General features: G+C 40.4%; 2 protein-coding genes across 3 annotated transcripts; both read right to left on the reverse strand.

Annotated features, from left to right (window-relative positions):
• Nucleotides 1-2,194: 2,194 nt before the first annotated feature.
• Nucleotides 2,195-13,393, reverse strand: stard5 (StAR related lipid transfer domain containing 5). Its single transcript, XM_084008126.1, has 6 exons — nucleotides 12,903-13,393; nucleotides 11,389-11,438; nucleotides 7,178-7,310; nucleotides 6,269-6,386; nucleotides 5,881-5,974; nucleotides 2,195-5,331 (listed from the first exon to the last, which is right to left on the reverse strand). The coding sequence occupies exons 1-6, from the start codon at nucleotides 12,990-12,992 to the stop codon at nucleotides 5,181-5,183; spliced, it is 636 nt and encodes a 211-aa protein (XP_083864252.1). The 5' UTR covers nucleotides 12,993-13,393; the 3' UTR covers nucleotides 2,195-5,180.
• A 557-nt stretch (nucleotides 13,394-13,950) lies between these two features.
• Nucleotides 13,951-46,064, reverse strand: tmc3 (transmembrane channel like 3; the record flags this gene model as incomplete). Of its 2 annotated transcripts, XM_084018509.1 has the most annotated exons (22): nucleotides 13,951-15,108; nucleotides 15,981-16,257; nucleotides 16,325-16,367; nucleotides 17,658-17,736; nucleotides 17,868-17,993; nucleotides 18,889-18,999; nucleotides 23,716-23,844; nucleotides 24,132-24,199; nucleotides 25,544-25,672; nucleotides 27,448-27,705; nucleotides 28,137-28,215; nucleotides 29,860-29,969; nucleotides 30,978-31,125; nucleotides 32,796-32,839; nucleotides 32,952-33,099; nucleotides 33,321-33,463; nucleotides 34,641-34,739; nucleotides 35,751-35,857; nucleotides 36,318-36,399; nucleotides 39,376-39,451; nucleotides 43,712-43,858; nucleotides 45,943-46,064. In XM_084018509.1, 22 exons carry the CDS (start codon nucleotides 46,062-46,064, stop codon nucleotides 14,100-14,102), a joined length of 3,534 nt encoding a protein of 1,177 aa, XP_083874635.1. In that variant the 3' UTR covers nucleotides 13,951-14,099. The 2 variants fall into 2 exon arrangements, with proteins under 2 accessions (XP_083874635.1, XP_083874634.1); XM_084018508.1 differs by lacking the exons at nucleotides 39,376-39,451; nucleotides 43,712-43,858; nucleotides 45,943-46,064 and having other exon boundaries at nucleotides 13,952-14,991; nucleotides 36,318-36,393.
• Nucleotides 46,065-62,454: the final 16,390 nt, after the last annotated feature.

A 62,454-nucleotide genomic window follows, 5' to 3' on the forward strand; every position in this document is an offset into this window, starting at 1 on the left:
CCAGTTTAATCTTCATCTTTGAATTATTTCATGGATACAAACCTTGAGTTCCAACACTGTCAAACCAAACTCAGCTTCATTCCCTTCTGTGCTCAACAAAGTCCTTTGCATTTATTGTTATTATTATTATTATTATGAGTAGTAGTATTAGTATTATCCTCAAACCAGAACAGTAATAACCATCTATAAGCAGAGAATTTGAGCATTTTTAACATTATAATTTAATCAAGCACAGAACATATTTATTTGCATAAATTGCATTTCTGTACAAAATATAACTTGTAGACTCTGCTTTAAGACAGAAATATAATACAATAGAATGTCTTTGTACGTAACTACAAAACAAATGTTTCCTATTATGGTACACTTCAAATATATTCATTGTAGACTATCAAGTCACTTACATCTGCAGTAAGAATTCTAAATAACTTGTATAACTGTAAATGTGAAGTGTGATATAGAGAAGAAGAAGAGCAAGAGTGGTGTTCTTATTCATCATTTTAATGCTGGTGAAATACAAAACTAGGTGGGGGCAGAACAGTACAAGAGAAACAGTGTCATGTTTTCTGACGAGACATGTAAACATGTAAAAAGTAGCAGCGGCTGCTGTCAGTAAATCATAAACATCTGATGTATCATTCACATAGATTCTGTTATGTCAGTCATCCTAAAATGTGTGTAACACAGAGACTAATGGCTGAGAGTTGAATGAGAGTTGCCAAAACAATTCACATCAAGAAACTTTGAGTTGGAATCTGAATGTCAATTCAGATTAACTCCATAAATTAACTCTATTGTTTTGGTCAAAAGTCCATCGCTGTCACAATCGATCTGCTACTTAAAGGGTTTAACTCAGCTGCTTCTTGACCACCTTGTCTTTCTTACTGCTTACATTTTTACAGAAGAAACTATTAGATTAATTGTGTCACCGTTCGGTTTACAGTAAATGTGGTGAGTTTGGCTCCAAAAATGTTTAGAAATTAGTAGAAAGCTGACGAAAAAAGCTGCTGGTGATTCGGCAGATACGCCATTATTCCAACGGCTCCACTTCCATCTAGTATTAACATGTAATCTGGATGTTCATATCATATCCGGACAAAAACAAAAAAAAAAACTAAAGAGATATTGCAATGTGTAAACGCATGCAGAATACAGCGGAGTGCAGATGGAATAGCCAGACCTGCACACTGCAAGGTGGAAGAACAGCCAGAGCGTTACGGCGTTTGGACCGTGATGGCTTCCACGCTGTTGGTAAGCGTCAACATACAGACCACGGGGGGCCGTGGTGGGCTGTATGTATGCCTCCACTGTGTTCATGTAGGTGGGTGGATTTCTACAGGTAATACATTTGAATATTTTTAACATAATATTCACAATGTCAAATAAAACTCACACCACCTACATTAAAAAAATACCCATTGGCTGCAAAAAATGTTGCCATTATTCAGAGAGGATCTTGACCAGTTTACACTGAAATATATTGCTTGCAGAACAACAACCTTTTCTTATTTTTTAAACACCGAACAGATTGCCATTTGTGATCTATTACTGCCATCTAGTGGGCCCTTTGGCAAACAAACCACATTTAATGAATAGCCTAATGATATTAGAACTTTCTTGCAATGATTGTATGTGGGGTTTCCCCTCAGAAACTGATGAAGTGGTAACAAGTTTCGAAACCATAGATGTTAAAAATCAACGTCATAACACACACACAAACGCCTTAAGATGGAGAGAAATTGGTGTGTTAACAGGGAATGTTCTGTCGTCGTTAGACGTACAAAACAAAATGATTAGTGCGGACGCTTGGGTCCATACAATATGTGATATTACACACATACAGTATGTCTCGAACCGACTCAGGTGCTTTGGACCATTGGATCACAATCCATCCTCTCTGCGTTTTGGGAATTCATGTGGTCAAGCACTGGCAAATTTACATCCAATCATCTCTATATTAGATCTGCTGTTAGTTTCCACCAACTTCTGTCATTAGATGTCTTTATGTAGATAATGTAATAAGAGAGGGATCACATGGGGTCAAGAAGAGGTCAGAGGTGATTCAGTGTTAATTTTGAATGAGCCTCATTCACCAAGTGTTCTGAAGAAGAATCTTCGCTTCTTTGTCTTCACAAAGATTCTGACATCCAAGAATGTTTCTTATGTTGGATTTGTTCTTAAGTAAGAACAAATCCTTCACATTTAAAAGCACATTTATGCACATTTGAGTCCCAACATGTTTGTGCAAAAAAATAATTTTGTTTTCCTCTATATTACAGTTGTATAATACTGTAGAATTTAAATTACAATACAACTTTTATCATTGATGGGCTCTTTTCCCATAATTATTTATATTATTAGGAGATGGAGGATCTGCGCTCTCATTTCCTCCACAACTAACGTTTTCTTCCATTTGGAGTCCGGTTGTTCACCGTCTTTAGATTTACGTTTCCTCATTCTTTACTTCCATCTCAACTTTTCTTCTCAAGTTCAGTGTGTGAGTTCTTTTTTTGCACACATCCCTGCAGTCTCATGCCTTTTTATGGGCATTTGTGGTGCATTGACATATGCTAATTAGGAAGGACACGCACTTTCAATTTACAAAGACATGGGATTCATCACGATAACAACATGGTTGCGAATATATCTGCGGTTTAAGAACACATCATGAATCTGACGTAGACTTTTCTTCTGAACTTTCTTCATAAAATAATTAAGAAAAACGTAGGAAGATATTGGTGAATGAGGCCCAATGTTAGGAATATGTGCTCTGCATGTGTTTATTCTAATGTAACAGCTTCCTACATCAAGATCATTTAAACAACACATTAAATTCCCTCCAGATCGACGAGCAATAACATCATGTCACACATGACTTGGAAATGGTGGAATGCAAATAAGAGGTCGTCCTTTAATTGTACTGGCTACACTGTGAGGTAAAAAGATGTTACAGGTCAACTTAATACTCCTGGTTCACTATCACATCTCTTCCATCCAACTTCCCTCACTCAGATACCGGTCTTGATTCTCCATAAGGAATGATTAAGGGAAGGCCTTTCCTTATTTTCCTCAACCAACATGAGACTCAGGCCATGAGGATTAAAACGGGTACAGTACATTTTGATCTATTTTAATCATTTGTTAATACCATTTTATATTTTGTACATGGCATCCTTGTAAATAGCAATCTTTAGATGTTTAAGGTATGAATACGGACATGATTGTAGAACGGCTGTAAGCGTTGACGTTTAGAGTTGTCTAACCTGATGAGTCTTCATGTTAAATGACAAGACAACACATGCTCAATCTGCTTTTGCTCGAAGTCCATTTTCCTATAAAGCCATTACAGAATGATAAAAAACACACCCATAAGATGACAATTTGGCCCATATAAAATCAACCGACAATAACCATCAACAGCCATCAGCCCTAAGGACCTTAGCAAAGCGCTGTCACACGTTGTGATGTATTAATTAGAAAAATAAATGCGACCTTCATGGGATTTTAGCTAGCATAAATGCCGGTTGTTAGCATCGTAATAAAAGTAGCAAATTTGTGACTTTTTTTCTCCGAATATTGCCCATCTCTCTCGGCTCCGTTTTCCCCCCTACAGTGGCCCAATACGCCGTCGTGCTTTTATAATGTTCATAGTAGCGTAGAGAGAGAATATCTGTTCTCATCTTAGTGCAATTTGTATTGTGTATTGTTTTGTGCGTGTGTGCGTGTTTTTGTGTAGGGTGATCTTTGTTTTGTGAGTACTTTGTTGTTTTTGTGTCTACCTATGATGTGTTTGTATTTTATTGTGTACAGTATTTTATGGATCTTGTGGACGATATTGTTTTAGGGACTACAGATGGATATTCGTTTTTTAATAAATCTGGTGCACGCATCTTTTTATTTTCTGAATAATCAGTGTAATGTTGCACGTTGTCCCTTGACAAAAAAACGTAATAATAATAATAATATTAATAATAATAATGAACATATACGTGTAGTCAGTGGTCAGTGTGGTGGCCTTCTGTTCAGGTATTACATGTCTTCGTGGAAATACTGTCATTATCTATTATCCCACAAGTACATTTCCCATTTTTTTAATCTTCACACACGGACCATCTCCTAGTTGATGATGATGTCACACCCCACTACTCAGGACCATTACCTGGTTGACCCTAAAACCGTGTGACGTTAATTAAAGTACCCAAATCTTCACGGTTGGGCCTGTAGAGCCAGTGCACTAGTGCTTCCTTTAGCTACGCCTGGCAGCTGCCCTGTCTCATATGATTTATATGACAGATGAAGGAAAGAACTCTGGATTCAGCTGTTAGGACCCAATGATTTAAATATAGGCTGATGGTCCTGGGAGGTTGATTTACAGAAAGAAAGATTATCTGCCGACTTACAGACGTCACTTCCCCAATGTACGGCGATGGGAAAAGTTGTTGTTAAGTTTTGATAAGCTAGCAAACAAACTACAGGCAGCTGGTTTGGTTCTAATCTTAATTCAGGGACTGTATATGAAGAGAAATAAGTAGGGAATGTACTTCAGAAACTGATTCCATGAAAAAAACAATAGAGCAGCACAGATTCAAAAGGCGTCGTTTCAGAAAGAAAAAAAAGAGTCTGGCATCATGTAAAAGGCCACCGAAACCATCTCACCTGTGCTTCAGTGTAACAAATTAAAGAGGCAAATCACGGTTTACAGATGAGTGGATGACAGGTACAAGTACAACATAAACTAAATATGAGGTATGAGTCAGTACTCCAAACCAACAACCTGATATCAGCAAGGGTAGATAAGGTCCATGCAACATGCATGTTTACGGTTCACACTGAAGTATGCAACTAAAGAAGAGGAAATGTCTAGTGTTCACATGTTCTGTACTCTCAGCACATGTACAAATATATTCATTCTGAACATTGGAGGAAATTAAGTAATTCCACTGACGGGGATGGAAAGAGAAGGTTCAGTCAAATTTAAGCCCTCTTTCTTATTTAGGACTTCTCAGAGAGTAAACCGTAATCCTGCTGCACTAACACGGGAATATATACATTAAACTGAAGTTGTGGATTGGATCAATAATCTCAGTGTGCTGACTGCTGTTGAGTTTGAACTGTTTAAAATACAACATTTGGCCTGACCAGTCAGTAGGGCTCAGGTTTGAAGGTGTGCGTCTTCAGTGTCAAAGGTCCTTGAGGGACTTGACGGCCTTGGCCAGGTTGCTGTAGAACTCAGCCATGCTGGAGGGGAAGAACGAGTCGACCACGGAGCGAGGGAGGAGACCACCCAGGTCTGTCTGGAAGAAGCTCAACACCTGGGTTTTGTTGGGCTCTCTGGAAGAAACAAGAGGACATTCAGAAAAGAGAAGCAAGTACTTCAGTGAAGATGCACAGATTAACTTTGTACATTTATTTAAAAAAACAACAACAAAAAAACAGTGCAACAGCTTTAAAGTGCCAGTAACTTTGAAAAACATCTGGAAAATTATAATGTGGATGTACACGTATACAATATATATAGTTTTTGGTTGTCTGCTATTAATTACAGTTAAATTACTTTGGGACAGTAGGCCATTTCCTCTTTATCCTCTAATACGATTTTACAGCAAGGATACTCTCAGAATAACATTGTGATTAGCTATAATTTTGAAAATCTACATCAGGGTGTCCTGACAGTATCTGAATGCAGTTTTGACGTTGTCTGCTTTCAATCCTCAGTCAAGTAAGTCACTTAGTGCATCCTTGCAGTTTCTGAGTCTCAGGTGGTGGACTGTCATTTAAAGTCAGATTGCCTTTTAGACACAGCGTCATAAGAATTTCTTTCTATGGAATTGTGAAAGATTTGCTTGGCGTTTGGTGTGAACAGATCATGAGTATACTCACCCTGATATGGGAACACAGATGCAGCCACATGGATGGTTGAATCCTCTCACGTAGCCAGACTGAGGCGGACAGCCCGGGTGACTCACATTAGTGGCTGTTTGATACAAAACACACATTGACATACACATTTAATGTTGGTGGGAAGCTGGTGACGGTCATGTCATATCCTTTTTTGGGGAAACTAAAACTTGAACAAGGTTTCTGCAGTAAAAATATAGGTTGAATACCGGAGTTCCTTTTCATCGCCGTCATTAATTTGTGACATTTAATCCATTTAGTCTGTTCATGTATTGTATCAGCAATCTCTACTATGGGTAAAAACTATCTCAGGAAGTACAACAGAAACAAGCACAGGAAGTAGATGAGACAAGAATGAGTCGTTACGCACCATTTGATGAAATGGAGCCATCTTCGTATTGCTTTACTAAAATAACATCGACAAAGTCTCGTGGAGCTATGATCCCCATAGCTGCTGAGGGCGTGACTGTTCGGCAGATAGAGATGTCCTGCACAAGAGTAGGAGACAAGGAGTGTACTCAAAGACAGCCAAAATGACCTTAAAGCTGCACCGGGCCTTGATCAAAGACTCGGATGGGAATGAGAAGAGATGAGTGAGAGGTGGATCCAAATACGGTATCCTGTACTAATCTTTTGCCTAAATTCTGAGAATATAATCAGAGTTCTGACATTAACTGAGACTGTGTCCAGAAATAATCTATTTATGTTTTTCATGCTATTACATGTTGGGCCATTTTTCCTATAGTGTCTGAATTCCAATTCCAATCTGTGGAGCAACAACATTATTATTACAACTTTATGATGATGCAGTGGGAAATTCTGTCACCTAGCAACTAACAAGCGACAGTAGTAGGCTGAATGTGTCCAAATTTATGCCATTGATTTGAGTGGGTTACAACTAATTAAGGACCTTAATAAATTCAGTATTCTGAGAGTCAAGTCAGAATCCTGGCCAGTGTTTCCCATTAATGAACTAGACGATAGTGGCACGCCAAAGTCTATCTTGTTCCACTAGAATTTCAGAATCAGAATCAGAAACAGATTTATTACCAAGAAGGATTTACACTGGATACACAAACGAGGAATTTGTCTTGGTGAATGAGGTGCACACATTGTACATGCACCCTCCCCCGAACCTCACCTCAGCATTTGATATGTTAAATACAGCTTTAAAATAGGTTAGACAATCTTTGATGGAAAAAAAACCTGAGTATGGTATGAAGTGAAACCGATTAGGACAAAACATCCTCTAATCTGAAGAGAGAAATCAGTAACACACCTCTGTGATTTGTTCCAACAGCTCAAACTTTTTGACGTTGTTGTCCCACTTGACCCGGAGCCCGTTGGGTACTGGTTTCAGAGACTCCCACACCTTCTCTGGGGCACCGTTGACTATCCCCTCCCCCTTATACCTGCAGAGGAAGCCAGACCACACCTGTGAGAACTTTATCGACTATTGAATAAATTCATGCATTACATGTAAATGATGCAGACAGATAAACACTCCATATCATGTTTCAAGCCTTAAAAAATAAATAAAATGTGGTCCTCAAACATAATACTACACTATTTATTTCAAGGGGAAATAGTAAAATAAAGGTCTAATTACCTCTGCCTATAATACTGTATGAAACATCATTAATTGATCACGAAACTTCAACAATGAGAGGTTTATTAATAATGCCATAATATAAATAGTTAAATCTATTGATGCAGAGATAATTTTATTACGTATTTGTTAATGATTACCTTTAATAAATCATTTGTAAAACATCGTTTGACATCAAATAGATAAATGGACCAGAAACTAATTATTAAACGGTGACAAAGTATTAAAATGTAAATTCACCTCCACCTCCAAAAAAAATCATGTACCATTACATTAAAAAAATACCCCTTGGCTTAAAGAAATGTTGCCATTATTCAGAAAGGATCTTAAACCAGTTTACACTGAAATCTATGGCTTGCAGAACAACAACCTTTTTGTTATTTTTTAAACACTGAACAGGTTGCCAGGTGTGCGTGAATACTGCCATATAGTGGACACTTTGGCAAACACACCACATTAAATAGGCTAATGCTACTCTCTTATATAGGTTATTTTAAGGGTTTCACGTCAGAAACCGATGACGTTATAACCAATTTGAATGCGTTAAGCCATTAAACGATGTCTTAACACATTCAAATTTGACTAATTTGCTAATTATTAATCCAGATGCATTATTCAAAGTTTTGGTCCAATCCAGGTTCTAGGAGCGTAGTCTCCTGGCAGTGGGGAGCAGGGCCCCAAGCTGCTGTTTGCCTCATTTTCTGTAACCAGTCTAACGTTAGCACATTAGCTCGCTAACTAGCCAGATGCTAAATGAGCAAGATTCAACAACTTAATGTTTCATCTACACACTTGTTATTAACAGTGATGTACCAGGTGTTGTAATGTGTGGATAGCTGAATGTCAGTCCACAGAAAGGAGACAGGCTGGGATTGGAATGCTACACAGTGATCAGTGAAAAAGGTAAAAAATTATAGTACACACTATAAATATTAATATACATTTACAGCCTTTCTACATATTTGCAAATTACTTTTTACTTGTGTGGGTATAACTTTACAAATCACAAATGCACATACAAATTATAGCACCTCACATTTGTAAGGATTATTCTACAGATCCGTTGTGGTAAAATTTGGACAAAATTATGTAAATAAATAAGAAAGCCAAAAATGTTATGTTGCTCACAAACTCACAGGAGGTGATCCACTATTATGAAAACCCTGTTTCACACGTAGAAATGGATCCATAAATGAGTCAAAGTTAAAGAATACCTGTTTTTGAAATATCTGTGAATCATGGTACACATTTGTGAATTGTATTCTGTGGTTTTACAGCATTGCTGTGATAATCAAGTCCAATAAAAACGTCCACATGGATAAGGCCCGACCTATGATTACTGTCATGGACTGATGGATTTGGTGTTCCACATCATCTAAAGTGGGCAACTGCACACACTCAGTTATCTTGATTACTTAAACCTGACTCGAACTATGCTGACTGCATGATCTTGAATTGATCTTTTTGGAACACCTGCCTTTATTTTTTAGGTTAATTGCAGTCAGGTTTTGGACTTTAAGTCCCAATTTAATTTTCTCGGCTCATTTTATGGAACAACACCCCTGGTCAACCTCAGCTGGCAGTTGGTCAACAAGGGAGTAGTCAGCTTGATTAAACTCACCTGGGAATTCGTCTCCCTTCTTTTCTACAGCAGACATCCACCTTGCATGATTGTTATAGGTTTTGCATCGTCAACATCCCCACAGCACGCTTCCATGCATAACAAAATCTAAATCTATTCAGAAACACATTCTGTTATATTACTTGAAATCCTCGTAACATACCGATAGCAATGAATACATTAAATGCTCTGACAAAAAAAAATCATAAAAGTCGGGCTGCCTGGTGCTGAAACCCTAACTGCAGGGAGGGGAGCTGTATGGGGTCAGTTCAGTCTCATTAATAATGAATGCACAGAGAAGGACTCACAAATGTATTTTGTGATTTATATAAATGACTCTCTTCTCACAAATACATTTCAATACACACACAAATGGATATCAGTATGTAAAAATGTAAAATAAATCCATTGTGAACAAAAATATGGGCCACTTACACATTTCTGATCCACACACAAATGTGTCTCATTTTAAATACATGTAATATAAATCCATAAATATATGAATTAAAAAAAAATATTTGCAATTTTCATCAAAAATGTATTTGGATGTTGTTACATTTATATACAAACTGTTCAACTTGAATTTACAAGACGCTTTTCATTTGTGAACTTGTTTGCATTTGTGCGTGAACTGTATGTATTTGAGAGTGGACTTTTGAGACTCCTGACTTGGCTGGATTCACGAATGCTTTTTTTTTTAAACAAGGAACTCTGTAGCCAATCAGATGCCTCCCTCATTTTCAGCCAATCATATGACTGCATTCCCATGAGGGGTACGTCACCATGACCGGGGCACAGTTTTTTCTTCTTCTCCACCACACACCTGCACAGGTTGTGTTTCTTTTCCGTTTCGATTCTGAACAACGATGCTCCGACAGTAAAAGCAGTGTTCCCATCCAGGCTCTGGCCGTACTCTTTGCAGTAAATGTGTAATGCCGGACCGCAGGCGAACCGGAGACCGAATCAAACAACCGGTTCTTAAAACTACAACAAATTGTCCGCTTCACGACACCGTTTCAGAGTCGGATGAGACGGGACCGGCATCTTACGGTGCGAAGGGAGACAGGTGGTGAAGCGGTTAAAGGCATACTTCACCGGTGGAAACATGAATCTGTTTTGAAAGTGGGTGATATATGTAGTCGAAATGTAAAATAAATTTAGAATTCGGTGCCTTGTTGACAGAGAAAAGGCAGACAGTGACTTTTTGGGTATGTGGATTGAAGACAACAACTCCCACAATGCAGATTTTTGGTCGCTTGAGCGCCACACTCTGGAGCACTGCTGATCGATTTCAATGAGGTCTGCAGCCCCGGAGATAGCTGTCTGAGCCATTTTAAACCATGAAATAAAGATTGTTTTATTAATTTGGTATTAATCCAGTACCTCTTGCAGTCAATCATTTTTTTAAATCTTAGATGCATCGACACCAAACAAAGGGAATTTTCACCTTGCATTACTCGTGTGAGTTTGACAGCAGGATTTATTTGCTGTTTGCATCACTCGAGTCACGCTACACTCGCGGGGAGGTGGGGCTTCCCCTCCATGTAGACCCCAACCAGGTTTCCTCCATCACGGCATTAGCACCATTGTGTTGATACCAACAACATGCCAGCGTGTCATTGGTTGTTAATCACGTCACCTGTCACCACCTGACGCAAAATTGTGCCTTTGCATTGACTTTGGATGTAACAGCGCCACGCGGAAAATTTGCTTGGTGTTTGGTGTGAACACACCTTTACTACACCAGCTAGTATTACCAACCGTAGCTTTAATCATTAACAAAGTTACAAATATATCTGGTCCATTGTGTACATATAGATGATATACAAACATCTATAATTTTACATTTTTTAAAAGGTTTACACATCTTTTAGTAATCATTAACAAATACTGTACTAATAATGACACTATAAATAAAACTGATTTGAACTATTTCCTTATTCCTTCTGTTCCATTAATACATCTCACTTTCATTTAACTCCATGTCTGTAATTTGAAAGCATGTTAAAAACTCAGTTCTATACCTTTTCCACTACAAAGTGAATATTTCTGTCATGGTCAACCAAAGTGACTTTCATTTTTGTTAATGTGGTCATATTATGAAAGGCTAATTCAAGGATGTGTCTTGAAAGGTGGTATTAAAGTACCTGCTGCTTACAATAGCTTTTAAATATAATACTAAAGCTAAAATAGCATCTGAGCGAAGTGTTCTATCTACAGAATCAAAAGTAAATGAGAAAGAGAAGTTGAGCTTCCTCACACATTCCCAGGGAACTCAGAGGAGGGACGCCAAGACACGACCACGTCATTCTGCCAAAGAAAACAGTACATTTACAGTGAGTGACATTCCTACCACCCCACCCCTGCTAAAATAGATGAAAAAAGGGTCTACGTGGGTCTCTTAAGGGGCGTTCACACCAAACAAAGTTTTTCGTGTTGGGTTACTTGCGTAAGTTTGACTACAGGATAATTTGTATTTATTTGCGTCGATAAAGAGTATGCCAAACTAATGACGATTGGTAAAAAGTCCGAAGCCATGGTTTGTTAAGTTCGTCTGCAAGACGTTATGCAAAAAAATTTAAAATGTTTGTTTTCTGAATGGCATTCGGCTTCCTCTGAGCTAGGCTATGCCAACATTGTGGCTGCTCAGTAAACACTGAAAATTAACGTTGTCTGCATAACTATGGAAGCAACCTTGTTGTTTACTCTGGTTTGTTCTCATAGTTTGGATGGTCTTTGTATGAAATTTAAGATGTTATCGTAGAGCTCCGGGAGACCACAGATATAAGATAAGATGTTTTTCCTTCATTACTGATTCACTGACGAGTGACGACATGAGTAAAAGCTCAATGCTGATTGGCTTCATATCAGAGAGTCACACACTAATGTGTCGCCTCATTCGCATCCGCAGAGATCGTGTTGCGTGAATATGTGGCAGGTCACGTCTGTGCATTGACTTTACATGTAACTTGGTCATGTGAATCATTTGCGTTGCGTTCGGTGTGAACGCCCCTTGAGTGTAAACAGTTAAGAGTTGAGCCCTGTATTTAAATGAAACTGTTTTTAACTAGCTATAAATAAATCCACAATGATCGATACATATAAAATGCAGCCTATAAGACATGCATGTTCTGTCTTTTGCATATCATATTATATGATGCTCCATGGTAAAATTAAGAAGGATAGATCAGGTCTTTAACTTTAATATGACATACTTGTACAACACCAAATACCAATGACGTAAAACAAATCTACCATGACAGTCACGGCTGAGAGAAAACTGTGTAACAAGCAGACCCTCAGCACCCATCACCAGAAAGACGTTCATTGGTATATGTGTAATGACCAAGCTCTTCAAAACCTTCTGACAGAGCCAGCAATGCCAAACACTATGGACATAATCACTGATGTATCCCATGCTTCTCTGTCAACCCTTTTTTAATAGGGCATTTTGTTTCATTTTTGCCAAAAGCCAGCATTCTCAACTTGAATTTCCCTCAGTTACAATCAACAAAAACAGAGTAAAAGCAGTTTAAATTGTTCATTAATTGCTTGATGCGTGTTGTGCAAAATGAAAGATATGTCTAAAGTTTCGTAAAGGTTCTTGTACACGTCACGACAGGTGAGCTGATCTCACCTGACGGTGAGCAAGGCCACGTCAAGTAAAATCTATCAATAAAACGAACCGTGGTTACCAGAAAACAGCATTATCCGGGCCAAATTGATACATGTCCTACAACTACATATCTGACAATAAAAACAGCAAACATTTACCGATTTCTTGCAGACTTTCCACCCGGACTCATCCCTCTTGTAGCTCAGCAAGCAGTCACCTACTGCCTTCGCTTTATTTTCATAATCCATAACAGTTAATGTAAATTTACGTAATCTTGCTAACCTAGTTTTAAATCTGCAGACTAGCTAACGCTACAGCGGCTAAATGGCTGATACGCGATACCGTTATCTCTCGATTCAACAGAGAACTCTAAGAGACTATGTAATGTTAACACAGCGACAAGTTAAGTCACTTAACATTTGCAACAGCCTCTACAGCTAGCTAGCGTTAGCCAAAATGAATGAAAAATGCTATGCAATGCGGGCATTGTTCACTAACAAGCTAGCAGCTAGCTCACGGGTCTGAGGTATGTAAAACAATATCATAAACTATTCAAGGTTTTAACAAAACAACCTTAATGGCCGCGCGACAGCGGGCATAACGTTAAAATCCAAAAGTATTTGAATTAAATGCGAGGAGAATCGTTAGCACATATGTAAAATCATCCAGAACAAAAGTATTTCCTGTTATAGCTTTCAAAATAAAACTCCCTTTCACAATCTTAAACGTGAAAATGTACCACATGCTATGGTACAGCTTTCGGTATTTTTTAATGTGTTTAATGACTTCATCAAGTATTTTAATTTGGGTTTGTAAGCAGCAAGTAATTTAAGTTAACGACAAGGTCAATGCATCTTATTTTGAAGGCACACGCGCCTGACTTCAATCTGGTTGGCATGACGCACCCGCGGCTGGAGTCCTCGGTCGTTGCAGTAAAGCACACTGGGAATTGTAGTGGCCACTTCATTCCATGAAGTGGAAATGCTGCTTATTCAGTGTGCAGGCTGGATCAATGTGAGTTGCGAGATGTTTTTTTAATGTGATTATATAGGAAGCAAAGTGTAATTATGTAAGTTTGTTTCATAGCTGATGTTACACTCATGAGTGTAAAAAAATAAAATAAATATAATAATATTAATAATAATAATAATTGTAATAACCCATTTAATTATCTGATATACATGCACCTGTTTCAAAATGATACAAGATAACACACATAGGAGAAAGAAATCACATTTATAATAATATTCTCGCTGTGCTTTCAATGCAATGTATTAACCTCTAGCAATGTATACGTCTATATCTATGATATTAAGAGAAACATCATAACAGAATCCATAATTTTAGCAAAGATGTCATACATTGGTGCAGACCAGATCGTTTGACTCGGTGACATTTAGATCAAAGCTGGCTTTGGACTTCTTCTTTGCTATCTTTCCTTGCCTGGCATCGGACTTGAGATAGTGCTCCTTGTTGTGGATGACCTGGATGTACTGGTCCGTGCTGCTGTTCTGCTGGTCGCTGCTGGAGGCCAGGGAGGCTGAGTCGGACTCCGTCACAGGGGTGTCCAGCTTTGGTCTGGTCTTGGTTTTCACATAAGGCTCCATGTGCCTGGTCTTGGCCGGGGACTGACAGTGTCTTCCTGGTGAAGGGATGTGACGCCTGGTTCGCACAAGGAGTGAGTCAGCTCCTCTCACATTGGTCTGGCACCGGGAGTGTGACTCTAAATCTCCCCAGTCCATTTCTCCTTCACCATCTTCCTCTTCATTTTCTCCTTGCGCTCCGTATCTTCCTCGATCTCGAGCGTGGCGGTCTTTAGACATGGACACATGGCTCTCCACACAGTCTCCGATGTAGAAGTGTGCTGGCTGGTGGAGGTCAGAGAGGGATCGGGGCCGATGAGCCTTCCCTGATGACATCCTTCTTCTGCCTTTCCCCTCTTCCTCCTCCTCTTCCTCTTCACTCAGATGATGCTGATGCAACAGGTGGGACCGGTGAGGATGTGGTTGGTGGTGAGTGGCACGGGATGCATAGCGTTTGATGTTGCGTGGGTACAGCTCTAGGATCTCTGCAGGCTGCTCCATGAGGTAGTGGCGTGGGATCCGTGTGGCTGAGCGCAGGAGCTTCTTCCTGGGCTCATGCTCATTGACAATCACGTAGCGAGTGGTGCGACCGCGCCGTACTCCGTAACTCTGTGCAGTGATGATCCCAGCAGCCTCCACCGGATGTATGGAGCGTATGGCCTTCCTGTACAGGGGGTCAGAGTGGATGTTGTCAGAATAGCGAGCTGGGGGATTGTACGCCATGTACTGGTAGGACTTGGACCTGCAGGAACCACGAGGGCCACCAAGAAAGGGTGGAGGCCTGTTATGAGGTAGGACAACACATAAGAATGAGCTTAGATGAGCATTACAGTTGGTATGTCATCATTGCATAATGCTTTAAAAAAACAAAGTCTTATTTGAAATGTTTGATAGATAATTAAACACACTGTTAAAGTAGTGAAATGAATTAAATTCGGAGGCTTTGATGCAAACTAAATATTGGTCAGCAATGTAGCAGCCATTTGTACAAAAATGTATCAATTAATAACAATAAACACATTAAAAGGCTGTTTAAATAACTACAATCTCTCACAAATAAAATCAGTTCTTCCCACACATCATTCTTTAGAATGGGGAAAAAAGTGAGACCTTAGACCATTTAACTACCTGTCTACCTATCCTACCTGTCCATTTAACTGCCTGTCTATCCATCCTACCTTTCCATTTATTTACCTGTCTACTTATCAAGCTGTCTACTTACCTACCTGTCTGCTTATCTATGTGTCTACCTACCTACTTATTTCTGTACCTGTCTACTTACCTTCCTGTCTACCTATCTAACTGTCTACCTATTTACCCACCTGTCTACCTGCCTACCAGCCTACCTGTCTTAACATCTACCTGTCTACTTACCTGCCTGTCTACTTATTTACCTGTCTAGTTATCTACCTGTCTACTTACACACCTGTTTACCTAACTACCTGTCTCCTTACCAACCTTTCTAATAATCTACCTGCCTCCTTACCAACCTGCCTAATAATCTACCTTTCTACCTGCTGTCTACATACCTATCTGTCTACCTGTCTACCTACCTGTCCTGTACGATTTAAAAACATAACTTAATGAAGATCAGGTACTATGGGTAAACAGGGTCCTGGCCTCAGGGTTCTGTCCCGCCAATGTGTGTCAGACCTGGTTTGCATGTGCTCCTGGTTCCTGTGTTTGGGCAGTATGGTCACTGTTGGACTCCTGACTGATCCAGCCACATTTCCTCTGTTGAGGTCTGCCCGAGACGCTGATTGGGTGATGGTACGGATGCTGTTTCCACGATGAACAGGAGAATTAAAGTTTGTGATGCTGCCGTTACGTCGGGGAGATGGAGTATGAAACGAGGCCTCTCGGCTTGTGATGTCACTCTCCTGCTGATCTGGCTTTTTGTCCGCTGCAGCCTCTGGAGCCTGCAGTCTGGCTGAGTTTGGGTTTAATGTTACAGGGTGTAAAAGACGACACAGGAGGTGTGAAAAAACACCACATACCTGCAGCCATCTGGAAGACTTTCTTCTTGTCCTCGGTCCGCTCCTGAAAAGATGAAAGGTAAATTATACCTTAAAGAGTAATGAAAACCCCAAGCCACCTTTTCAGCCGGAAACCAATGTATCGATTATTGCTTTGTAAAAAAAAGTGCCGTTTGGAAGTATTTAGCATAATAAGACCAGGGAAAGGCTAAGGAGGATGTAAATAAGCCGATATGCTCTACATTTTTTGTCATTTTCTCCCTGTGGTATTGACAATGCTATATATCAATTATTTTCGTATCGGTATGGAGTTTAAAATGTTAGTATTGTGACAACCCTATTTAGTAGTGTTGTTGATTTATGCAGGTCCAAATCTTGACAATTAGGTGCAAAGTATGTGAATTCTACATATTGTGTTATAAATATACATAGTGGTTTTTATGGTCTGTTACTGTAGCATGGAAGTAGCAAGCTGGCTAGTTAGCTAGCCAGCCCCAAAATGATTTAAATGGAAGTAGCAAGCTGGCTAGTTAGCTAGCCAGCCCCAAAATGAGTTAAATGGAACAACATAATGCTTCATCCATTACTCTTGTCACAGTGTAGGAAAGCAGATAATTAGTCGATAACACTGATTCTCCAGAGCTTGCAATACTAATGGTGAATCGTTTATGCTAATTGCTGATGCTTGCATAACTGAGGCTTGCATGGGAACTCAAATTCACAAGCGTTTAAACTGTATTTTATCGCCATCACAGACCTTTACAGCACTAACCTAACACTTATTACAACAACAGCCAGCATGCTACCAATTAACATTCGCTATTAGCTTTGGTGCTAGTAATAAGCAACAGCTTATTGAATTTCTAGGCTAAACAAAACTCTGGGGTTTAGGTATTCATTATTTTCTGCAATGTAGCTTAGAAATGACTGTAAACTGTAAATGGTTTGATAAATAACAGTTATCAAAATTGTTGCTGATTAATGTCCTGTTTATCAAGTAAGCAAATCATTTAGATTCATTTTGTTGTCATTTGATAGTTTGTCCACCAGATAGCGCTGGTTTACCTCTAAACCACTCAGCACACAACTTAATATAATAACGTAATATCAAGGACCCAATTCAAGGGTTCCATCACAAAAATGTTTGTTAATATTTTGCAGCTGAAGTTTTTTTAAATTCTTGCACAGCCTTGAAGATAGCTCAAGTTAATTATCACTTTAAACTGGTCATACTGTCCATACTATTACAGGGCCAACAAAGCTACTAAATTCTAATGAACAGATTTCATTCAGTCCTACATAGAACACATGTTGACAATAAATATTGCTTGAGAGTGATTAATCTGGAACTCACAGTCTGGAGCTGCATCCTCAGCTGGTTGTTAGTGAATTTGAGGGATCTGGCAATGGCTTGCAGATAGTATATCAGCATGCTGAAACACATGGGGCCAGATGTCAAGATGGCATGTTGGTATGTAGATGGACAGTGTGTGTGTGCCTGTGTGTGTGCTTGTGTGTGTGTGTGTGTGTGTGTGTGTGTGTGTGTGTGTGTGTGTAGCCTTACAACAGCAGCAGCAGTGCCGGCAGCACTACGACAGGACTAGTGACGTAACTCATCACTTTACTGAACCAGAGGGGGAAGTCGCTTGCCACCGTCTCAGATATGATGTCATATATCTTCTCTTGACCACTGAAACACAATTAAGTCCTTTTATTGAGTTAAAAACATTTAGCACACTGAATGTGATCAGTGCCTCATGTTGTACAAACACAGCAGACTCTAGCAGCTACTTTCTTAGCTTTTTTCTGCAATGTCATTACCAGCAGCTTGTGGTTAACTTGTGCCATATTTATGTCTAGATGACCTTATTTGGACCGTGATTGAGCCGCTACAATGTTAGCCTAGCCTTGCTGTGGTAAACCAGCCCATGTGGGTCTTGCTAGATCCAGTAAATCCAGCTTGGTGAAATCCACCGAACTCTGGATGATGTCATGAACCCAGACAGGACAGCGTTTGGTTTCCTGGCTGCATTCATATCCAAGCTGAGAGACGCCATCAGCCACTCTGGTCTAATGTGTAACCGCTCTGGTCTAACATGCTACCACTCTAGTCTAATGTGCAACCGCTCTGGTCTAACATGCTACCACTCTGGTCTAATGTGCAACCGCTCTGGTCTAACATGCTACCACTCTGGTCTAATGTGCAACCGCTCTGGTCTAACATGCTACCACTCTGGTCTAATGTGCAACCGCTCTGGTCTAACATGCTACCACTCTGGTCTAATGTGCTACCGCTCCGGTCTAACATGCTGTGAAATCCTTGCTAACCTTGCTACGGTTAACAAAGTGCACTGATTTCTACATGCAGAAAATGTTTCAGAGATGAAAATTCTTTGGAAAACACAGAGGATCGATTGACAAGGACCTTCTATATTAGTTTTCTTAAAAAAAAAAAAAAAAATTCATAAACATGTTGGGGGTTTATTTAACAGATCAAGGAGGAAGACTGTCTTAGTAGTTTTGGAAGGTCCTTCTATTTATATGGAATATATATCCCATCTTTTGATAGTATAAAGTGTTAATACCTGAACGGTCCACAGTGCTGTGATGGTCTGTATCTCACTATGGCGAAGACGGTGGGCAGCATACACAGAAACAGCATGAAGAGCAGCATCGCCAGGTAGAAATTGTTTGATCTAACAAAAGAGGCAAAGCAGAGAGAACATTCCTGTTGTTTTCTGTTGCATTTACAGCAATCCCTTGAACAATTCAGGAGGAAGAACTGAAGGTGTATGTTGAGACATTTGTACATGATTTTTACACCCACTGCAAATAAAATAGCATGAACTTGTGTTCTCCTTGGGTTGTGTAGTGGGTAGCACTGTGGCTTCACAGTGAGAAGGGCCTGGGTTCGAGTCCCAGTTCGGATTCCTTCTGTGTGGAGTTTGCATGTTCTCCCTTAGCTTGGGTTCTCTCTGGGTTCTCTGGGATCCTCCCATAGTCCGAAGACATGCAGTATGGGGACCTGTCTGTCTCTACATGTCAGCCCTGTGATAGACTGGTTACCTGTCTGTCTCTACATGTCGGCCCTGTGATAGACTGGCGTCCGGTCCAGGGTGTACTCTGCCTTCGCCCAATGTCAGCTGGGATCGGCTCCAGCCCCCCCGCGACCCTGAATACAGGATAAGCGGTAGACGATGAATGTGTTCTTCTTTTTAAAAAAAATAAATGACCTTGGATTAATAAGTGAAATTCAATAATAGTTTACCACTTTTGAGTTGTCCTACAGCTGACAGTTGATGTATATGAAGCATTTTTACAACCAAAGCTGCTGAGCTCACTGCAGCTCTCCATTCTGGTACAACCATCCACGCTCCATTTACCAGACCAACACTTCTCCCATTAGAGCTGCAGCACTTGTCTGGGACCAGGACCACCAGACTACTTCAGTGTTGCTAAAACTTACTGCATATTATCACCAACAGTCAGGGTGTTTCACCATTAATAGTCGCGGGCGTGCAACAGCCTCCTTTACTATCTCTCTCCTCTAGCTGCACCTCATTTAATGGCTTCCATGAAATGCTCTCTCAGCTTTCTCTCTTTCTGTGTGTGTGTGTGTGTGTGTGTGTGTGTGTGTGTATGGCTGTTATGATTTTCCATCACATCTGGAAGTGACTGATAAAGACTGAAAGAGGGCATGACAGTTAGTTACATAAATCAGAGTGGGCTGAGCCCCCGAGGCCTAATATGTGTGTGTGTGTGTGTGTGCGTGTGTGTGTGTGTGTGTGTGTGTGTGTGTGTGTGTGTGTGTGTGTGTGTGTGTGTGTGTGTGTGTATGTGTATGTGTGCTGATGTGTGTGTGTTTATGCGTGTGTACACGATGAATATACTTAGGACTACACAATGATTTGTCACCATCACTGGTAAATGGAAATGGGATGAGGAAAAATAGTTGGAGAACCACAGGTGATAAAAGATAATGAGAGAATTTCCATCTTCATCAAAGAGAATATTACATGATCACACAGTGCAGTGCTCTGTGACCAGGATGACATGAAATAGGACATTCTCCTGTACATGTGTACGTAACTCACAAAATGATGTTTCCATACAACTAATTACACTCTTAATTACATTTTCACTTTCTCAACCCAACAGTCTCAATTATTTCAAGGTGTTACTAAACCTAACCAATCAGTTTAGTTGCATGTATTGTTTTGTTTGTTGGATTATGTTATCTTTGCTAAGAGGAGTGGAAATTAGATTTAAATCATAGACTGTCTATAAGAAGTGGACGTCATTATGGTGATGTCACCCTTTGGTTTGTGGACTACGGTTTTGAAGCCCCCTTTTGAAGCCATCACATCTTGGTTTTCTGCAACAAGTGAAGGGGCCCTAGTTTCGTGGCGCAGCGCAGGGCGGCGCAGGGTGGCGGAGCCGGCGCAATGCAAGTTTCGACCAGCGCAGCCTTGCGCACCGTCAGTTTGGCAGTTTGGTGGATCGCCTGCGCCAAGATGGGTGTGGTGGCGCAGCAGGGGGAGGCGTCACAGATTCAGCTTGGCGTAGCGGAAGTTTCGTGGCAAAAAGCCTCGCCGAGACTGCGCTGAAAGCTCGCCAGCTCCAACCTGGTCTACTTTCGGCGCAAGGCGTAAATAAAGTCCATTCATTCAATGCGAATCACAGCTGGCGGAGTGGAAGTTTGGCTGACGGCGCGCAGTGCGCACACGTCACCGAGACCTCACAGGCAGGTTTCCACAGTTCCAGGCACATTTAAATGCAATAAATAATCACAACAAACACTATTTAATGCAACTAATTGAATCAACACGTGAATTTATATCTATACAGATTGTCCCGTCACATCTGACGTCAGATCAAAGGCACGCGTAACGGAAACTCAGCCTCTCGGACCAAAACATCTCCGTCTCTCTCTCCTGTTTTTTATGATATCGGCATTGTTATTATTATGACACGCACGCACAGCGCGTGATGCGCATGGTGGGAGCGGCGGCGCTGCTTCTGTCATCGGGTTGTCAAGTGACGGAACTTGCACTGAACCTCCCCTAACGCATTAAAGGTGAGGAGAGGAGCTCATTTGATTGGTGAAGATCTGAATCGGCTGTATTAATCCCAGTCCACGCCTCGTCTCCTCCTCGTCTCCCACTCACGCCTTCTTCTCCTCCCTCTTTCCCACTTGCGCCGGTGGGCGAGACGGGAGGTGTGCCTGCGCGAGCCTGCGCGGTGCACGAAACTTGCAAAGTCCAGGCGGACACACCCCGTCGGCGCGGCGCAGGTGCGCTGAAAGCTGACTGCGCCTGGTCTACGAAACTAGGGCCCAAGGTAATTACTTGGACTGTGGAGGAGCGACGGGTGGATCTGATTAGCGCAAGTGGCAGAGCGGAACCCCGAGCAGCAACCTTACTGGATCTGGATCCATCTGGATTCTGGTGTGAAGCTGCTAATTTAACAGTGTATAATTAACTTGCTTATATTGTTACATTCCTGTTAAACCACAGTTTTATTGTGTATTTTATTGTGAAAGTCCACAGCGGAAGTTTGCGATACTTAAAGGAGTCATCACCAGGAAATCGCAATTTCTCTTGTTAAAACATGCATATCTGTGTTTGACCTCAGTTGAAACTTGCCTGAAAGGCTGGAGTTTGAAAGTGGCGCCGTTTTTTCGCTTCTGCTCTTTTTCCGAACAGGAATAGCACACAAGGGTGTGCATTCCTAAAGCACGAGATTTTGATTCTGCGCCTTCGGTGACGTCACCGTGGCGGCTACTTGCATAAGCCCACCCCTCTTTCACCACCCAACCCCGCCCCGTCCGCTACCTGAAATCGCCGAAGCGCCGCCATTATGTTTTGGAGTCTGCATGCAGGCAAGCCCCCCCGGCTCTGTCCTTCCTGCGGCGAATCAACGCGCGCCTCATTACATATTATACAATGCACATCCGGACCAGTCAAAACCTCGCGCGTAATCTCGCGTGATAAAATCGCGGTACGAAAAAGGGTCAGAACAAGCTCAATGTTTGATTAAAATTTTTTTTTTTTTTTCTAATAAGTTTTACGAATTGATCCAAAGCGATCCAAGGGCGGCTGGATACGTATAAAACCAGGTTATGACTCCTTTAATGCAGTATATCGCAAACTGTATCACTCAGAAGCAAACGATATATGCAATGGAAACTATGGTTCATATGATGTGTAAATTCTAAATAAATTCTAAATTGTTATTAATTCTGCACACTGTGGTTGTGTGTGCTGTCCCCATGTTGCAGGTATGTTCATTTTGAGCAGTTGAACATGTTATTGATTGAAATGTGGGTGCTAGTAAGGACCGGATAAGTCAATGTCTGTTGGACGTGGTTGCTATATTTTATTGTCACTACTATATGGCAGAATAGGCTTTATATTGGTGTTGTAAATGTAAAATTCGGCTTTGGCTTGTGAATGCTCTGATTTAATGACAGACTAATGTGATGTAATATGAGCTATATATAGATGCTTTCTATACAAATAATTACATTTATTATTGAGTGTAACTCACTATTACAGACAATTAAGAGGTTTTTGTAATTTGTATTATTTATTTATTTTTATTTACAAGTATATTTTTCTCAACAAAGTTGTACCACTATACGATCACTGTAATCAGAAGCAAACGATATAAGCTGTGGTTCGAGCGGGAACAGACTTGACTTCATTCTACACACTGTGGTTGTGTGTGTTGTCCCCATGTTGCAGAATAAACCAGTTCAAATGCTTCATTCAACCTGACTCCTGGAAGTTCATACAAATTGCAGCAGAGCAGTGTACACAAGCTCACACCAACAATGTTAGCATCATAATTCAAGGTCAACTTTACAGCTAAGTGTTAAAGTCATCTTAGTAGCTCACTGCATAGCGTGGTAGTGACCTGTCAATCAGCAACAAGCATTCCCTGCTTTCTGGTCTGTTTGACTCTAAATAGACCGTAATTGACTAAATGAACATCATGCTGGATCTAAGAAGACTTGAAACTAAGAGATTGAGAACTCATGTTGTAAACTCATGTTTACAATATTTACTGAGATAATAAATCAAGAGAGAAGTAGGGTCATTTTCTCATAGACAATCAGAGAGGAGTCTCCCCCTGGTGGCCAGCAGAGATAATGCAGCTTTCAGGACCTTCAGTTTAGGCTTGACTTTTCAGAACCGGAGATTGAAATGGTTGTTCTCTGATAATCAGCTGTATCTACTGTGTGTCTGTTTGGATTTCCCAAAGGTAAGCGTTTAGACAAACTCAGTATCTATCATTTATGTATTTATCTGCAAAGATAGATGAAAGCAAAAACTATTTGCAATCCAAACACACGCAGCAGTGTGTACCAACAATAAGAGTAAATACAGACATTTAGAGCACTGTCAGACCTGGAGGCTCTGAAAACCTGCTGATGGGGAACATTACAGGTGAGGACAGCCCAGCTCCTCAGATACATCAGACCAATCAGCTTCAACACATTGAAGGCAGGAAGACAGGGGGAGAAAAAGGCTCCCATCCTGGGGAAAGGAAAGAAAAACAGCACATATAAAAGCTCCCGGCTTCACTTCATTATGTTCATTGCTGCAAGGCGACATCTTTGAAATGAGCAGAGGAAATAGAGTGGAGCAGCCACAGAGGTGTAATGGAGAGATTATAGAGGGTCATGGAGACTGGTCAGACTATTAACTCTGAATGACATCCTCTATTACACACACGGTGGCCAAGGTGACACACTGGAACTACAAAGATATCCTCCATTTCATTTTCTCTTTTATTATTTTAGACAAATAATGTTCACACTTACCAGATCATCCCTTGATTATATATCAGATGCAAAACGTTCTCTGCTATTTTGAATTCTCCATATTCAGGCTGAGAAAAGACAGACAAAGCATTAATGTGCTGCTGTGTGTGTTTCCTCTTTTATTTTATTTTTAGAAAAGGGGTCTAAAATTAAGGCTAAATGGATTGTTTTTAGTTGTTTGTTTTTATTTCTAATATTTTTATTCCAATTTATCTGATCTAATTTATTGTGTTGTCTTTAACCTGTATTCTCATTGTATCTGCATTGTTTGGTTTTCTTTTCTTTTGTGAAGTACTTTGTAACATATACAATCTGAATTTCAGATGCAATATCATCATTAAAATCAAAATCCCATAGACAATGATACAAAAAAATGTCTTATTCTACTGTTTGTCTTCAACTGCAGCTATTATGATGAAAAATAGATTTGCTGTTTACAGGTCTGTTTACTTCAAAACGCAATTATTCCAATAAAATTACAGTACAGATATAATTAAACTCCCCCAAAACATTGAAATTGTAATTAACAAATAGAATATTGATAAATGTTCATATCAATGAAGATAGGGGATCTGCATTGATTGCATACAGGCTGATAAATGGAGAATGCAAAGGCCCACATACCTGAAACAGATTTATTGTATCTGTATTCAAGTTTTTAGCCTGGGATATGAGTTGCACCTTTACTTATGAAGGTATTTATTTCAAATGAGATAGCCATAAGTAATGTTAGTTAACATCATATTAACCTGTAAACTTGGCATGAGATGAGTGGACTCCCGATACATCTAGCGAATGTTATGTTAATGTTAGATAATAATACTGAGTGAAGTTGCAATCATCAGAAATCATCCTGTTTTGAATGTGAGGTTTACAGTTTAGACAGCAGTGTGTTAAACATTTGAACAAAGAGCTGTAAATTAACAGTATTGTGCAGGTTGTGGTTAAAGCCAGGAGAGAAGTGTGGAGAGTTTTGAAAACTGTTTTGTCGAACGAGCTAGAGTTTAGCAATCGCAAAAAACTGTAACAAGAACACAATGACATTAATAAAAAACACAACATTAACTTCTACCGGAAAGGGTAGGTACATCTGTTAGCTTTTAGTGAAAGAATAAGAAACTCTGTTTGAATAAAAGTTTGGACATTTTGGGGAAATGTGCTTGTTTGAGAGGAAAAGATGTTAGCTGTCCATTAAATGTAAACTTACATATAGGAGATGATTAGCTTTGAAATGGTGGAAACAGCTATTCCTGGTCTGCTACCAGAACTCCTCATTAACACTGTATATCTTGTTTGCTTAATCCATACAAACGTTGTAATAATTACAATTTTACTGGAGTTGTGTGTTGTACTATTTCTTTCTGTTGTCTTTGCAGTTTTATAAGCTAACATGTAATGTGTGTCCAACTTACAAACTTGCTCTCTAAATCCCAGCAGCAGCAGTCACTCAGGTAACGAACAACCAAACCTCTGATGAAGTCAATGAGCAGGATGCTGGCCACGGTGAAGATCATGTCAATGATGGACAGCTTCAGCATCTCCTGGAGATACACCACACACATAACAAAATAGTAGACAATTAGCCAATAAAAATCTATCTTGGTCAGACAAAAGAGCTTAATCCCGCCCCTTCCTGTGTCCCCGATGGGACCTTTGGAAAAAGTATGTATGGTACTTAACAAAATATGTACAGTACTTAACGTGGAAAGACATCATTTTTTGATCCCGTTTGAATTGATCCATGAATTCCACATGAGATGGTTTTCAGTTTAACAGATAATGTTTCAGGTCCAGAAAGTCATAGGTTTGTCGTCATATCAGTTTACTGTGAATCCGCTCAGAGAACTACATCTCTGGTCTCACACCAGGTACATCACCAACGCCGTCGTTAGCTTGTCTCGTTAGCTAACTTAGCAAGCTAACTTAGCAAGCTAACTTAACTACGTTCCATCACTATTGTAACGTTATCTCACCTGATGTGTTTTATCCAGCGACCTTAGGCCTCCCCACTGGAAGCCCGACATTGGGGGAGCCGAGGGAATCGATCAAACAGTGCACCTCTACCTTTGTCAGTAGCCTACTAATGCAGTTAATAATCAGTCACACTATGAAATTCTACCAAATAGACCACAATTCATTCATAATACTGTGAATATATAATTTCACAGACACATTGATTATTTTTACTTGGTTGTGTGAAATCGTTCAGAATAATGTAAAATCAGTCTGCACACTTCCAAGGTGAATTGGTTTAGTCTTGGGTGGTTGTTTATTTAGTTAGTATTGTATGCCCAGGCTGCCATAGATTCAAGAGATCTATTGTGGTCCACCAGAAGGGGCAGGTCTTAACCTCCTATAGCTGGTAGATTTCCAGATTACATTTTGACAAATGCATTCCTCTTTTGTTCTCCACATGGACTGTTTACCTGCATGCAACCAAAACCTGCTTGAATATGATCGGACAATACTACTTTGACTACAAACGGACTATAAACATATTTTGATTCTGCATTCCAATGCCAATGTGTCTTAATAGAGATTACATGCATCTACAGACTGTTCAACTGATCATCAACAGAGACAGCCATCATGGACTATATATTTTAGTCAATTGCTCGATCTGGACATCCCTGACATTTCCTCTAGGGCCATCCATCCTCTAGATGAAACACAACTGCGTCTCCTGCAAATTATGTTCCCATAAAAATGACCTACACTCTCAATTATGTTTCCAGGAAAACTTCGGTCCCAGTTTTAAACATGTGGTTAATGAACAAGAAAAATGCTACCAAAACAAAACATTTTGGTTAGGTTCCCTAAAGAACATGATGGTTTGGATTAAAATGACTATCTATAATTGAAACTAAATAAAACAAAAATGTAACAAAAGTAATTTGTTATTATAACTTTGCCAATAAATTAAACTAATTTGTGATTGCTTGTCAGTGAGTAGAATGCATGAATATTTAGTTTGTATTAGTTGTGTGGGTTGACGAGGACCCCATTTTTTCCACAGCTGGTTCAGGATCAGCAAAAGGGCGGAGACAGAAATCAGGATTTGTTGAAGAAAACCTGCCAGAGAGCAGGTTAGGTTCACAGAGTCAGTTACCATAGTAATTGACCTCAAGTTCACCCAAAACTCCTTCTTCTCAGGGTTAACAAGCTCAGGGTTTTAACTAAACCTGTTTTCCTGGAATACACTCTTGGTCTTGATGACTGGTACAAACAGCACTAATGATGACATGAGGACCAATATTTATGATTAGGTGCTGTTAAGGGGTCTATTAATATTAAGATCACAATCAGGAGAGACAACCTGTCCAACATAGGTCTCCCAGCATTGGTCTTGCTGAGAGCGGGTGTTCTTCTCAAAAAGAGCGGTCTGGTTGGAGACAGTCCCAGAGCTGCTGATGCTGGTGTTGGTAATGTCCAACACTGTGCCGATGGTCCCTATGGTGCTGTTGTGATGCACAGAGATGTCAGACACCAGAGAAGAGAGGCTGTTGACTTCAGGCTGAGAGATTGTGACCAGGAAGGAGCTGGAGTCAGACCAGTTAGCTGGAGTCACTTGGACCTGGTGGACAGACATAGTATTATACTACTGTCTAATTTTGTACTTTGTGGTGCGTAATATATAATGAGAAATGGGTTCATTTCAAGAGTGAGCTGAGAAGATATCACCCACACATATCAATTTCATGTCTAAGGTTAGCCTAGCATAGCATAAAAAAATAGTCTTGATGGCTCACTTCGATTTATCCACACACAACCCCAAAATAATTGACAACTGTGGTTTAAAGGGGGTAATATTCTGGAATTCATTCTTTTGGATACTGTGCTATTTGTAATGAAAATGATCCCACATCAAAGTTCATTATTGACTTTATTGCCTGGAATTGTTACAACCTGTAAATTCAGTAATGGAAATTATTTTATCAGAACTTACAGGAATGATGGAAATAGGGAATAAGGAAAAATAGTTGCCTTTATAGTTATTATACTCACAGCAGAGCTCATACTGTTGACCTTATCAAGGAGGGCAATGATGAGACTGTAGAGGTTCCCCAGGTATAAAACAAGGACTCTTCAAACAAATAAACAAATGAACAATGTTAGTGTGCACTAAAACTAATGGAGAAACCCAGTCTTACACCAGATTGTAAAATAAGGGGTAACAATTTCTAAGACGAGTAAAAACCAAAAGAATATGTATATTTAAAAAAATCTAAATAATAAATACCATTACCAGTTACCAGTTAGCTAGCATAAATGCTGGTTGTCTGTTAGCATCATAATAAAGTAGCAACAAATGTTTTTCTTGGAATATTGCCCCCTCTCTCGGCTCAGTTTTTTTTTTCATACAGTGGCCCTAATAACACAATCACAAGTATGTAGGCCACCGTTGTTGTTATGAAATGTCACAGGGATAAGAAGTCAGGCTAGAGGGTCAAGAGGTGGGGCGATGACATCATCGTATGCATATTTTCCGTCTACACTAACACAAACACGAAACGGAGGGGTGGCGTTTTTTCTTTTTCACCCTGGGACCTGGTTTCAAAAAAGTGCGTTTTCAGGCACCAAAAACTCCAGATCCATTTGGACGGTCGGCCCAAACGTACAGGACTTCTGCGTTTACACACAAAACATGTCTCCATGTGGACGGCCCCTCAGTGACACCTACGTGTGAACTCCAGATTCCATTGTGATTGGTCAACTGCAGTAGAAGTCTGCTTCTTCCTGAGCAGATCTACTGGGATTCTTCTTGTGGGAGTCCGACCGGACAAGCGGTTTCCCCACCTCTCTCTTTCTCCTGGGACCTAGATCAGAACAAAGGTCTCATCTCCTCCTTCTTCTCCACAGATTCCGACCGGACACGAGGTGAGGGGTAAGCACATCAGAGGGACTGTACAAGGAGGATATTTTTGATGAGCAGACCGCTGCAGACTGGGGTCCGGCTAGCTGATGTCGGGTTATGAGCAAGCTAACGGTGCAAAGTATTTCCAGAGGCAGGATATTGTCATTGCTGCTTGGATCAAAGAGAGGGAGGGAGATCCTACTCCTTCCCTTCCAGGCATCAACTGGGAGTTTTTGCAAGGTCATTGCAGCGATCTGGCTCCACAAAGAAGGGTACGTCATACCATGGCTCCAGACTGGCTAGCCGGACATTGACATTGCGTTAACGGCTGGAGAAGGTATGTTCTCAATGGATAGCACAGTGAGGAGAAAAGTAACCAGGGAAAGCGACCGGTTAGCCTAGCCACCAGGCTAAAAAGAAACCTTAGCTGAGCTAGTGGGAAGCCATCAATTTCTTGCCCACAAAACATCAACTTGACAATATGGAGAGTATTGTCAATTCCAGGGCTGTAGGAAAATATTAGTAGGCAGAAATTCAACGAGAAAGACACCCGTCATCCGAGTCCACAGAATCTTTAATGCTTAGTCTATGCTAGGATACACCAGAGTTCGGATAACACAGGACATTCAACCAACAGACCATTGTATATGCATGTCCACAAATGTTGTTGTGAATTGACTCTCAAGGATGGTTTTGTTTTCTAAACCTAATGTCGGTTTGGTGTCAAAACATAACATTAGTTTTGTTATCGACAGCTAACATTGGTTTTGTTGTCTAAAGCTAACGGTGGTTTTGTCCCGACAAGCATGGTGCAGTCTTGAAGTTGTACTGAGCGACACACACAAATGACCTTTTGAGGAGACTGTGGATTACCTGGCCAGCTGGAAACGCAGCGAGGTTCGTGGGTGGTACATCTCCAGCTGAGACACCAGCTCAAAGGCAGAAGGAGCGATCATTGTGATAAGAGAAACCACCACACTGACCTGCAAAGAGGGAGAACATGAAACCACTGACAATGAGAATGTAGCCCATTTATTGTTGATTAATTTTTGAATGTATTTTGCATGAAAACACCAACTGAGTCTGTTACAAATGGAATTACTGAAATGTTCTGATTGTTATGTCAGCCTTAATGCTTGAATAAGTGACTGAATAGTTTTAATAGTACAGTGCTTGTTATACATTCAAGTAGTTGGGCTTCTTTATTTCATATAGCACTGTTGAGTCTGTTTTTGTTTTGGCACTGTGATATTCTGCACTATCCCAGGTTCACACTGCACCATGTTTTCATTAAATACATTTGAGAAGTTGAACATTTCCCTCGATTTGGGTCACGGCTTGTCATTAAGGGGTGATGGTGGGTCATAGATGAGAATTTCATCCAAACACTGATCTGTGCTCAGAGAGGCGAGTGAGGAAATAAACATTTTTCATCTCTTCATGGAATAGAAAAGAATGCTTTTATTGTGATTGCACATACAACTGATGAACAGATGGAAAAAAGGTTTTGCTAAGATAGGGTTTGTTGTTGATAATACTTATTCCAGCCACCAGAAGTTGAAGTGCACCACTACTTCATCCTCTCAATTGGATTAAAAGTGTTATTCCAGGTGAGTTTTGATTCAACTTGCGAACACACAATATTATCGACCTCATGTTGAGACCGCATGCAGAAATTTAAACTCACCTGGAAGAAGAAATGAATACTTTTAGTCTTATTTAGAACATGAGGTCCTAGTGCACTTCAGCCTCTGAGTTTTATGACAACAAACACTTTTTTGTTAATATTTATGAAAGCACTTAGAAAGATGATCCTAGTAAAACCTCTTTGATCCGTTTTTTGCTTCTCCTCCTAATTCTGGAGTCATCACGCTGATAACAGCAGTCAATGAAGTGATGAGCTGTCATTGGATCCACCTCAGTTCTTCACTTTCATCGATCTCTTGTAACTGTATATTGAATAATCAAATCAAACTAATGACGTCTACTACCTCATTCTTCTCCCACAGTGTCAGCTCCAGCTTCTCTTGCTCTAGTTTCTGAGAACGGTCCACCACAAAGTAGATAATGTAGATGCTGCCGGCCAGAGACAGTAGGACGAGGATGTTGGCTAAGATACGCAGACTGATCAGGACGGCCCTGAAGAAAAAACAGACATTGGGCCTCAGTCACCAATTTCTTGGTGTTCCTCAGAATAGTCTACGTCGGATTCATGACGTCTTCTTAAACCGCCGAAATGTTCGCATTTGTGTTCTTATATTGATGAATTCCACTGAAAGCGTGTGCCAGTTCTTCCTAATTAGCATAAGTAAATGCCCCGCCAATGCCCATACAAGGGCATGAGACTGCAGGGCCGTGTGCACACATAGAACTCTCACACAGAACTTGAGAAGAAAAGATGAGACGGAACTAAAGAATGCGGAAACGTGAAAGGAGGCTGAACAACGGGACTCCAAATGGAAGAAACCATCAGTCACTCTGAAGTGAACAAAGCCAACTGCTGCAGGAAGTGAACAGCAAACGAGCCATTATATTCTGTAGCATCAGTAGTGGATCTAAAATAACACTTAAACAAGATGCACAGATGCTGTTACTTGTTCAGTGGACGCTGTATCTGGAGAAAAAACGATGAAGTAAAAGATATTCATTAATTTTATTACAAAGCATTAAGGTCTTTTAAAATAAAATAAAATAAAACACTACCTAAGATATTAATTCCTATATATTACTGAACAGTTCTGTGGGTTTTACCTTGGACAATGAGCTGCTGGAGACCCATGGCTCATTTACGCATCTTTGTGTCATTTATTATAAAGTCCAGCAACATTGGGCTCTATTCCCATAATTACTTATTTTATCAAGAGATGGAGGATCTGTCCCGGCCCCCTGGTTGATGACGCTGAATGGGTTTGGAGACAGCAGGTGGCGCTCTGCTTTACAAACCGGACAAGGTCTCTAAAATACAACCGCTGGAAGTGGTTTTATTCTTGGAAGAACATTACAGCCTGTAGACGACCTCAGCCAAATGCAGCATGGCCATGAAACACAGTGTAACTTCAGCCACCACAACAAGAGGATGTGTGTCCTGACCCACTCCTGGGACCAGGCAATAGTCCTGACCCACTCCTGGGACCAGGCAATAGTCCTGACCCACTCCTGGGACTGGACAACGGTCCTGACCCACTCCTTTAGAGTTATTTATATCCACTACTGACGCTACAGAATATAACAGCTTGTTTGCTGTTCACTTCCTGCAGCAGTCGGCTTCCTTTACTTCAGAACGACTGAAGTTTTCTGACATTTGGAGTGCCGTTTTTCTCCTTCTTTAGATCTTCTTTACTTCTCTCTCAACTTTTCTTCTCAAGTTCTGTTTGCGAGTTCTGTGTTTGCACACGGCCCTGCAGTCTCATGCCCTTTTGTGGGCATTAACGGCGCATTAACATAATGCTAATTAGGAACTGGCACGTGCTTTCAATTTATGAACACATGGGATTCATCATAATAAGAACACAGATGCAAAAATGTCTGCTGTTTAAAAAGACAGAATCCGACGTAGACTTTTCTTAGGAACTTTCTTCAGAACAAATTGAAGAAAAAACATTGGAAGATATTGATGAATGAGGTCCAATGATAACAACACACAAGAAGAAGAAGAAGAAGAAGAAGAAGAAGAAGAAGAAGAAGAAGAAGAAGAAGAAGAAGAAGAAGAAGAAGAAGAAGGAGGAGGAGGAGGAGGAGAAGGGAGAGAAGAAGAGGAAGAAGAAGAGACAACATGCAAAAAACAAGAAAGAAGTAACAAGGACACGTACAGACTGGTATCCTTCTTCTTCTCCTGCTCCTCAACAATGGCTTCCTGTTCACAGAAACAGTTGGTGTTATGTTGTGATGCTGTTGTGAGATCCATGAATACATGGACGTTGAATGAAGCCGAGTGTGCAGTGTGTTTGTCCATGCGTGTATCTGACCCGGATGTTGTTGACGATGGCGGCCCCTTTGCTCTCTGCAGCCTCTGGGTTTCCTATCAGATAATCCCAGGCACAGAAAACCCTCCAGCAGAACGTGAAGTTTTCATCAGAGGCACTGGCCAGACTCAGACGGGAGTTCTTGGCCATTCTGCAGGAGGATTATTATCAAACCACACAATATGTTATCAAAGCAATCACTTTAGGACAGGAATGATAGTGTTCATCAACTTTGTGGTCTTCACAGATACACCATCCTGGATGCAAGCTTAAATACACGAACTAGCCTCGCTGAGCAGAAACCTTTACAATTTTGACAACTTTTTCTCTCTCAAATCACCATCACATCAGTATGACTTATAAAGAGCGTACTTTCTTAACAGAATGATGAAACTGTAGGCAAAGACAGCCATCCCAACCAGGAAGTAGGCGAGAGGCAGCCGGTAACCTGCACTGCCAATTTTCCTCAGCCTGCCGTAGTAACCGTAGAATAAAACAGAATACTGCAGGTAGCCCTGTGGAGATCAGACACACACACACACACGTACACACACACACACACACACACACACACACACACACACACACACACACACACGATGAAATGGGATCATACAGCAATACTATAAACAAATAATCAGGAATGAAAATGTGTTGATATTCATGGTGAGCACAGGATGAACTGTGACTTTTCCTCCAACACAACTGGTACATTAAATAATAATACATAATGGTAAGATTACCATGAAATCCATGATTGTCATTGATTACATGCTATAAGCTTACTAGCTGATATTTAGTTTTTCCCTCATGTTCCCTGTGTTTCACGTGTGTGATTAGTCTCGTCAGGCCCACCTGTTTCCTTGTGTTTTGCCCCAATCACCTATCAACCTGCCCTCCTGTTTGCCCACTTGTGTCTCATCTCCCAGGCAGCCCTTGTGTATTTAGTCTGTCTGTTTCCTTCCTTCGCTTCATTGCTAGTTTGCCCGTTGTTGTCGGCTCACCACCGCTGTCTGTGTCCCCCGCGATGTCTGTATTTTCCTGTGAAGTTTGTTTCACCACATGCAGGTTTCCTTTTTTTATGTTTGATTATTCTCATTTGTTTTGGTCCCAGTTTCTGGATGGATGTTCCAATTATCTTTTTGTTAGCATCTGCTTTTGGGTCCTGAACTCTTTCCCCTTTAAAACACGACAGATTTGTTTTATTTATTTATTCATTTGAATTGTTTATATATTTTATATAGGAGTCATTTGATTTGTTGAAAAATGGGACATATAAATAGATAGAAAATATCAATAAAATAGTAATTATAAAATAAAGTAAGGAGGTTTAACCAGGGGTTTAGATTATATTGTATTCTAGAATAAAATGTCAAATTAAATTAAAACATATTTCTATGAAGTAGCCTGGACAAACAGGTGAATATTCTACTGTATTTCAGAGCACGCAAGCTTCAAGAGTTGTGACTGATCATAGCTGCTCAATGCACAGGGATGCTTTGATTTGATTATTGCATTTGATGTACGGAGATATATAATAATGACAATGGGTAAAGTGTATTATGATGTGGAAGGTGGCAGTGGCCTTGGAGTAGAGGTGAGGGCAGCAGTAAATTAAAGTCTGAATAATCCTCCATTGTATCTGTTAGTAATGTCCTATTGGCAGAACAGTAAAAGGAAAGAGAGGCTCACCCCAAGAGACCAGATTGTGTCCAGGTCTTGGGCTGAGGCCAGGTGCTCCTTGGGGATAGTTTTACTCCTTGTCGTTCCAAACGGAGCTCCAGCCAGTAGCTAGTACAAACACACCATTGCATTATGATAGTTAGACATCACATACCTTTTTCTGAACAAGATATTTAAACATAAAACATTGATTACATTTAGCAATGATAATCAATCAAAACAGTTTTTTTTTCTGAAACTGAGATGAGATGATTTATATCAATATTATGTCTGTGTGTTAAGAGCAGAGACAGGATGAGTAATGTCTGGGGAAATTGCTTGTCTTCATGTCAGTGACAAACCTAAATCCAGCAGCACTTTCTCCACTGTTCTGTTTGTGTCTACAAAATCAGCAGGATACAAAATCTCAGTAACAATACACAATCAACACATAATCTTAATATATATATATATGTGTGTGTGTGTGTGTGTGTGTGTTTCCAAGTATGTGTCTGAGTATTTTGGGATTCTGTGCATACAAAAGTGATGCGTAAGTCCTATCAATTATTATTATATAATATTATTATTATGTGTCTATAGCAGCTCCTTGTTCGAGGTGAAACGCATAGAACTGTTAAATCATATATAGGAATTAATGTGTTAGTGTCGTGTTTTGTTTTATTTTAAAAGACCATCATGCTTTGTAATATAAGGAAAATAATCAATGTACAAGATTATAAATGATAAAACTATTATAGTAATTTCAATCCTACAGTATTCTGCAACTGGAGAACTGGAGAAAACGAATCAACCAATTATTTTTGCACAAACATGTCACCACTCAAATGTGTGTAGGTATGGTATTAAATGTTCGTACATAAGAAAATAACGCCAGAATCTTTGTGAAAACTGCAAAAGTGGGGTTTAAGAAGAAAATAAGGCCCAGTGTTACATAATTATGTGGATGTATTTCATTTGTGGGTCATCCATGAAAATCCTAACTAACTTCATATATTGATTTAGTGCTGAAAGACATGAAAAAATGTGTGTCCTTGAACATTAATATATTATATTCCATGACCTGCCATGAGACTGGGTTGGTATATGATTACCAATATATGGTGTCAGTGACTCACTAACCTCTGGTAGGACGATGAAGGCTCCAGTCATGATGGTGAGGACAATGTTGATCCCAAATAACCAGCGGAGGAAGATAAAGTAGGACGCCACGCCGGACCCAAAGTGACCTCAACAAGAGAGAGGAAACAACTGACTGATTCACAGACACATCACACACAAACATTTAGAAAGTGGTACACACCCAATATTAACAAATATTATATCATATTAAAGCAATATCACCACATAGATTGATAGATGTCCTGTCAAACCGAAATTAAAGACAAGAGTCCTTTTTCAGAGTAGCCATTGTGAAATATAAGTGTAAGTGTAGTTGATAAAATGTATTATGGATCCATTCTATTTAGTTTTACAGTAATTCCATTGATCCAGCAAGCACAATAACAGGGCCTCAGCTCATCTTAATGGGAGAGGGCCTTAATTAATGTTGTTAATTACACCACCTGTTTGCCCTGCCTTGACAATAAAAATGGCTGCTGTGAAAATAAATGATTCAGGCATTCAGGCCATTAGCCATAAGTTTTAGCATGACTTTAATACATTCTTTAGAACAAACAAACAACTTACTTTCAATCTTCTTGATCCTCACCTCCCAGGGAATGAACAGAACCACGATGTTGTAAAGCACACGAGACAGTTTCTTCAGCAGCTGCAGGAGGAGAAACAAGGCTCTAAACTTCCTTACAATCCTCCACGATGGGCAGGACTCGTAAGGTGGAGACTGAATACATTTGCCCATCTAGAAAGGGTCCTTAATTAATTATTTTGCTGTTCTTACAGTCTCCTAAAAATACCTTCACACACAGCTAAACTGCATTGACACTTTACATGGAAAATTAGGTATAACGTTGGTTTTGTCTAAACCTAATGTTGGTTTTCTTGACTGAACCTAACGTTGGTTTTGTCTAAACCTAATGTTGGTTTTCTTGACTGAACCTAACGTTGGTTTTGTCTAAACCTAATGTTGGTTTTCTTGTCTGAACCTAACGTTGGTTTTGTCTAATCCTAATGTTGGTTTTCTTGACTGAACCTAACGTTGGTTTTGTCTAAACCTAATGTTGGTTTTCTTGTCTGAACCTAACGTTGGTTTTGTCTAAACCTAATGTTGGTTTTGTCTAAACCTAATGTTGGTTTTCTTGTCTGAACCTAATTTTGTCTGAACATAACGTTGGTTTTCTTGTCTAAACCTAATGTTGGTTTTCTTGTCTGAACCTAACATTGGTTTTCTTGTCTAAACCCAACGTTGGTTTTCTTGTCTAAACCTAACGTTGGTTTTCTTTTCAAACCTAACGTTGGTTTTCTTGTCTAAACCTAGCGTTGGTTTTCTTGTTTGAACCTAACATTGGTTTTGTCTAAACCTAACGTTGGTTTTCTTGTCTAAACCTAATGTTGGTTTTGTCTAAACCTATTGTTGCACGGTGGTGTAGTGGTTAGTACTGTCGCCTCACAGCAAGAGAGGCCCGAGGATGTTATTTGATCCTGTATCCACATTGTCCACTAAAGAACCTTCACAATGTGACTCTGTGAATCTCTTCACGTCCTGTGATGTGACAAACCGTAAAATCAGAAGAGAGATTATTATTATTATTATAATTAATCAAAAATCATGTCAGCTGGACCAATAATTCTCATTTTTAATATACTGTTAAATGAATAACTCATCATCCAAGGCCTGAGCTGTGATCGTTTTAATTAAATTGAGCAATTACAACATGCTATAAATCTACTGATGCTGCTGTGCTGCAGCTGCAGCTGTTTCCTCTCTGAAGATAAGAGCATGAAATACAAAGAGACAGTAGATAAAGTTATCTACAGCAGAGTGAGTTCAGTTCACAGGCGGAGAAAAGCTCTCAGCAGCCTGCACAAAGGAAATCAGACATGTTTTATTATTCTGGCTCTGATGGTCAGCCTGCTGCAGTGCAGTGAAACAACGCAAAGAAGCTCCTCTCAGCATAGTCAGACAGAATAAATGGAATTGAGAGTCGAGCACATATTTCACTGAGCGGAAAGAGAATGGAAAATGAGCTGCAGCACAGACCACCATCTTTGTAGCTTTCTGCAGCACCATGCTTGTATTTCATTTGTGTTCTGTTCTAATCCACCGTCGTAAATAAACACACAAGTCCTTCTAGTTGACAATCTGTCTCTGTGGATGCTGTGTAGACCTGGACGGGTCTGTCGTTACAACTGAAATATCAGTTTAGTCTATAGTGCAGGTGAGAGTTTGGCTTTGAAATACCAGTAGACATAATATCCGAATCTGAAGATTTTTTAATGCTGCAGCATGAGCCATTCCCAGTGCAACACAGGAATGTCTGAAGAGTCACTGTGTCGGTCAGCACTTATAATGCAGTTGAATTTACATATACAGTAGATCTGACATCCTGCATCCCCCGTTCCAGGTGAGATGTTGTGTTTGATCAAAGGGTCATGGTTTTATCCTGCATCAATGGGCTTGTCTAGTGACGCCCCTGGTGGCAAATGGTCCTGCAATACGCATTCAATGGATCTACAGAAACAACGTATCGTCATACAGCAGTCATTATTTTATCTCCCAAACTATATGTTTTCTCTTTCATGTGCTCTATGAACATAGACAACAACACAACCAACAACACAGGCTATCAGTTAGCCTGCAAACCTCTGAACAGACATCGTCATCCTTCTTGGCTTGTCTGTATGAATATGAATTGATTCGCTTATCTCGATGGAGACACCGACCAGGTTTCATCCATCATGGCTGAAATAACCACTATTGTTGCTTTATACATGTATTCACTGGATCTAGCAAGCAATGTGGGCTGGTTCAGTGGTGTGAACCAAAAAAAAAACAATTTAGCTCTGATTTAATTACAATAAATGGACAAAAAGGATGCCGAAATAACTCCATGGTGATGGCGATCATTAAAAAGTGTGAAGTCATGCTTTGTTAGGTCTGCAAGACGACAAGCAAGCAACAAATGATTGTTTTCTGAATGGAGTTTGGCTTGACTGGAGGTAACATTGTAGCTGCTCCATGAACACTTAAACTTCATCTCAACATAAATTTGGGCTCTGTACTAATATGAGGTTCTATCCTAGATCTTTAAGGGACCACTGACCGCTACAATATGTTTTGTCTCCATTTCTGATTCAGTGATGACAGGAAGAGAGTATCTTAATGCTGATAGGCTTTCGATTCACACACATTTTTGTTGCACAAGTTGAAATAAAAATTGCGTCATTTGCATCATCATCGCACCACCAAATGCCGCCCGGTACAAATTTGCATCTATTCGTGTCTTTGCATTGACTTTATATGCAATAGCACCACGCAAAAAATCTCTTTGCTTTGGTGTGAACACACCTTGAGACTGGACTGAATAGGTTCGTTGAGAAAACAAGAAATGTTGTAAACCAGATGCAGTGAAGGAAGTATTTGGCCATCATCCTCTGATTTTCCAATATTCTGATTTCAACCAGTCAGTGGTGTTAAAAGTCACTTTGGTTCATTATTTCCTCCGCACAGAAAGAACTTGATTTTCAGTTTCTATCGCCTTATTTTAATTCTGTGTGATTTAAAATCTATGTGATCAGTGTGATGAAATGATGCGTGAATGACAGTGGATGATTGTTGAGTACATACATCAGCTCCTGCAGTCTGGTAGCCTCTGGTTCGGGTCAGTCGGCCCTCATACCTCAGGACAATCTCTCTGGCCTGTCTGGGACACAGAGACACACGGCTGGAAGATCACTCACTAATTATTCAATAGAATGGATGGCAATAGCATTCTACAATGCTCTTTCTTCAAACATTACAAAGTGTTTGTACTGTAATTTTCAGGCCATATATACATTTTTTAAATCATAGTGCAAACTTACAGAGGCTGACAAGGGCTAAATCATTTTCGAGAAATGTGCTGCAGCATCACAAAAGATGCCAATTTATTCCAATTTGGTCAAGGTTCCATCCATCGTCTACCGCTTATCCTGTATTCAGGGTTGTGGGGGGGGGGGCTGATCCCAGCTGACATTGAGCAAAGGCAGGGTACACCTGGACAGGTAGAGACAGACATCTATTCACACTCACATTAATACCTACGGGACAGAGTCATCAATGAACCTATCCCCATTCTGCATGTCTTTGGACTGTGGGAGGAAGCTGGAGAACCCGGAGAGAACCCACGCTCACACGGGGAGAACATGCAAACTTCACACAGAAGGAACCCAAACCGGGAATCGAACCCTCTCGCTGTGAGTCGACAGTGCTACCCACCGTGCAGCCCCTGGTTAAGGTTCCAACTAACGACATATAGCTATTGTTGACAAGATTTTCATTGCCTAAAATACTACCATAATAAACCTTGGAGTTATCTTTGATAAGGATCTGTCCTTTAACTCACATATTAAACAAACTACAAGGATAGCCTTTTTTCACCTGCGTAACATCACTAAAATCAGGCCCATGTTGTCTCAAAAAGAAGCAGAAAAACTGTGTTCCCACATTTAAGAGTAGGCTGGCTCAGGTTTGCCTTGGACCAGCATTTAGTTATGCTGCTGTAGGCCTAGACTGCCTGGGGATTTATAATGACACTACGATTTCCCGTCCTCTCTCTTTCTCCCCCCCTCTCAATTTCTGGATGTGCTTAAATCGGCCAAAACATTGGTGCAAATGGAAACGTTGGCCCTTGTTGGCCACCGTAAAGACCAGTACTAAAACCTGCTACCATTCAAATAAACGGTCTAAAGCGATTCTGTCGTTTTTCAGTCCATGAGAAAGAATGAAGCAGCTCACCCTGCCACCTTCTGTGTAGAATACAAATGTTTTTATTTTCATATTATAGGTTATGTTTTGGTGAGGGATGTATAGATTAAGTCAAATTCAAATTTGTCAGAACATCTTGGATGTGAAATAGGAGCAGTTATAGCAGTGGGAGTAATCACAGACATTCAGCTTGAGATTAAAGAGGGTGTAAAAGTGCAGACTTGCATCTCGTCCCTGATGGCTGTAATAAAACCTCTGCTGTAATAACAAACTGCCCATATAAAACCTGTTATCCATGGCACATACTCAGCACATCTTGAGCTCTCTATCTGCTCTAGTTTTCTCTGGCTCAGCCGCTTCTCCATCTACTTCTCTAAATATAATCAGTGAAATAGTTATAAGAAGTATATTAAAAAAATGTTCAGTTCAAATCCAGCTGAGCAACAATTACAAAATCCACCTTCTTCATCGTCTTAAACAAATTATCATGCATCTAGTTTGTCGTCTTCTGCCTTGTCTCTGAGTCAGGAGTAACCAGTTAAATAGGAGGAAAACAATTAATTCATTCACCAATATGCAAGAGTCAGCTGGAACCATGCCACCTTGTCACAGCAGCTAATAACAGCAAAGACAGATTTGTGTTAATATAACAAGCTGTTGCCCCTCTAACCCGCTGCCCCTCTAATCCACTGCCCCTCTAATGCACTGCTCCTCTAACCCGCTGCCCCTCTAACCCGCTGCCCCTCTAATCCACTGCTCCTCTAACCCGCTGCCCCTCTAATCCACTGCTCCTCTAACCCGCTGCCCCTCTAACCCGCTGCCGTTCTAATCCACTGCTCCTCTAACCCGCTGCCCCTCTAACCCGCTGCCCCTCTAATCCACTGCTCCTCTAACCCGCTGCCCCTCTAATCCACTGCTCCTCTAACCCGCTGCCCCTCTAACCCGCTGCCCCTCTAACCCGCTGCCCCTCTAAGAGACTGCCCCTCTAACCCACTGCCCCTCTAAGAGTCTGCCCCTCTAACCCGCTGCCCCTCTAACCCACTGCCCCTCTAAGAGACTGCAACTATAAGAGTCTGCCCCTCTAACCCGCTGCCCCTCTAACCCACTGCCCCTCTAAAGGCCTGATTATGCTTCCGCGTAGTGATCACGCAACGGCAACGCAACGGCCACGCAGTTGCTTGGAGACCGTGATGGTTCTGCGTTGGGTTTACGTGTCGAAATGCAATTCAATGCCACACCGGTAAAGGGCGCTATGTTTTTTGTAAAGACTGACCGACCGACCGAGACTCTTGATGTATATATTCGTTAGCCTCGTTATACCCTATTTGTTTACTTTCTGGCTTTAAACATCCACTATTTTTTAGAACTTGGTGTTTTATTTCTTTGTGCAAAAGCGACAAGGTGCAAACAATAAAATGAGGTGCAAACAATAAAAGTAGCCTTTTAAAAGTTTAAATGGCGGTGTTTATGAGTGGAAACCGGATAGCGGTCTCCAGCGGATGTAGTTAGCGGACCAATCACAGCCAATGCCGCTGCGTTGGTGTTGCGTTGGTGTTGCGTCGCCTCGACGCGCGTCTAGGATTTTTGGGAGGTGCACGTCAGGCCCTTGCGTTGGACGTAAGGGGGGTTCGCGAGGACGTAAGGGGTCCGCAAGCCCCCTTGCGTTGTGTCGACGCGGAAGCATAACTTGGCCTTAAGAGACTGCAACTATAAGAGTCTGCCCCTCTAACCCGTTGCCCCTCTAACCCGCTGCCCCACCCTCACTGGCTCGGTGGGCCGAGTCAGAGCAGAGCCATACCAGCTGCAAATCATCCGCAATCAAGCTCCTTCAAATTCTCAGCCTGGTCACATTCACTCTGCCAGATCGTAGACTCTACTACGCATCCAGCCTATTTTGCATATTACATTTAGGGGGGGCATTAGCTCAGGAGGTAGAGCAGATGGCTGGCGACCGCAAGATTGCCGGTTCGATCCCCGGCTCCTCCTAGCTGAGTGCCTGGTGTCCCTGAGCAAGACACCTCACCCTAATTGCTCCTGATGAGCTGGCTGTCGCCCTACGTGGTTGACTCCGCCGTCGGTGTGTGAATGTGTGAGTGAATGGGTGAATGTCAGTCATTGCTGTAAAGCGCTTTGGAGAAAAGCGTTATATAAATGAGGCCATTTACATTTTTTTATCCTTTCTTTTGTTCTTGTTTCATCCTGTTCTCCATGTCCTCAGAGTCCTGCCTGCTCTGACTGCGGCCCCTGCCACCTCTCATCAGGCTCACTGCCTGGCCTCACTCTTCTCCCCTTGAACCCCTGCACACTCCATTTCCCCTGGACTGACCCTGGACTTCCCCCCTCTGCCCTGGCTCCAACCTCAATCCTTTGCTCCTCAGCTCCATCCATTCCAGAAACGATGTCTGCATCTGGGTTCACCTGACTTATAGCCCATAACACTAACATCATCAGCAGAATGTGAAGAGGTTACAGCATATATATTTTGTTATATGTATATATAGTGTATTTCATGGCACAATTCAAACAGGATCAAACAATAATTTGTCTCCATTGACTATTATAGGGCTGCATGGTGGTGTAGTGGGTAGCACTGTTGCCTCACAGCGAGAGGGTCCCAGGTTCGATTCTTGGTTCGGGTTCCTTCTGTGTGGAGTTTGCATGTTCTCCCTGTGTTAGTGTGGGTTCTCTCCAGGTTCTCTGGCTTCCTCCCACAGTCCAAAGACATGCAGGATGGGGATAGGTTAATTGGTGACTCTAAATTGCCCGTAGGTGAGAATGTGAGTGTGAATGGTTGTCTGTCTCTACATGTCAGCCCTGTGATAGACTGGCGACCTGTCCAGGGTGTACCCTGCCTTCGCCCATGACAGCTGGGATCGGCTCCAGCCCCCCCGCGACCCTGAATACAGGATAAGCGGTAGACGATGGATGGATGGATGATTATTGTACCTAATTATTCTGAAATAAAATCCCATGATGGACACATGATGGGGCGGGACATTCTATACACACAGCAATGGCTTTCTCCAAAATGTATTCAGCAAGCCAGTTAATAGTATATATTTTTATAATACACATTTGTTATTGTCTTGTTCCACTCATCCAGCACCAGAAGTAAACTAGAGATTAGTTGGATAGATTAGTAGTATATCTTTGGATGGATTTCAGTAAGTCATCATCTCGTCACGGATACAGTAGGAACAATCAGACGTTAGGGTACTTTAGGACTTTGAGCTTGCGTCTCATTGGCCAGGGTCTGGTCCGAATGTTGGCGATGATCTCCTTCTGGTACTGAATGTTCTGGAACATCTCCTCTGGGTCATTGCTGTCCACCCGCTCATCGTCTTTATCTTCATCATCTGAGGAGCTGCAGAAGAAGACATTGACAAAAAATCGTCTCAGAGGCTGTATGAAAACGTTTCACTTCAACTAATAACGAATTTGATTCATTGTTAACAGCTGACGACCACAACATAATGTCAGACTCACATTCTATCAATGTAACTTCATTGCAGTTCTTCTTTCAGCCTCATTGGTGCATCAAATACTGTTTATTGATTTGTTGATCAAAACAATGACTCAAAGTGGCTGATTTTCATTCTGATGAAAATTCATACGAATAGATGAAAAACATTGTGAAGACAGGGCATGACCTCCTGGAATGGGATCATGTATTTTATTACTTCTAATAATGCTGTGCTAATACTTCATCACAGATGTCTTGTCTAGTATCGCCTTATGAGCTGGGAATTAAGAGATATGAAATGATGCACGCTGGTAAAATATTAAGGGTATACTATGCAGGAGTTGTATATAGGTTTATCTGTTATTGAACATTAGGGTTGGAAATCACAAGAGGCCCCAGAAGATCATGATACTTAAGTCACAATATGATATTATCCCAATACTTCAGTCAGGATATAATATTATCAAGATACTTACGGTCACGTTACGATATCACAATGCATTATTATCACAATTCTTCAGTCATTAAAGGATTTTATCATGTCATTTTAGTCGAGATATGATAAGTAGGGCTGCACCTAATTATTATTTTATAAATTGATTAAACAATTAATTTATAGATCGTTAATAATATTCTTAATAAAATATATATTAATTACATTTACCCAAAATAAGATAAAAGAAACAATTTTGTCATATGATCAGAGAAATACTGTACCTCAGTGTCAGTGGATGGGTGAGTGACTCCCCATTGTTGAAACAAGCATAGTGAGTGAGCCGAGAAAGGCTAAAGCTGTTGAACTTCTCACTTAAGGACTGTAAATATATCACTTTGATTTTTAAAAGCGTTGCAGGTGGAAATGCTGAGAACACACACTCTCGGATGTTTACAAAATAAATCATTTTCTAATGGCAAACCTGACACAGATAATCAGAAACAATAGTGGTGCTTTTGATTTGAAACAGGATGTCCAATGTAGTCCCTCCTTTCACATTTTTTGGAGCATTTTTTTACTGATGACATAACAGTGAATAGGAAAACGGAGCTATTTTGGATTTGAAACCAGGACGTCTGTGTGAAGGGTTGTTGCCTTTTGCTTCAGTGCTACAAGATGTGCCATCGGGGCTCCACAGCCTGGTAACTTCCGCCCGATGGAGAGAATGTCCAACGCAGAAAATTCTGCAGCTTCTCAATGTTGTTGGCAAAACTCTTTCCAGACCAAGGTGAGAAAGCAACCTGATTCAGCCCTTAAATCCAGTTGCATGCTCCCCATTTAGAAGCAGTAGGGAGCTTTGTGGAGGTATTGGTGCATCAAGAAAGTCATCCAAAACACCATGCCAAAGACAATAAAATGATGCAAATAAAACTAGAAGTTCCAGTTTATCTCTTTAAAGTTGTCACTATCCCTGCATTTTTTCATTGATAAATAACACAACTTTCTCACATAACGTGTCAAGCAATCATCACATGAAGTCATTAATGGATGGCAGATTCATCCATTGATGCACAACACTGCATGTAAGAGTTTTCTTCAAACACTAAGGGACTAGGTTATCTGGAAACCCCTATGTTCTTTCCACACTGCTCCCCTTCTGTTAATAATCATTTCCATGAACAGGATAACAACAATCCCTGCATCACTCATGCAAACTCTGAGTGTGAGATTCTCCCCAAGCGAGAGGCGAGATCTCATAGATGAATGATTTCCTCCTGGTGATATTCATGCTGGCTTAAATACACAAGTTGATAGTTAGGGGGGAAACTTTATCCCAGCTTTAGCTAATACTACATTCACCATGAGGACCAACAGGTCTGTTACACAGGAAATCATGATTAGATTTAGTAAATGATTAATTCTATAACGTCCAGGATTTCATTTAAGACGGCGACCATAAAGAGTGAGCCAGACAAAGAGGAGAGCATAAAATCCTTCTAAAAGAAAGATCAATGAAGTGAAATAAACAGAGCAAGCAGAGCAGACTCACCCCTGCTGGTGGTTCTGGTAAGCTGAATAAATCCTTCTGGAGTTCTTCCTGATACTTCTGTGCCTTTTGGCTGCAGACAGCGACCTGCTGCTGCCAACCAAAGGCTCAGCCACTGTACTCATGCTGTCTCTGCTTTGAGACTGGGAGGTGAAGGGCTGAAGAGGAGCTACCTGCTGCTCTGGAGCATCAGTACAGTCACTCATCAGGCCAATCACAGCATCTCTGACTGCTTAAAGGCACAGCAGCAAACATCACATTAGAATCCTTTAACTACATTTATACAAGTCCAGCAGAATTAAAAAATGCCTTTTTAATTATTTTACATCACATCAGTCATATGGTGCAACAATTTTTGACATATTTTTGTATTATTTGTATTTGGAAAACCGAATATTACTCATCCGTATGTGGCATGATCAGTAAAGTGGATTATAATTTAAACTATGTTGCCAGACTACGCCACTCTGGGAATTTCACCCACAGAATAATTACTGCCCTAATAGGCACCAGCACTTAACACACAGGTTTGTCTCAACACATACACACACACATGAATATTGATTTATTGGAATGCGTTAGTATCTTTGAGATCAATTGAGGAAAATATTGCCCTTCCATATAGCGCAGTGGTTCTCAACCGGTCTGGCTTTGGGACCCACCATCACCCCTTAATAACAAGCCGTGACCCAAATCAAGGAAAATGTTCAATTTCTCAAATGTATTTAATGAAAAGATGGTGCAGTTTGAACCTGAGATAGCGAAGAATATCACAGTATGCCAACACAAAAACAGACTTTTTTTTAAACAGGGCTTTAATACATAAACCTGACATAAAGAAGTCCATCTACTAGAATATATAACACTGTACTATTAAAACTATTCAGTCACTTATTCAAGCATTAAGGCTGACATAACAATTAGAACATTTCAGTAATTTAACAGACTCAGTTGGTGTTTTCATGCAAAATACATGAAATAAAAATGTGCAACTACTGAGAATTATTTCAAAAAGACTCAAATGAAGTAGTTTAAGCTGAGAATACTCACTCACTGAATCTATGACAACCAACACTGCACTATGGAAAAGATCCCCTTCAAAATAAAAGCACAGGATTGTTTTTTCTTCACATTACTTACTGGCAGGTTGCCATTTTTGTCACCATCCTGATCAAGCAAAGGTGTATATAAATGAGCAGATATATATAATGAGAATACCTCAATATACCTATATCGCTTGTTGTGGACGGTTTGTGGACAGCTCCAATGGTGACAAAGCAATGAGATGGCTGATGATGAATATATTCGTTTGCCAATGTTACTCAGCCCTTTTATGAAAGATGGATTGTACGTTTTCTTTCCCTCTGCAGCCCAGCTGTGAGCCACTTTTCAGATCCCATCAAGCACACAAACATTTTGAGTGGAATTTTGTGGATTTTTTTTTTTTTTTGACAGAAGTGTCTGTGAATGGAGAACATTCTGTAATTCTACAGAATTGTCCATTGTAGGGAAAAGGAAAAGGAGAGAAAGGGTAATGGTCATTTTCTGCCATTTTCTTTCTAAAGTGATGTGCTGCTGGTCAGAGGATTCATGAAGGCCTGACAGATGTCTCTGGTAATTGGTGGCTGTTTGACTCGACCCAGAGGACTACTTCTGACCAATGTCTCTTTGTCCATCAGGACCAGTAACAACGTATAACTTCAGATGGAAACCCTGAATGTTGGACTCAGTCTCAGTCAGACCATCTCAATGATTCAGCAGAGCTAAGGCACAATGCTTGTTGGAGCTCAAAGTATTTTACTGCTACTGTTGTCTTTATTATCGTTTGGATACTTGACTCTAAAATGTGAACTACACATTTTGTCCTCATCCAGGGTTTCAGGGGTTGGGACCTTACAACACAAACTGGGTGCAACCAGGTTTAACACAACTAAAGGCCAGTCACAATGAAGGAGAACGTCACTCGTCCATCTCATGAAAACATGACTACATTTTGCAATACTCTACAGACTATCTCCCCAGAGAATGATTCATCTCTTGAAATGCTGTCTCTAGCCAAACATTAGACTCTCAACACAAAATCAAACAGTGTTGACCTTCATCCTCAGATGACAAACCAAAGAATCTTTCGGGGTGTTGGTGAAGAGAACATAGTAGAGCTAGAGAAGGTTGTGAGCCTTTGTCTTGAAGCAAATCAACATTATGTCCTGCAACACTGTTTCACTGGAAAATAGGTCATCATGCAGAAGATATATATTTTTATCATCAGCTATTTTGCTAATATTTGTCCAACACTGAAGACAACTGTCAGCTGAGCAAACACACATTCATATAGATCATGAGGGAACGCGGCAGACACGTCATGTCTTCACTTCACATCAACCGGGACCTTTCAGCCTGCGGGGCTTTTTAATGTTTTGTATTTAGAAATGTTCACAAGCACAAAATGCAATAAGCATGTACTTCTAATGATGTAATATTTCCATTTATTTTTTACATGCAACAAACAGTGTCCACAGTCCCCCCCCCCCACCCTCCACCCCCAACAACTAAATATAACATATGTACACCAATAATGTAACATTAAGCCATATCCAGTGTGAAGCAATAAAAAAAAAGGACATCGCAATAGGACACCACAAGTGGTGTCTATAATCAAACCTTAACCCTTACCTTCCAGAAAAGACAATTAACACATGTTTATGATAAATAACAGATATGAGGAAAATGAATCTAGCCTAAACGATTACCTAATGATTCTTTTCCCCATTAATCGACTTATCGATTATTTCACATTACTTCAACAATGTAACTATTCACACAATATGGATATCAAAACAATTCTTGTTAATGTTTCAATATTATTTAATATTTCTTTAACATGGCACTTAGAGTATTAATCCTCAAGAATCTCTCCAAAATATAATTCTGTGTGATAAATTAAATTGTGCAAAATAATGCATCCTGATGCCAGATGTAGCATCTAACAAAATAAATAATAATAAGCAAAGTCACCCAGGAGGAATACAAAAATAAAAATCTTACAAATTAGCGTAGCTGAAACAAGTAACTGAAAAAAAAGTAGGCGTCATGTTTGTTTTTTTACTTGCCGTTGCTGGGCAACGTCTCAAAGTTCTGGTCCAGGACCACCACCTGTCAAGTGAGCCTCTCAGTCTAGATGACCACGTCTTTGTACAGTTTTGAGGACCAACCAGAAGTGACAAACATCTTTGGCCTTGCTGAGAAGTGGAGGATGTCCCACCAATCACACTTATGAATCCTACCATTTGTAAATGATATTAACTTTGGTTATTATTGCCCAAGCGCAACACTATGCTCTTCTTCCATTTATATAGTTCCTATGCTGCAGATATTTTTGGATCAGCCATTACAGTTCAAAACAGATTATCAGCCAGTTTTACCATAAATCACACAGTTGTATGTTCTGAGATGAGGACAATCGTTGCAAAGTGAATTTTCCTTGTGAAAGTGATCTGAGTGGATCTTTAGTCACAGAGTTATTGGAGGATGACGGTCCACTCTCAATCTCTAAAATAGAACAGGAGCATCATATTCACAATGAGTCTGCTGCTTTTTGAAATCATTTACACGTGAAAACGGATTTGATTTATATTTCTGATCATGAATATATGCAGGTTTGCAATGTACATTCATGTACAGTACATGTGTACTTTACATTGCTACCATCACAATAACATACACTTGGCTTGTTGTCTTTGGATGGGTGATCAATCATGTGAATAGATGATAACGGTCTCTGCAGGCCTCTTCCAACCCACATCTATGAGGTTGATAACATTTAAAGCAGGTGAATTGGATAGTATCTGTGTTTATTTTCTACTGATAATACTACAGTGTAAAAGTCCTGCATTCAAAATAATACGCAAGTAAAAGTATTATCCTCAAAATGTACTTAGAGAAACCAAAAGTAAAGTATTCATTATGCAGAATAATATGTATTATATTATACAGTATATTATTGTATTTTAATTATTGATGCATGAATGTGTTCATCACTTTAATATTGCAGCTGGTAAACTAGTTTCATCTATAATAATACATCATCAACATTGTCAGATAAACATAGTGCAGTAAAATATACAGAGCAGAGATGTACATTAGACAATTTGTAAAGTGTTGTAAAACTAATGAATGTGACGAAGGAATTGGATCTTAAAGGTGAAAAAACGTTTGATCCCTCATAGTGAGCATAGAGACAAACTGTTATTCAATATCAAACTTTGGAGACTTTTCTACTGTAATGTAAAATCTGTATGCTCAAATTAAGATTATTATTTGATTTGGTTGTGTAATTTATACACTTAAAGTATGACAAAATGTGCAGTCTTCAATATTATGCTATCATATGTTTGTTAATGGTTTAAGACATTTAAAGCTGCTCTCAGCATGTTCAACTCACATTCAAGGACTTATTGCTTCTGTAACTACAACTGTGCTACATTTTAATGTTTTCGTAAGGCTAAATTTATCAGTAGCATTTAGTCACATGTAAGTCTTTGGTAAATGGTAAAAAACACAATTGAATTGCCCAGCTGTGATGTTTACTAGTAGGCTATTAGGACATGCAGTACCAAAAAACGGCCACAAAAACCCCACCAATATCAGGATTTTAAAAAATCACTGGGACAAAATGAGGCAAAACACCCTCCCGATTTTTTAATATGATTTTAACAAGAATTTGATCTTTCAAAAAAAGAAAGTTTGGACCTGATGAAGTTGGGCAAAGATGTGTTTACTTCCATTTTTTAGCCTTAATATCTGTGAAACTAATCATCTAAGAGAAACCATATTTTGTAGAATGTTTAAGCTAACACCAGAGATAGAGGGTTAGGGTCAGCAACTCTTCAAATTTGCTATTTCATTTCGACAAGCCACATTTTGGGAGAAGTTTAAGTACCTACCATACTAGGTTATCATTGAGCTACACCCCTGATATTCCATATCTGGGGACTAGTAGTAACAGATATACACTGTAGAAATTTTGAAGGCCACAGGTGAGATAGTTTTTTAAAAATGGCTTTTCAGAGTATGATGCCAAAACCCATCTAAACTACCCTTCATTCAATGATGTTTCATGAGAAAACTGTTGACAGTAGAGACCTAATATTTTGGATTTGTCCCATCAACAAGAGTGTCTTTTTACTAGAATTTACAGGACATTCTGAGATGGTCAGCTGGGTGGCATTTGATGATATGACACGGAATGACCCTCCTGTTAAAAATGCACATCCAATAAAGTGAGTGTTGGCAAAACCGGTTGTCATTTTTATGTTGAGGCGTCGGGGATGTTGTCGGCAGCTGCTGAATGAAATAATAAAGTAACTTGTAATCTAACTTAGTTACGTTTAAATCAAGTAATCTGTAAAGTAACTAAGTTACTTTTTAAAGCAGTAATCAGTAGTAAGTAATCAGATTACTTTTTCAAAGTAACTGTGGCAACACTGTTTGTGACCGACTTTGACTGAAGATAATTTGAAATCATAAAGTAACCAGTAACCAGTGTGCAGTGGATTGTGAGATACTTACTGCGTGCACGTCTTCTAGAAGAGGCAACTATGCTGGCTGAAGATCTTGTAATCATGGCTGGTTCCTGAGGCCAGCCTATTACAGATTTAGAGTGACAGGCCAAGGGAGAGTTGAGTTTAAAGAGCTCATTAGTGGCATCTTGAGGCATTAAATGTAAATGGACTGGTTCAGGCTCAGACTCACTAGGAAAAATGCATATATTTCCATGTGGTTTGGCCTTTCATTTACACGAAAACGGAGGTTTTATCATGGAACATTTCTTAAAACTCCGGCCAAAGTGGAGCAGACTGACCAACACTCCATCTTTGTTTTGACCAACTTCCTGTCAATCCGCTGACTTCAAATGACACTAGAAAACATTCTAGCACCATCTAGTGGACTGAAGAACCAATTGTTACCAAATAAAAAAACAATACTTGTTGTCCATACAATGATATAATATTGCCATGCAAAAAGTAGCAGTACTATACTGTATAGATTTTTTCTCCGTCCCTAATGACGAATATGAGATGTGAGTATCAGGATTTACAAAAGAAAAAAAAGTCATGAAGCTGTGTGGATGATCAGCTGTGCTATGGACAGAGGAACAAAATCACTATCACAATAGTGAGGTCATGTGAAGAGTCAGTATTGAATTGTTTTGTATTCTCAGCCAGTCTACCCTGACGTCCTGACTCTGTGTTGAAATCTATTTTTTTCCTTTCACATCCTTAAAATAACTTTGTTTAATCAAATGATCTCCAACTAGCTGACGCATTAAAAGCTGGGAAAGTGTACTCATCCAGAGAAATACCAAAGTAGAAAATTAAAAAGATTACGTAGAAGAAGCCGAGTCAATATTTTTATCTTCAAACCCCGGTGGGTGTGTTTTGGCAAGAGGAGGATTTCTGCTTTTCAGCCAGTCCAAAGAAATGTAATGAACTATATTTTATGAAGATATATGATTTAAATGTTTTACATACTCTTGTCACTATGGTCAAAAACCCACTCTTAACATATAGTCAACACAAATAAAATGTAGGATTATCATATAAGCACAGACTTGTTTTGTTTCTCAGTCGAATCACATTTAAACTCAAGTCACTATGTGACCATGGGGACCTTGTTAACTATCGCCACAGGATGGCAGCATGGCACCACACTAAAACATTGATTAAACCCATACACTCATATTCTTTTCTTACAAAACTCTTGAATCCATTAAATTATAAAAGTGATTTACATAAGCCTAACTTCTTTAAATTCTGATTACATACATAGTTCACAATGTTTTTAGCTTTGGTTCAAGAAACTGATAGTCAATATGACTTACTTATTGTAAGTCACTTCGGATAAAAGTGTCTGCTAAATGCCCTAAATGTAAATGTAATGACACCTCTAGTTTCTGTGGCTTGACCTGAAAAGACCGACATGCATAATAAACAACCGTCGTCCGTTCCGTGCCCAGGCATGATTGAGCCTAACGTCCGGATTGTTTGACTAGTGTGCTCCGTTCCTTGCCTAAGAACTCGGCAACAGGTGGATTCCGGCATCGGTATGGACAGACAAACTGCGAGGTCAACATGGATTCTCTGAGCACTTTGAGGGGTCATGCACACTATGCCTGGAGACAAGTTCCAATGGACGGAAGGGTAACAAAGCAAAAGAATACCTTCATCCCAATCCCGCTTAAACTCGATACAAAATGAGCGAAGCATTGATTTCAACATTGGAAGCTGGAAGTTATGGGTTTGATACCTAGCTGTCGCATAGCTTGTTTAAACAGTTTAGAAATGAAATTAGTGCTCTGATAAGTCTGTACTATTTTTGGGAGGCCAAAGAGAGCGAAAAACACCACAAGAACCTTAATAATGGCGGGTGCGGTGATTGTTCAGAGTGGTATAGTCTCGGGAAAACGTGTCATGTCACATAATGATCATGAGCAAGGTGTAAAATTTTATTTCAATAAGGTATTGGAATGACAATCTGATTCAACACACCACTCATCCGCAGGAGAAGTCACATGCGGCCTCCATTTTCGCAACAAGATCCCCTCACGAATGAAATAACCATGAGGCATAGACTCAATGTCTTTCTCAGAGACTACAAATACAGTCTGCTAGAGAAGATCTCACAGAGACAATCTCCTAAAAAGAAAGTCAACTACAGAGAATATCTCCGGTAGAGACAGTCTGCTACAAACATATTGAGAAAATCTGCAAAGTTCTACTATAAAGACAGTTTGATTATGTGATGTTACAGAGGATAACGTTACAGCTGTCAGGGAGCAGGTAAGCTTACACTAGCTAAACAGCAAAACAGGTAAGTGCTTCAACAAAAGCAATGTTAGGTTTAGTCAACAAAAAAAAGTTAGGTTTAGACAACAAAAAATATAGGTTTTGGGGAACAAAATTAACTCCAGGTTTATACAGTGAAACGGACATAAGTTGTAGACAACAATGTCCACCATGAAAAAGGATAATTTACATTCTATTGACATTTAGTGCTAAAAGACATGAAAAAAATTACAATTCTTGTTCTATTTGACAATCTCCCATGAGACTGTGTTGGTGAGTCAGCTTTATGTTTCACACGTCCTCCTTCTTCAGCACAGTACTGTACACGCTGACGTCAAGGAGAGAAACCCTACAGCACAAACACTTGAAGAAGAAAAACAGTGGTAATTACTGATCCAACAACTTATTACGCCTACTTAATTGTCCTAGCTTTTCCAAAATACCCAGAGCAAGAGGAGACAAAAGGAGTGCACATGAAAATGCATCAGATATAACCTCTAATCTGTGATTAGGATTGCTAGGAATGCTAGGATTGTTTTGTTCTGCCAGACACCCCTGTTATTATCCAAACAACTAATGACTCATTCTTTTCTTTCATAAACTACACATGAACTGCGGCATCTTCAGATGATATTGAATCATTGTTGTTGATCAGAGAGAAAAGGGAAGCCAACATGCGTGTCAGTATCGGCTGAGATTTATATGAAAAATATGTTAACATATTGTTGAAAATATTCCAATTATGCAGCCGTTTATATATTCACATTAACATAACGTGAGTTGTCTTTTTCCTGTTCATATTAGCATCATCTGGTCCATTTGAGTAGCTCGCATCCACTTCCTCACCACTGGGGCCGTTGAATCCCACGTCAACGGCATTCTCTGCTGTGTTTGTTGTTGATGGAAGTCTCTGATGAGGCAGCAGCAAAGGATGTGTCGAGCAGGATTTTTCTTCAGGGCCATAACCCCCCAGTCAACCAGATACCGGAGGCCTTTCCTGCGACCAGTGAGGCGGCAAACCGTGTAGGTGAGGCCTCCATCAATGAATTGAGGGAGTGGTGGTTGAGGAGAGGTTGGGACCAGCAGGCTCTCTTGGACTGGCTTGATTTTGGAAACATGGAAGTTGAGGTGGACCTGCATGGACTGGGGCCTCACCACCACTGGGTTGACAACTCTTTCAATGGTGAAGAGGCCGATGAATCTAGGTGCCAGCTGCTTAGAGTCATAGAGGGAGTTCTTGGGTGGATAGTCACTGGATTTTAAGCAGACTTTTGCTGATTCTGGGATGGACATTCTCCTATGGGTCAAAGAGAGGGAAGTGTGTGAAGCAGACCTTGTCAACCGTCCATCCTGCTTGCAAACGTTCAGTCCTTAAATAACTAACTGGATGACATCAGGAGCTGCTGTGTTTTGACTGCTGTTTTGACTTCTTGATAAATCTTTCTTTTGAGGAAGCAGCTGATGGTGACATAAAACAGTACACAAACTGCAATGGGGTACATCAGTAAGTGCATTGATGACATTGTACCCAAGATCTGCACTTACCCAAATCAGAAAGCATGGATTGGACCAGGGATACGTGTTAAATTCAAAGGCAAGGCAAGGCAACTTTATTTGTATAGCACATTTCATACACAAGGCAGACTCAAAGTGCTTCACATCATAACATGTCATACAATAAAGTGAAAAAATAGAAGAATTAAAAGAAAATAAAGGCAAAATTAAAATGCATTACAGAAAGACAAGGAGAATAAAAACATATTTGCAATAATAAAAAAAAACAGTGCAGACATTAAAAGATTTAGCAGAAAGCTATGATGAACATAAAAGTTTTCAGTCTAGTTTTAAAAGTGGTCAGAGTTCGGGCAGGTCTTACATCTTCAGGAAGTTTATGGCCATGTAGTGATTTATATGTGAGCAGGAGGATTTTGAAATCAATTCTCCGACATACAGGGAGCCAATGTACGGATTTAAGAATTGGTGTAATGTGCTCACTATACGATATTAGAATGGAATGTTTCTCTCACACTTTTTAAGACTAAATTGTAGGCCCGGAGGCTCTCTTTATAGATATCATGGTGAATATGAAGTTTACTCAACTCAACTCAACTCAACTTTATTTATATAGAACTTTAAAACAACCGTAGTTGAAAACAAAGTGCTGTACAGAGACATAAAACAATTAAAACACTAAAATAAATAAAACAGACAGTAAAACAGGTGTTTCATTGTTTTTAAAAGCAATTAGAAACAATAAAACAATAAATCAAAGCAGGGCCATAAAAACACTAAAACAGGAGTAAAGTCTCATGTGGAGTTGAAAGCCAGGGAGTAAAAATGACTGGTTTTAAAAATGGGCAGTGAGGAGGCTTGCCTAATGTGCAATGGTAGCTCGTTCCAGAGTTTTGGGGCAGCAGTGGAGAAAGCTCTGTCCCCTCTGAGCTTCCTTTTGGACCTCGGTTCCTCCAGGAGCAGCAGGTCAGCTGACCTGAGGCACCAAGCAGGAGACTCCGCCAGATTCGTTCAGCCTTCCTGCACTCTCTTCTCTGGGCTGTTACAACAGCAGCTTTTCTCCAGGGTGCCTTTTGCTTACCAGAAATCGTTTTAACCGTAGCAGGTGCAATGACATCTATGACATTCACAATTTTGGAATTAAAGTTGTTTACAAGATCATCAGCATGACATGGGTTTAGAGGTGGTAACGAGGAGATGGCGTTTTTAAAGAGTACATTGGCATGTTCATTGATGTACCGCTTTTTGACATTATTTGATTCTGTTTGTGTGTCAGGAAATATTAAAGAAAACACAGAAGTGATCAGACAATGAAGGATCAGTCACAAAAACATCAGAAACATGGAGACCTTTTGTGATAATCAGGTCCAGGGTGTGTCCCTTACAATGAGTAGCCTCTTTCACATGTTGAGAAAGTTCAAATGTGTCTAGAATAGTAAAAAGTTATTCAGCACCCTTGTCATTCAGCTCATCAATATGAAAAATAAAGTCACCAGTTATAACTAGGCAGTCAAAGTCAATGGAGATGCTAGATAATAATTCAGTAAAATAATCGAAAAAATTTGACGAATATTTAGGTGGCCTGTAAATAATTAGCAGGAGAACTCTGGGAGAGCATTTCAACACAGCACAAAGGTATTCAAATGATGGAAAAACACCAAGTGACATCTGTTTCCCCTGAAATATATTTTTAAATATAGCACAGCAACCCCTCCACCTCTTTTCCCAGATCTACAAACATCAATAAAATTATAGTTGGGGGATGCTATCTCGATCAGAATGCTTGCACTGTTATTTTGTTCAAGCCATGTTTCAGTTAAAAACATAAAATCAAGTTTAGAAGTGGTAATAAGTATCCCCATCCTGATGGTGTTATTCACAGGCTTTAAGGTTGATTTTGACTTTGAGAGAATAGGAATGAGATTTTTCATGTTAGCAGTGTGTTCAAGCTTCCCAATGTTTACTCTCTTGGTAGTCACAACAGGAATGCAGAAGGTGCCATGTTTTGATGTAGGCGACCTTGGGTCCAGCTGATAATGCGGTCTACTGCTGAACCCTTTGAAGCACAAATCTCTGCCTTGAACTCATGGGACCTTGAGAAATTTTGGGATTGTTTTGCTGGTTGCATGAGAGCTGAGTAGTATTGTGTTTTGTAGAGAGCCTCCTTAGGAGCTTACATGGTCTTTGTAGGCCTTCAGGCCAGATTTTCTGTACAGTCTCTCCAGCTGATGACCAGAGGCCTTCATGGAGTTCAGTGGTATACCAGGATGCTGGAGAGGTGAAGCGGATTTTGATGGCGACGAGGGAGCCAAGGCTGAGGTATATAGCAGTGTTGTAGTGGGCTTGCTGGGGGTCCACCACGGCCATGTGGGGTTTAGATACCAGGTGAGTATTTAGGGCCAGGGGCATATACAAGAAACTTGTAACAGTAGGTACCAATGCTTGTCTGAGTCCCTGAAAAACATTTGAGGTAAATTGGCCACTGGGTGGCACTGCACATCTGGCCCGACTCACACAAAGGCTTGGACCCATTGATAACTGCTTGCAGGTCTAGCTAAAAAAAATGTTGCCCTGCTTTTGGGTCCTATATCGGTTTTCCCCAATAAAGCAACAGATGGAGTATTGGGCGGTCCGTCTGCTAGACCCATCTAACTGCAATATAAATGACTGAAGTGAGATACATATGTATATTTTATAATATAATACAAATGTTAACCACAATTGTATCAACCACCCTCTCCAGGTGGTTGAGAGCAGTGTGTGTGGCTAGAGCAATGGCATCATCAATGGCAGTGGCCCTGTTTGCTCTATAAGCAAATTGTAGGCGGTCCAGGGTATCAGGGAAGGAGGTGCAGGTGTGGGTCTTGACAACGTTCTCGGAGCACTTCATGATCACTGATGTCAGTGCTACAGGGCTAAAGTGAGACTGTCTTTGGGACTGGAACAATGATGGAGGCTGAAGGTTGAGGTCGAAGATGTTGGTAAACACCCCAGCAAGCTTTGTGCGGGGGTTTACTCATTTAGAAGGTCTGTGTCACTACAGCTGTGTCTAGGGTGAGTATGGGGTCCTCTCTGACCACTTGCTGTCTGGTGGCTGGCGCACCAGAGCATAGCGTAGTCCAAAATTAATTAAATCCATCAGCAACTCTGGGCACCTGCCCCCGCCTCCACACGTCCCTCTGCCACAAGACACTGAGTCCCCCCTCATCAAAATCACAAATGATCTTCTCCTCACTGCTGACTCTGGACACATCAGTTTAATCATTGTACTCGACCTCTATGTAGCCTTTGACACAATCTCCTATCCCATCCTCCTCAACCGTCTAGCTCACCACCAGGCATCACCGGATCAGCTCTCTCCTGGTTCCAGTCATACCTCTCTAACAGGAAACAGTCTGTCACCCTCTGCAACTCCTCTGTTGTGATGTACTGAACTGTGAACACAAGTTTATCATGTGTGATTAGGAGAAAGTGTGTTTAAATGGGGGAATCACATTAACAATCAGGCAAGCAGGGCATAGCATGAATAAAATATAATTTAACTCTGCAGAGGCTCTGCCTGCCCTGCTTCTGTGGTAAAATGTAGGTCCATTAAAGGCATGAGATGTAGGTCAAAGACACCAGATATGATTTGTTGTTTCTTTGCTGGAACATCATCGATGTTCGTCGGCAGTCAAACACTAAGACAGATGGAGATATTGTCATCTGATGGCTCAAAGATAAAAGGCCGTCTATCCTCTTTCTGCATGCACCACAGAGAAAGAACTACCCACGCCATCATCCATACTGGGAAGTTTTATTATCAGGATCACTCCCAAAGCTTGGTTAGTGTCCCTCAGCATCCGATACTGACAGTGATGTTCTCATACAACTAAACAGAAACATGTCTGGACCAACTAGTCTCCGTTTTTAAAAGTTTGAAACACGTGGTTAATACACAAAACAAAACACAGTTTTAGACAACAAAACTACTTTAGGTTCTATGTTTAGACAAATAAACTACATAGTTAGATAACAAAACTACAATGTTATGTTTAGACAAAATGATATTATAAGGTTTAAGCGACAACACAACTAAGTTAGGTTTACACAACATAACTAGACAACAAAACTATTTAATTAGGGTTAGGCAACAAAACGACAGTTAAAACCATCAAAAACCCCTACAGAATCTTCTCGCTGGTTTGCGAGCTATTCAGAGTGATTGAGAACTCGGTAAGCAGTAATCCAGAATTCATAGAACCATAGTTACATTCATAACTGTCGTTCTATTTCATCCTTACTGACCGCCAGAGGCAGTGCTTCACACTGGATGGCTTAAAGCCACAGAGTCACGAGGAATACTGCTTACCCAGTGGCGTGTCCAGACATTTTTGATAGGGGTGGCACCAGTGGGGCACTGACATATGCAGGGGTGGCATGAAGTGTGAGCAGGAGCGCCTGCGCAGACATATACACTCATGTATGCACACCCACACCCAGGTGTCGGCATAGCATTAATTTACCATTTTTGTATCCACAACCCATATCTACTTCACTTACTAACACTGCAAGCAAGAACAGACCTACTAGTCAAAACAGTGTTTGCTAATGAGATGAGATGATGACAGCCTTGTGCCAATTACAATAAAAAGAAATTAAACAAGACAGGATAAACGTTTAGCTTATTACCGTTACAGCTTTTAACTACAGGCACAGTAAGTGTAGTGAAATGTAGGTTTCTCACATCTTTCTCGACGACGCTCCAGAAACGTGTTGCTTCCATAGACAGTTTGTTTCACGTGTAGGTTTGCTCAAACTTCTTCTTCTTCGGGACTTTTTTTTTGCAGGCTACATACTACTTTAGCGCATCTCTGCTGCCTCTCAGGTTTGAGAAGGAACTGCAACTCTAAACAAGCTTCCAGTTTACATTCAGTGCCATGAATATTGGGGTGGCACTTGGGGTGGCCAATCAGATTTCAGGGGTGGCCCGTGCCACCCTAGGCCACTCCCTGAACACGCCACTGTGCATACCCAACTCGTAAGGAGAGGACCTCGACTGAAGGACCACACCCAATGGATGGGGGGTGGCAACGTTCACTCTGTAATATCTCGAGACTGTGCTTGGCGACACCCATAAGGTTGCAGCACATGTCCTCTCAGGGCATCCCTGTCAAGGTCGCCCATGACGTGGAGACACCCCTGGAACAGTGGCATTTCAACCATAATAGTCTTCTCCTTCCCCCCTCCTAATGGGGGGTCAAACTGTGCCAGTTGAATAGGCTGACTGGGGTGTGAGTGGTGGGATTAAAAAGCAGCCTGCTGCAGGGAAGCTGAGAGGGCAAACATGAGGTTAGAGAAGGAGTTACCGGCCCATGTGCACCGCTGTATCATACGCCTTAGACAGCTCAGAAAAGTTTGTCAATGCCCCGACACAAGAGTGTCATCTGGTGGCCAAGAGAAAATACAGTCCAGATCCTGACACATAGTAAGGTTTACACAACCAAACTATATAATTAGGTTTAAGCAACAAAACTTTATAATACGGTTTATTTTAGTAAAAAAATGGTAAGGATTAAAAATACTTTGAAATTGAAACAAAATGGTTCTATATGGACCCATCCACCACCAAGACCTCCTCCCTTCCTGGACCTCTAGGACTCTTTGGAACAAATTTTATGATATGTAAAGAGCAAGCGTAATCTAACACAAAATAAACATCTGTGGACATTTTATTTACAATGCAGTTAAGTTGACATAATTTTAGGAGAGTCACTCAGCGTCTGTATGAGATACACCAGGCTTCAACCAACTTGAATTAAACTTTTGTCATGACAGTCACTACTTAAATGACTCTTCAGCGATTGGCCATGTATCTATGTTTCTAAAGGAAGCAATCCAGTGTTGGCTGTGCTTTCAGTTCAACCCTCCACAAAGTCGGGAAGAAATCTTGCAGCAAATAATATGGTTTAACTCAAACATATTAATTGATGGGAAAACAATATTTTGGAAGAATATATTTGATCATGGGCTGCACGGTGGTGTAGTGGTTAGCACTCTCGCCTCACAGCAAGAGGGTCCCGGGTTCGATCCCCGGGTCGGCCCGGGTTCCTTCTGTGTGGAGTTTGCATGTTCTCCCCGTGTAAGCGTGGGTTCTCTCCGGGTTCTCCGGCTTCCTCCCACAGTCCTAAGACATGCAGGATGGGGATAGGTAAATTGGTGACTCTAAATTGCCCGTAGGTGTGAATGTGAGTGTGAATGGTTGTTTGTCTCTACATGTCGGCCCTGCGATAGACTGGCGTCCTGTCCAGGGTGTACCCTGCCTTCGCCCAATGACAGCTGGGATCGGCTCCAGCCCCCCCGCGACCCTGAATACTGGATAAGCGGTAGAAAATGGATGGATGGATGGATATTTGATCATGGTGTTTTGTTTATGAATGAAATTTTAAATCTAAATGGTAAAATTACAATGTATAACCAGTTCGTTGAGATATATGGAATGATCTGCTCCCCTCAATCCTATAACCCACTGATCTCTGCCTGAAGAAAAGACTGGAAGCAAAAGATTTCTAGTGGGATGAGTAATCTATTAGTTTGCCAGCCTGCTATAAAAAATACAATTTGGTTAAAAGATAATATGATAAACAAAATGATTTATAAAATGTATTTAACCTCTAGATCTTTAAGTTCCATATGGTACCTTTCAAATATGGGAGGATACATTTGATAGACCTATACCATGGAAACAGGTGTTTAAGTTTCTGCATGAAACGACAATAGACACATTTTTACGTTTCACTTGAAAATAATACTTTTTTTTTGACTAGGAGGAAATTGTTACGAATATGGGGAATTTCTGAAAAGGATAATTGTTGCTTTTGTGCTGCCGAAACTGAGACAGTGGTACATCTCTTGGTATTGCCCTGTTGTCTCCGCCCCTTGGGAAGATATTCCAAGGATGTGTAATGCAATTAAATTGTGTTTTCAGCTTGATTTTTTCTCTGTAATACTGGGTGATTTATAAGAGACAAGCAATTATATAATTGTGGATCATATCAGTAATTTTAGAATGTTTATCAAACGATACTTTACTTTGGAGGGATATATCGTAAGGGCAAAGGAAGACGCTAAAACATATTTAGAGAGATGGGAAAGGTTTATTGAAGAGGAAGGCTGGTAA

The sequence above is a fragment of the Eutrigla gurnardus genome (assembly GCF_963514095.1).
Source record: "Eutrigla gurnardus genome assembly, chromosome: 1".
NCBI lineage: Eukaryota > Metazoa > Chordata > Actinopteri > Perciformes > Triglidae > Eutrigla > Eutrigla gurnardus.

What these genes read in the sequence shown, in the direction of transcription:
- stard5 (XM_084008126.1), bottom strand. Translation starts at nt 12,992, where the DNA reads ATGGATTATGAAAATAAAGCGAAGGCAGTAGGTGACTGCTTGCTGAGC. An exon ending in TGTTGGAACAAATCACAGAG is followed by an intron (nt 6,387 to 7,177) that starts GTGTGTTACTGA and finishes ACTCTTGTGCAG; the next exon opens with GACATCTCTATCTGCCGAAC. An exon ending in ATCTGTGTTCCCATATCAGG is followed by an intron (nt 5,332 to 5,880) that starts GTGAGTATACTC and finishes TGTTTCTTCCAG; the next exon opens with AGAGCCCAACAAAACCCAGG.